Below are 72,089 nucleotides of genomic sequence, written 5' to 3'. Positions count from 1 at the left end.
TGTTTAAGTTTGTGAAATATTGGATGCTGGTTAATTTCTTTCATAATGCAAATCTGTATGACTTTGCTCTTGGTGTGTGTGTTCGCACGCGTGTGTGTATACTCGCTGGACAGATTTTACGGGTAAAACCAATCGGCAGGAGACCCAGGGGTAGACCGTGAACAAGATGGTCGGATAACATCCATGAGCTCAATTGGTCACGCTTGGGGAACCAGCCGAGTTAACTGGAGACCGTTGCTTCTGATAGGACCTGATAGAGGGCAAGCTTGAGGACTCTTTCCCCAAGACCTTACTAGAAATTTATGGGTGAAAAAGCTGAGATGAAATGAGATGGTTACTCTTTTACTTGTTTCAGTCATTTGACTGCCGCCATGTTGGAGCACTGCTTTTAGTCGAGCAAATCGATCCCAGGACTTATTCTTTGTGAGCCTAGTACTTATTCTATCTGCCTCTTTTGCCGAACCGCTAAGTTACGGGGACGAAAACACACCAGCATCGGTTGTCAAGCGATGGGGGTGGGGTGGGGGAAAACACAGACTCACAAACATATACACACACATACATACAAATAAACATACATACATACATACACACATACATACACACACATACATACATACACACACACATACATACATACATACATACATACATACATACATACATACATACATACATATATACACACACACACACACATACATATATACGACGGGATTCTTTCAGCTTCCGTCTACCAAATTCTACCCGAGGCTATAGTAGAAGACACTTGCCCAAGGTGCCACACTGGGACTGAACCCGAAACCATGTGGTTGGTAAACAAGCTACGTACCACACAGCCACTCCTGCACCTACTAATATACTATTATAATAATTATTTACCTTGAATTTAACTATTTCTGATTCTAATATGGTATTAATATATAATTATACGCATAACTCAAAATCCTGACGTACTACAGCAATTTTGAGTTTAAATTCGGAATCAGCGTACTCAATCTAGTTTAGTACAGCACCATTTGTCTGGATAGCAGACAATAAATCTTCTTCGAGGCCCAAAACCATTAATCAAGAACTGGAGCCAATGATATCGATCTAACCACTTCAAAAGTGCAGGCCTTGTGTCAATGCTTCAAATAATTACATTATATAATATTATAAATATTACAAATATGTTATAGACATTATATGTATTAAACGCTTTTCAGAATTATGTTTGACTTAAAGTAGACTAAAACGAAAAGACAAAATAAAGAATTCATATATATATATAACACAATGTAAGTTAGGGGGTTATGGGTGTAACCCACTAAGGGATAGTATTTATCCAATATACTGTTGGTAAAGAACCCAGATTCTTAATACATAAATGTTTTTAATTGCAATGCAATTAACTCATTTATTGTATTAAATGGGTGAAGGTAAAGAAATATTTTTACCGTAAATTTATAATACAAATAAGGAAATGGAGAAATAAATGTAGTTTGTTCATCAACTTTCGGATATTAGAATGCTGGAATAAATAATCCAGCATTCTAATATCTGAAAGTTGATGAACAAACTAAATTTGTTTCTCCATTTTCTTATTTGTATTATATATATATATATATATATATCATATCATATTATATATATATATATATATATATAATATATATATATATATATTATATATATATGTATGTATGTATATATATATATATATATAATATATATATACATATATATGTATGTATTATATATATATATATATATATATAATATTATATATATATTATATATATTATATATATATATTATATATACATATATATATATACATATATTATATATATATTATATATATTATATATATACATATATATATATACATATATATATATATATATATATAATATATATATATATATATCATATCATATTATATATATATATATATATATATATAGGTGAGAAAGTTGGTGTGTGAAATAAGAATTGTTAACATGCCGAAAAAAAAATACTTAGCGGCATTTCTACCGGCTTCATGTTTTTCAAGTTCAAATTCTGCTGAGGTCGATTTTGCCTTTCGTTCTTTCGGGGTCGAGTATTGGTGTCTACATAATCGACGAGCCCTCTCCCACAAATTTCAGATCTTGTGCCCATAGTAAAAAGCATTGCTATCATCATTACGAAGGCAATGGACTGGCAGAATATATATCGTTCTGTTTATCATGTAGGCAGACATCGTAATTGTTATAATGTCTTGTTGTTGAGAGAGGCTCTCTTTCTTTCCTGATGAGAAGATTGCATCTTACACCGTTTATTCCTTTGGAATAAAACCATATTGTCTTCGAAACATATGTCGAAAGTAAAAGAATTTTAATAATATCTTCGTTTAACTCCATTTATTTACCTATTCGTCTATATATATATATATATATATATATATATATAGTAATGTTTATATGCCAACATAACGTGGCACAGTCCTATAAATGACGATGTTACTGTTGCTTCAGCCCCAGGAAAACATCTTTTCTAGCTGGCTATCGACTCACAGTTTGTGTCTGTATATAGCATTTGCTATATACGAACCCCAGCGGAATGGCAGAGACGCATATCGGAATGACGGTCAGCTCGTTCAAGGAAATGTATACACATCTGGCGTCATTCAGAGACAAATGTCATAAAACATACTACATCCATGTCAAATACGATATGGACATTGACAAAAAGTGGAATAAGCAGACCCCAGATAGAATGGGAAATTATTGCTGAAGCTAAAATATACAGAAAACTGGGTACAAAATGTGAACTCTGTATTACTGAAAAATTAAACCTTATACAAGCATCAGTAACATCCAAAACATTAGAGATGAGACCTTCTCTCCCTGCATACACAAACAATATTTTACACTCAAATATTTCAAAGAAGAATACACATACGCGAGGGTAATCCTACCAGGATAGCCCTTTTCCGGAACGTGAACACACAGGGCACACGAATTTCAAACAAAAAAGAAATATGTCTCAATGACAAGCTACCTTAGCACACAAGTATAAGAACAACATACCCAGAGCAAAAACAAAATTAGGCAAAATAATGCAAACAAATGATCACAAAAAATTTGCCCGAAAGACAAATTCAAGGGAGACAAACATCCAAAAGATGCCACTCAACAGTAACGTCTTTTGATTCATTGCTTCATTGTTTTATTTACGCGAATTTACGAGAAACCCCGTAAACGAAGCGACAATGTTTCCAAAATGAAGGCGAACATTTATCTTCATGTGATCGGCTTGAAAAATTGTTAAGACGTTAAGATATTTTCCTACTCTTCTTAACATGAAACCAATGGAAGCCTTAATTCATGTGTGTGTGTGTGTGAAGCTGTATGGTAAGAAGCTTGCTTCCCAACCACATGGTTCCGAGTTCAGTCCTACTGCGTGACATCTTGGGCAAGAGTCTTCTACTATAGACTCAGGCCGACCATGTGGATTTTGTAGGCGGAATGAGTGGATTTGATAGACAGAAACTGACAGAAGCCCTTTGTATATATGTATATAAATATATGTATGTGAGTCTCAGTGTTTGCTCCCACCCACTCCCATCGCTTGACAATAGATGTTGGTGTGTTTACGTGCCCGCCAATTAGCAGTTCGGCAAAAAGATACCGATATAATATGTACTAGGCTTACAAAGATTAAGTCCTGGGGTCGATTTTTTCGACTAAAGGCGGTGCTCCAGCATGGCCGCAGTCAAATGATTGAAACAAGTAAAAGAACAAGAGAAAAGAACGCATAAGTGATTGTGTGGTGTGTTTCGCTATTTGTATATGTACGACATTTAAATAGAAATCGACTCATATATTATAATTATACGATATGTTACATACATACATACATACATACATACATACATACATACATACATGCATGCATGCATGCATGCATACATACATACATACATACATACATATATACGTACGGACGGACGGACGGACGAACGGACGGACGGACGAACGGACGGACGGTCAGATGGATGGATGTATATATATATATATATATATATATATATATGTGTGTGTGTGTGTGTGTGTGTGTGTGTGTGTGTGTACAGAGAAGCGTACAATAAATACAAATATATGTGAACGGAAAATTTAAGAAAATGAAAATTGAAAGTAATAAAATCCAAATTTGCTTTTTAATAAATTTTTGTAATTCAATAACTAGTATTGTGCGCGCGCGCGCGCGCGTGTGTGTGTGTATTTATATATAATGTTATATACATATATACACATACATAAATATATACATGCATATGTATGCACACACATACAAAATGTTGTACACATACACACATACATAGATTTGTTTTTCAGAATAGTTACACTGTCAGAGGAATATGAAAACGAAAAGATATGGAAATTTTGTCATAATTCTGAATATTCAAATCTATGTACCTAATTGCGTGCCTCGGTGGAAATGTATATAAAACTGGTTAATTATTATTGTAGATAATTCCATTAACTCGTATTCCTCCATAATACTCAATGTTATATTCTTTTCTACTCAAGGCACAAGACGCGAAATTTTTAGGAAGGGGGCCAGTCGATTAGATCGACCTCTATACGCAACTGGTAATTAATTTATCGACCTCGAAAGGATGAAAGGCAAAGTCGACCTCGGTGGAATTTGAACTCAGAACTTAAAGACAGGCGAAATACCTATTTCTTTACTACCCACAAGGGGTTAAACACAGAGGGAACAAACAAGGACAGACAAACGGATTAAGTCGATTACATCGACCCCAGTGCGTAACTGGTACTTATTTAATCGACCCTGAAAGGATGAAAGGCAAAGTCGACCTCGGCAGAATTTGAACTCAGAACGTAGTGGCAGACGAAATACCGCTAAGTATTTTGCCCGCCGTGCTAACGATTCTGCCAGCTGGCCGCCTTAATTCTGTTATATTATCATTATTAGTAGAGCAGTAAGACGGCGAGCTAACAGAATCGTTAACATGCTCTTCAAAATGCTTAGTAGCATTTCGTCCGTCTTTACTTTCTGAGTTCAAATATCACCGAGATCGACTTTACCTTCGGGGGTAGACAAAATAAGTACTAGTTGAGTACTGGGGGTCAATGTAATCGATCATCCCCGTCACCCAAATTTCAAGCCTTGTGCCTATAGTAGAAAGTATTATTGGTAGGGCAGTACGGCAGCGAGCTGGGAGAATCGTTAGTTCAAATTCCGTCGAGTTTGACTTTGCCTTTCATCCTCTTGAGGTCGATAAAGCAAATACCAGCTGAGTCCTGAGGTCGATATAATCGACTTACCTTCCCCTAAACTGTCGGCCTTCTGCCAAAATTTGAAGCCATCATTAATTACCCAAAGGCTGCTCGCTGGCAGAACCGTTTGAGATTGTAGAACGTTTCTAATAAGGACAGTGATGGTTCTGTTGTTTAAATTGAAGGCAACCGAGATCCAGTAGAGCAGCTAGCCGTGGACGATGGAATGGTCCTCCAGAGCTTTTGGGTCACCTTTATAAGCCTGTTTATGAGCCGAGGGCTGCCACGAGCAGCACACACTGGGGCTACACTGCTATCCACATCGAGTAAAAGCATAATCGTACATTCACCCGTACATTAGGTGCTTCTACGGTTACATTACATAACATGACGCCCGTGCCTATCGCTAAAGGGGTGCACTGGACGGCACTACTACCTCAATTTTCAATGGTGCACCTCCAGATTTAATATAATATATAATATAATGAAATTATTGTGTACAGTGCTCAGGTGCACCACAACTTGTCAAAAGTGCGTATAAAGCATATGCAGTAATGAAAAAATGTCTGGGAAGTGAACAGTGTATGAGTCAGATACATGCTTGCATGTGTATGGAGGGGAGAAAATCAGCTGTAGAGTTAGCGAATCTCAGGAAGCATGGAAGTTTTGAAGGATGCAGTGCTCTGACAACTAACAGCTGATGCCGGCAGATTGTTCCATACTTCAGCAACTCTCAGCATGAAAAAATGTTTCCTAAAGTCATGGGAGCTGTGCTGTTTTCTGACTTTGTAAACATGTCCAAGGGTGTTAGACGGGTGGAGTTTGAAAAAGTGCTCAGAGTTATTGTTTGTAAGATGGTTGATAATTTTATGGGTGTCTGCCAAGTCAGCTGCCAGACGTCGGAGTTTCAATGTATCCATGCTCAGGGAAGTAAGGCGTTCAGAATATGGCAAATGCCTGATGGAGGGTATTCTCTTGGTTGCGCGTCGCTGAACGGCTTCCAGACGATTAATATCCTGGGCAAGATAGGGGTTTCAGACCGGTGATGCAAATTCCAGGTGAGGTCGCACCATAGCTATATAAAGTCGCGAATAGATAGCCAGAGAGTGGCTCACAAAGGACTTGGTGAGTGATGCCAAGACACCCTCAGCCTTCTTGGCAATTTTAGCAATGTTTTGTCCAACGCAAATCGCTGTAAACAATAATGTCCATAATGATAATAATTTACAGCGACACATTTATTTCGAAACCCACCTGTATTATTATTACAAATTAGTCCCCACCCAGAATATTCTGAAGCACTCCATCCCCCCAGGCATCAGTCTGGCGACGGGCCTGGTGTCATCCACCCCATCCCTTTTTTTAGAAAAATGCTATGGTTCGGTATGAGTGAGAATAGTCTGTTATTTCTTGCCGATGAAACGACAGCAAGAGGCTACCTCACTGGTTTGCTACATACGATATTGATTATGTTGTTAGTGGTGACAATGAGAATGATGAAGTGTCTACGAAATGTCGATAGCAAACAGTACTTCTGGTAAAAATAAACCAACAATGAATACAGGCCGCTTACATCGACAATAAATAAAATCATTAACTGCAAGGTGGAGAAACATTTATAATATAGCACAGACCGTTTGTTTCCTCTTTGTTTAAGAATAAACGATCGCTTGTTATAAATTGGACTTCGGTCAATATTATTTTTCCTCCACTCGTGTCAGTAACTTCCATGCTTTCTCAAACATTAATTACCTTTAAAACAAAATATCGCACACACATGCGCGCGCACAAACGTTCTTACTCAGCTGCATTGGCAGACGAAAATAAATAAATAAACAAGAGCATTCAGAGAGCGCAAACCTCCGCCTAGGCAACACCAACGTCCTCTCAACGATTAGCCGGAGATGATTTTTAAAATGAGAATATCTGAAATAAACTCGGCTGCTCTCACAAATGACAATACTAAAAATTAACCCGACTGCTCTCAAAAATAATCCAGGAAAAATAATCCAGAATCCTTGTCCGGTACCAGATTGATCCCAAAATCTAAGCAGTTCGTGCCAGTCACGAAGCCAAACAGCCCTGAAAGTTTCATTCGAATCCATCCAGTGGTTCTTGAGATATCTTGTCCACGGACAAACAAACAAATACGACTGAAAACAATACTTCCGCCCTCGCTAAAGCAGAGGTAATAAATAAATAAATAAATAAATGGATAGATAGATAGATAGATAGATAGATAGATAGATAGATAGATAGATAGATAGACAAACAGACAGACAGACAGACAGACAGATAGATAGATAGATAGATAGATAGATAGATAGATAGATAGATAGATAGACAAACAGACAGACAGACAGACAGACAGATAGATAGATAGATAGATAGATAGATAGATAGATAGATAGATAGATAGATAGATACAGGAGACTCATTGCTGGGCCGTCTTAGCGACATCATAAGCTCCCGGACAAACCAATGCGCGGAACCTTTAAGGTGAATTACATAGGTTTCAAACAAGAGGAGTCGCCTCGAATAGTTTATAGGCAGTTCAGTGCTTGTTTACAAGTAACACCGTCCTCCGTGGCTGACCGTCAGTCTCCTTCCCTCTCGGGATTGCTGCGTGTAACCGCGAGACTTAACTGAGAGTTTGATATTCATTTGTTAACACTAATAACACACAGCTCTAATTTGATAAATGGTACAACACTAAAACGACGGATAATAAAGAACAATTTTAAGATACAAACTGGTATCTAATGCAGTTATCACATATAGATCAAAACTAGGTCCCTAAACCCGTGAGAGCTTTAGGCAACAGCCCAGCATGCTTAAACCTTAAGACGGTACTGCTTCATTGGGGTTACTTAAATGACTAGAAATGGCAAGCGAAATTCTTTGTTACAGAAGACAATGAACAATGTCATTACATATGGATGGAAGCACTCCGTCGGTTACGACGACGAGGGTTCCGGTTGATCCGATCAATGGAACAGCCTGCTCGTGAAATTAACGTGTAAGTGGCTGAGCACTCCACAGACACGTGTACCCTTAACGTAGTTCTCGCGGATATTCAGCGTGACACAGAGAGTGACAAGGCCGGCCCTTTGAAATACAGGTACAACAGAAACAGGAAGTAAGAGTGAGAGAAAGTTGTGGCGAAAGAGTACAGCAGGGATCACCACCATCCCCTGCCGGAGCCTCGTGGAACTTTAGGTGTTTTCGCTCAATAAACACTCACAACGCCCGGTCTGGGAATCGAAACCACGATCCTACGACCGCGAGTCCGCTGCCCTAACCACTGGGCCATTGCGCCTCCGCCCATTACATATATACGGAATTCGAGGAGTTATTTGAGGACATTTCGTTTTTAGTTCATCACCATTTTGAATTATTTAGTGTGTCATTTTTTTTTTTTTTGTCAGATAGCCCTTTCAAGATATCATGCTAGCTCAAGAAATGAAAAGACATAAAATCATAGTGGCTATACATGCAAACCACAGTGATTTAGAAATTAGCCACTTTCTAAATGTTGTAAGATTATTTGTACACAAAGCTTGGTTGGAAATGGAGGCATGTGATGGTAATGTTCCACCTGTATCAAAGAGAAGAAAATATTCACAATGCTCAGACACTAAAAGGACACTGGAGTTTATACAACATGTTCAAAACATTGTCGATGAAAACTCCAGAAGATCAATGAAGTCCATTGCTATAGAACTTCGGGTCTCAAAGTGGACTATCAGAACTGTGGCACATCGTGACATTCGATACAAGCCCTATGTAATAAAGAAAGGCTAAATTGTGTCTGCAAAGACACGAGAAAACCGTCTCATCCGTCCAAAACGGTTACTTAACAAAGCGAAAAATCCCCATGAACAAGGATTTTGGTTATTCTCTGATGAAAAAAACTTTGACCAGGATCAAAAGAACAGGTGGTTATGTACAGATCCTTCTGAAGTACCCAGAGTGATGTACACGAAATTTCCAGCAACTGTGATCAGAAACGTCAGCACGCAGGGCGAAATACTTAGCAGTATTTCGTCTGCCGTTACGTTCTGAGTTCAAATTCAACCGAGGTCGACTTTGCCTTTCATTCTTTCGGGGTCGATTAAATAAGTACCAGTTACGCACTGGGGTCGATATAATCGACTTGATCCGTTTGTCTGTCCTTGTTTGTCCTCTCTGTGTGTAGCCCCTTGTGGGCAATAAAGAAATAGGTTTTAGGAGTGGTGAGTAGCGAAGGTCATGTGATGCTGCCCCACTTTTTCCACATGGTCTTAGAATTAATGCTGCTGGATACATTGATGTGCTCGAAACTGGTTTAATCAAATAAATCGGCCAAGATACTTTTGTTTTGTTTTTTTTTCTTTTCTTAAGTCTGGGGCCTATTCGACCGGTATCTTTTGCTGAACTTCAAAGTTGCTGGAATGTAAGCAAACAAACACCGGTTGTGAAGCGGTAGTTGTAGGAGACAAACACAAATACACACACACGAACACATCTATACACACATACACACACAAACAAGCACACACGCGTGCACGCACATATACATATATATCTACACACACACAATACATACATACATACATACATACATACATACATACATACATACATACAAACATACATACATACATACATACATACATACATACATACATGCATGCATGCATACACACGACGGGCTTCCACACATTTGCTATCTACCAAATCCACTCACACAGCATTTGTTAGGACTCAAGGTACTGCGGACTCAAGGTGCAACGAACTCAAGGTACCGCAGACTCAAGGTGCCGCGAACTCAAGGTGCCGTGCAGTGGGAATGAACTCCAAACCACTTGTTTGCAAAGTGAGGTCCTTAAACCCGCAGCCTTCCTTGCCTGCGCTTACGTTTGATGGGAAAATTTTGTTTGTTTTTTTAATTTGTGTTTCCTTTACATTTTAATTTCTAGCTCCAGCATGACCTCAGCCGTGTGACTGAAACGTTGAAAAGAATAAAAGAAAGAAAAGAAATGGCCCAACTGTTAGTTAAGTGTGATTACATGTTGCTTGTAAAGTTTTATGCGTCTTTAATGAGTTCCTTATCCATTCTACACGATAGATGTAGTTTCATATAGCATTCGCTGCGTGTAATTTGTCTATTCCGTGAATGATGCAATCTGCGTGGAGGATGAGTTTGTTACGGTATTGTTTCTATAGCTTTGATCTATTTCAGAATCTGTTATGAACTAACGTTTCTTCAACTTATTTTCATTTAATTATGCAAAGCAAATTTATTTACTTTTTTACTCTTTTACTTGTTTCAGTCATTTGACTGCGGCCATGCTGGAGCACCGCCTTTAGTCGAGCAAATCGACCCCAGGACTTATTCTTTGTAAGCCTAGTACTTATTCTATCAGTTTCTTTTGCCGAACCGCTAAGCTACGGGGACGTAAACACACCGGCATCGGTTGTCAAGCGATGTTGGGGGGACAAACACAGACACACAAACATATGCACACACATATATATATACATATATACGACGGGCTTCTTTCAGTTTCCGTCTACCAAATCCACTCACGAGGATTTGGTCGACCCGAGGCTATAATAGAAGACACTTGCCCGAGGTGCCACGCAGTGGGACTGAACCGGGAACCACGTGGTTGGTAAGCAACCGACTTACCACACAGCCACTGCCACGCCTGTTTATTTATTTATTTATTTATTTATTTATTTTTGAGGATGAAGATGAATATTTAGATTCGTCTCGGAGGAGGTTTTGGGCTACATAACAGTTTATATCGGTGGACAAATACGCACACACAAAAATAAACACACGTGCACGCATTAAACACACACACAAACACATAACTACTCACACACACAAACACACACACTTACACAGTAATGTCTTTTAAATGTCAATACACGTAAATGTTTGCGTGTGTGTATATTCTTTTACTTGTTTCAGTCATCTGACTGCGGCCATGCTGGAGCACCGCCTTTAATCGAGCAACTCGACCCCGGGACTTATTCTTTTGTAAGCCCAGTACTTATTCTATCGGTCTCTTTTGCCGAACTGCTAAGTATCGGTTGTCAAGCAGTGCTAGGGGGACAAACAGGGATACACAAACACAGACACGCATATATACACACATATATATATATATACGACGGGCTTCTTTCAGTTTCCGTCTACCAAATCCACTCACAAGGCTTTGGTCGGCCCGAGGCTATGGTAGAAGACACTTGTCCAAGGTGCCACGCAGTGGGACTGAACCCGGAACCATGTGACTGGTAAACAAGCTACTTACCACACAGCTACTCCTACGCCTATAGGTGCGTACATTTTTTATTCCTTTATACGTTTCAACCTTGAGACTGTAGCCATGCTGGAGCACTGCCAGTGTATCTTTATCTCTTGCCTTTTACACTTGTTTCCAGTCCTTAGTCTGCGGCCTAGCTGGGGCATCGTCTTGAAGGGTTTTAGTCGAACGAATCGACCAAACCGATAATTATATCGGTGACATTTCCCGAACCGCTATGTTATGGACGCGTGTGCACACCAACAACGGTTGTCAAGCAGTAGTGGAAGAACAGACACAGAAACAGTGTCACAAGCACGCACACACATACACACGCACACACATATACGCGCGCATGCAAGCATGCACGCACACATAAATGTGTGTATCAGTATATGTACGGACGCGCGCACACACACACGCACGCACACACTCAAATACGCACGCACGCATACATACACACACACACGCACGCACACATAAATGATTGTATCAGTATATGTACGCACACACACACATAATATATATGTGTATATATTAGGGTGGGCTAAATAGTTCATAGGCTGACTAGGAAAGAGTGAAGCTAGAGTTGGGAAATCTTGCCTGCATTAATTTCATCTCTTCTCGTTAACACCTGCATTGTTCTTTCCAGGTAAACTGATATCTGGCAGTTTAAAGAAGACTTCAAACGTAACTAGTAGCCAATTCTCTTAAAAACAGACCAAATTTGGCATCTTGGTGTTATCAAATACCTGCAGAAAAAATGCTTAACCCCGCTAAGGACATTCATGCTGGAGAATGACGTTCTAGCTTTATTGACGATGTAGTTGGATTTAGGAGGATTCAGCACACAAGTATTTACAGTGAGCCCTCGTTTATCGCGCTAGATTGGTTCCGAGACCGGCCGCGATAACTGAATTTCCGCGAAGTAGGGACACCGGCAGACACGTTAGGGCGCCGGGCGAAATGCTTAGCGGTATTTCATCCACCGCTGCGTTCTGAGTTCTAATTCCGCCGAGGTCGACTTTGCCTTTCATCCTTTCGGGGTCGATTAAATAAGTACCAGTTACTGGGGTCGATATAATCGACTTAATCCGTTTGTCTGTCCTTGTTTGTCCTCTCTGTGTTTAGCCCCTTGTGGGTAGTAAAGAAATAGGTATTTCGTCTGTCGTTATTTCTGAGTTCAAATTCCGCCGAGGTCGACTTTGCCTTTCATCCTTTCGGGGTCGATAAATAAAGTACCAGTTTCGCACTGGGGTCGATGTAATCGACTTAATCAGTTTGTCTGTCCTTGTTTGTCCCCTCCATGTTTAGTCCCTTGTGTGCAATAAAGAAATATATTTAACGTGTATTTGAACTTTTAAAACCCTCCCTGTACTGTTAACAGCCCACCCATTACAGTAGTTTATTAATAACAAGGACAATTGTTAAGCAATAACACTTTGGGTTTTAAAAAAATAAAGATTGTTACTGTACTCAACACGAAAGAAGTTGAAGTAAAATTTGAATGATGATGGTGATGAATTTGCTGTGCAGTAGAAATGATGATGATGAAGCTGACGGCGGTGCCCTTTCCTGGGACACCTCTTCCACGTCTTCCGAAGGTACAACCCTATTAATTGCGGCAGGAACTGGCTCTTTTTTGAGAGGCTGCAAAAACATTGTTATAGGAAGTTGCTGCCGCTGCTTCTTTTTCCGTTCAAAGAGCTTCTTGCAGGGATTCAGGACTTCGTCGACCTTGTTGCAAAATTGCACAGAACGAACCATATCGTCGTCCCATTCCTGTGACCCCTCTTTCAATTCTTTAGCCAGGTTGCAGAGCTTGGCCAGCCGTTCCAAAGTCAAGCCAGTTTGGTCAATTTCTTCAGTTTCTTGCTGCTCTTCTTCTTCTTCTTCGCTGGCCGACTTCGTCAAGTCTTCGAGGTCTGTGTCGGTTAGCGGCTGGGAGTGGCAGTCTAATAACGCGTCGATGTCTCTAGTTGTTCATATATATATATATATATATATATATATATATATATATATTAAAAATCTGCGAAGTCGTGAATCCACGATAGTTGAACCGCGAAGTAGCGAAGGGTCACTGTAGTTTCAATGGCTACTGTGCGTGACTGTGGCTTTGAACTGGTTCATCACCCTCTGTAATTTCTTGATTTGGTCCCATCTGACGATCGGGTGTTCTCCAACATGAAAACACCAGGCTGGGAACCGAGTACTGCAACACCGATGGAAGAAGTGTATGGACTGCAAGCGGTGGTGGTGGGGGGGACTACATTGAAAAATAAACCTCATTTGGTCACATTCCACAAGAGTATCTTTGTCAGCCTAGGAACTTTTCAGCTGACCCCCGCGTGTGTTTGTAACTTTGTATATAGTTTTAACTTTGCCACATGTATAACTATACCCCAGTTTTTCCAGTGCGGTTTATGCATGAGTAAATACGGTATATATAGGTATATTTTGTCTTCTATTCTTTTGTTTGTATAATGAAATACGCACAGACACTTATTGACTTGAGGTTAAACAAAAACTGTGAAATATTTACAGGTAACATTCTCTCCTGACTTTTCCGTTAAAACTGACCACCAGACACAAGCAATATTTATGTTGAGTATATAATTATGATGTTGTGTCTGGGGAGAGTCATTTTCTTTTTGTGCTTTAGGATCTTTTCCTTTTGAATGCCAGATTTTCCTAGTCAACTAAACAATTTGAAACTTCGTATACTGGTAGAATGTGTCAAAAGAAAACATAATTGTAAACCAAAATGAAAACGGAATTGTAATTTCTAAGTTTAACGTTGTTTAAAAATTCGAATTTTAACCAATGATATTCTTTCTTTCGGCCTCATATTATTTACTGCTTCTCAAAATATTGTTACTGTGACGTAAACAGCTATTTTGTGACGTAGTTAACATAGCTAAAATGTAAACATCACCGTCCCATATAACAAAGTCCTAAACAGACAGAATAATAATAAAAATACGGTGGGCTTTCGAAATAGCTGTCGAGAATAAAATGAAATTTCGATGATAAATTTTTGGAGGTGTTTCGGTAATTTTCGTCACTCTAAAATACATGTAATTCGCATTAAATCTTATTTTTCTGGATGGTCAAACCTAGAATACCTTTCATCATAGGTAATTGCTTGGAGTTCACCTTGAGAGCTAAAACTATATATTTAGTTTCGATATAAAAAATAAAATTGCACAAAATTTTGGCACAAGACCAACAATTTGGGAGGAGGGGTTAATCGATTACATTGACTGGTACTTAATTGATCATGGAAGGTAAAGTCGACGACGACGGTAACGTGAGGAGTCGGAAGAAATGCCACAAGGTATTTTGTCCGACGCACGAACGATTCTGCCAGCTTGCCCCACCCCCTTCCTTAATAATATTTCTTTCCCCAGTAAGTACGAGGACTGAAGCTGATGGGAAAAACTAGTTGATTGTATTCAACTGGTACTTATTCAATAAGCGCCGCCCGAAAGAAAGAAAGCTCAGCAATATTCGAACACGGAACGTAAAGATTCGTAAAAAATGACGCTAGGCATTTTATCCGATGCACTACCGATTCTGCCAGCTTTACATTATATTTTTCGCCGAAGTTTAACTATGTCACCTTGATGATATATTTTCACGCGTGGACAAATAATAGAGAGATAATGTGGATCAGATGATATTACATGCTGACAAGGGCTTGGTAAAGGACTGTTAGAATGTTTAGGGATACGGTCCTATACGTTCGGGTTTCAACCCTCACCGGAATTCAAAACAAGCCGTCTGTTCTTCCACGGTCGAGAAAATACATCGATCAAGTATTGGAGATCGATATAAATGATTATACCCTCCACTCACCCCAAAATATATGCTTTGTGTCTATAATCAATATTACAAATATATTGTTATTGCTATTTAACTCAGGTCATCCTGATAAACCCGGTTGAGGATCAAAGGGTTCCAACTATGACCAACCCGTATTTTTGCGCCCCCCCCTTTTTTTTATCAGATATAGCATCTATGATTATATTAGCCAATGTACCCTTCCTTTAACCCAGTAGTATATGGTTTTAAGGGGATTTGGGTGTTATTCCTAGCACATCGACGAGCGAAAACGCAGAGGGGCCCTGATTATGTGCGAGTATGCGTATGGATGGGTACGTGTGTGTAAGTGGGTGCATACAAGCCAAATAACCGGTTCAAGGCGTGTGTCAAACTGAAGAATCAAAGCGTGTGCACAAGTTTATAGTAAATATATAAATTGTATAGAGAAAACACCCGAAGCCTATACAAAAACACTGAATATGTGTTTATTATTCATCCGAAGTAAACAGTACGTGTGTAGGCACGTTTGTTGTGCACATATATATTTATTAAAGACGAAACGAATAATAATTTTATACAAAACAAATAACTTTCAAATTCTATAAAGCAATGCAAGTCAAGCTTTCAAATCGAATTTAGCTGTTTACGTTAACTACGTCACAAATAATTGACGGGGCAAATAATTTCAACTCAATACAGAGAATACCATTGGTTAAAATTCGCAGATATAAACTACGTTTAAACTTATAAAATACATTTTTGTCAAAAAAACTAGTTGAAATTATTGTTTTCTTTTGACACATTCTACCAGTATACGAAGTTTCAAATTATTTAGTTAACTAGAAAAATCTGAAAAATCTGGCTTTCAAAAAGAAAAGATCCGTGTTTTATAATGTAACACACTCACCAGTAAAATTCCCTCTTATTTCTTATTTTTATTTTCGTAAAATTTTCGTTGCATCTTGCAACCTTTTCAATAGTCAAGATTATTGAAAAGGTTGCAAGACGCAACGAAAATTTTAGGGAAGTAAAAATAGGAAATAAGTGGAAATTGTACCGTGAGTGTGTTACATAATAAGGCACAAAAAGAAAATGACTTTCCTCATACACAACAGAATAGGCTTCAACACACGAACTCATATAAAAAATCTTGCAAACCAAATCCAAAAACGAAATATAGTTATGGATTCTCTTACGAATAATTTTCAACAAGCGTTCCATTACTTTCGTTTCCTAGCAACACACGCGTATTTAACAGCAACTAATTATAAAATCTCTGCTCATTTACTGGTCATCAGTTTTGCTAAGCTCTTTTTAAGCTTTTAATTCCCATGAATATATATGCCTTTCAAAAATGAGACTAACGAGCAAACATCTAAGAACTTATTTAAACTTTATAGCGGCATAACATGCTCAAGAATTGAACTTGCTGATATTTGCAAAATCTTCAACAGAAAAGCATAATTACCACGTTTTATAACTTCTTTGATGTGCAGAATTTCCTTCCGATCCGATTCTCTGTTGCAGGAAGATCATTGAGAGATTTATAGCGGAAAGCCACAACCTTTTGTAATTTCAACTTCTAAACGACCTTTTCGGTAAAAGACTGATAAAAAAAACATTGACATATATTCTTTTTTTTTCCTATTTCATCGCTAATAGATGTACAAGGAATGAATCTGTTGAGGATAAATGAAGCACCAGGAATCGGAATAAATTCATGAACACTATTCACCGGACGTTGACCACCTGCTAAATTTTACGTTGGCTATTGCAATAATAAAAACAAAAACCTTATATTTGAAAAGAAAAGGATTAAATCCATCTGTGAAAAGTAACTCGGTTTCACATCCAAGTTATTGCAATTTGATTTCATTTACGTTGCCAACAAGAAATAAGTACCATATCATATTTTCCTTTCTTCTAAATAAATCTTAATCTTAACCACATTTCTACGTTAACAGAGATTAAGATACATGGCAAATGTAGCTTTCAAATGAAGAAGTCGATAGAAATAAAATCAAGCATTATTTTCTTTTGAAAAAAGACTTTGAAGCAACGCTTCTGAATGACGGTTTTTAAAACATACTTCTAAACAAGCAAACTTTTATTATTGTGTAGCAAATATTGTTGTTCTATTTTAGAATACTATAACAACGCTTTTCAAATAGTTTCTTGAAACAAGGCTCGAACCGCATAACAATAACTGTGTCACGCTATGCAAATCTAATCGATGAATGTCCATTGATTTTTTTAAATCCAGTCGAAAACTTCTACCTTTGATCTGGAAACCCACGCAGAATATTATTTGAAGACTCTATCAACAAATTATTTACTATCAATGATACACTCGAATATAAAATTGCTGTCAGTAATTCAGTAACATACAACCAATAATACAGATTATATATTCATCACATAATAATAATAACTAAACCTAACGTAATGGAGATATCAATGAAAGCTTGTATCATCTGACTTATCTCCCTTACTGTTTGTTTTAGCAACGAAGTTGCTATGACAGAATTTCCTACGCGTTTTCTTGTCATGGCGGAAGAAAGTATTATCACCGAAGATCATTCAGCACAATCTCTTATAAGTGCTTACCTGGAATATCGCCGGTAATTTATTTATTTCAATTTGAGTCTATCTGTGCTTCTGTACTAAATTTCTTAGCAGTTTAGCTGAGTTTGACCTAAAACGTTACTTTTAGCGGTGTCGTTTTACTTGCCTTCAAGTTCTTGTTTACTTCTAATCGGTAACTCTCTCTACTGTTTACATCTAACTCTGATCATCGTATTAACGGAGAAGTTTGGGAAAAGCCAGGAAAGAACTGGATCGTTGTTTCCTTTTTCTGAAAGAAATCTTTCGTCTAAAAAAAAAAATCAATCTCTTTACATTTTACTTCCTCCGACTAAATCTTTACTATTACATCCCAACTCGTGAGACAGGTTGTAATATTGAAGATGTACCACGTTTTCATGTGTGAAAAATAGCCTCTAGCAGCAGCAGTAGCCGTTTAAGAATTTGGACCTGGAAATCTCCATTTCCAGCGACTTCGAGGACCACCTCCCAGTGGTGTCGGGCGTCAAAGAAGAGCCCGCGACTACAAGACGGCTAAAGTTTTTTTTTTTTTTTCCAAGGTCTGGGGTCTCCTGCCCCTAAGCCCTAGACCATCACCTAATCACCCTTACTCGTCTTGTTGCTAAACAACAACAACAACAACAGCAGCAGTATCACTAGTAGTAGTGGTAGTAGTAGTAGTAGCAGCAGCAGCAGCTTGACGAATATATCAGAAATTGATTTACTTTTTGCTGTAAATGGTCAACGGAGAATCTTGCTTCTCGCAATATAGAAACATTGGCACTACTTGAATACAGAGGTCCCGTAGGGTTAGGGTTAGGATTAGGGTTTGTTTTAGGGTTAAGTTTAGGGTTAGTTTTTAAAGACCTCTGTCTTTAAGTAGTACCGAAACATTTAGGTACTACTACAGCAGACAAAATGGACAAGGCAGAGGATAATGAGGCGCGGGAGGGGGTTGCTGAAACAGCCACACTGAGTCAAGGGACTCGCGCTTGCAGACGGCAATCTCCACCCCGATAGCAATAGGCAAGGATCTGGGTCCAAGAACGACGGAGGTCTCAACTGTCACAGGATTGACCATAAACCTGTTGAATAGCGACCAGTACCTTGACCGATTTTTTCTTTTTGTTTTTTTTTTTTTTTTTGTCAGCCTCACGAGCAGCAGGGCCTAGGCTGGTGACTGACAACACCAAGTTGCTGCTGGAGAAGGTGTCACAGCCAGTGGTATCTCAGTCTGCCGTTACGTTCTGAGTTCAAATTCCGCCGAGGTCGACTTTGCCTTTCATCCTTTCGGGGTCGATGAATTAAGTACCAGTTAAGCACTGGGGTCAATGTAATCGACTTAATACCTATGTCTGTCCTCGTTTGTCCCCTCTGTGTTTAGCCCCTTGTGGGTAATAAAGAAATAGGTATCTCAGATAAGGGGCCTCCCGCCACGGAACGGGAAAATTGCCATACCGTCTGGTCTTCTACCGTCTCCTCGGTCTAGTCTCTGCTGGCTCGAGGTGGGATAGGAAGCCTGCAGCGTCTAGAACATGCTTTATGATCTTTTTAAGAGCGGCATGGTTGGAAGGCGGCCAGGAGAGAGAGAGAAATGAAGAGAAACGACATTTTGAGTTTGATATTTGGCGTAGATCAAAACAGAGTTTACTTACGAGATGGTTATAGTTTTAGATTTAAGCGCGAATTTCATAGCGATATTTGTAGTTTGAAACCATGCCGAACCGAGAAGTGCTCCCCACATCACCTTTATATACACACACACATCAACGTAGTCAAGTAAGCAGTTATACTGTACATGATACTTGCAATTATGAGGATCAAACAGCAAACAGTCCTAGACGACACTTAGAATAGAATTGTCTCTTTTTTCTTTCTTTCTTTCTTTCTCTCTCTTTCTCTCTCTCTCTCACACACACACACACACGCTCTCTCTCGCTCTCTCTCATTGCGTCGCACGAGAAGAAGGCCCGCAGGTGACCACTCACAGCATCCCTTTCACAGCAATTGAAGAAGGGTTGGACGAGGGGTTAGTAGTAACCTCATAACAAATTGGTAACCCTCTAAGGACGGCCCAGCATGTATCAGTAATGCGTGCATACGTATGCATGCGTGCGCACATTTGTATGTGTGTGGGTAAGTATAGCAGGAGTAATAGAGTGACTCAAGATTCAAAAGTTTCGTGTGTTGGGACAACACACGAAACTCTCGGACTTTGAGTCACTCTTACTAATGTTATATATTAATAAAAAATATACATATGCTCATTTTTTGAGTCACTATTTTTTACCTGTTTACACCAATATACCTGTGTGTGTGAGACAGAGAGAGTGTGTGTGTGTGTGTGTGTGTGTGTGTGTGTGTAATAAGTTGAGGTCCTGGTTACGACAAGAAAAGCAAACAAAACCTTCAAAAGTGACGCTCATATTTTTACGCCGCTAAAATACAAAGTTGCCAGCTTTTATTTTTCTTCATATACGCATAAAGACTTTCGTTTGGGCTATTTTCCCCTTTCTATTTTCTCTTCCTTTCACTTTGCTCAGCATTTTTTTTTTTTTTTCCTGATATGTTTCGCATCTGTCAAAATATTGCCAGCTGATTTCCGGACATTCTCGACAGTTTACGGAAATTCATTCATTTATTTATCTATTTATTTATCTATTTATTTATTTATTTATTTATTTATTTATTTGAAAATAATTTTCTTTTCGGCAATGTCTTTCTTGTACTGGTGATTGCTGAACACACAAGCACACACACACACACACGCATACACAGGCATACACACACACACACACACACACACACACACACACTCTCTCTCTCTCTCTCCCTCCCCCTCTCCCACACACACACACACACACACACTCTCGTCCCCATTACACACACACATGCACACCCGCTTTCTCTCTCGTCCCCACCACACACACACACACAGACACACACATACACACTCCCTTTCTCTCTCGTCCCCACCACACACACACACATAGACACATATATACACACTCCCTTTCTCTCTCGTCCCCACCACACACCACACACACATACACACTCTCTTTCTCTCTCGTCCCCACCACACACACACACATACACACTCCCTTTCTCTCTCGTCCCCACCACACATACACACAGACACACACATACACACTCCCGTTCTCTCTCGTCCCCACCACACACACACACACAGACACACATATACACACTCCCTTTCTCTCTCGTCCCCACCACACGCACACACACACATACACATGCTCTTTCTCTCTCGTCCCCACCACACACACACACACACACACATTCATATGTATAAACAAACTATCTGTAAACTGTCAAAAACATGAAAAAATCAAATGGCAATAAGTTGACAGCTGCCATGTTTATTCCCGAAAAGATCACCTTTCGGCTTTTCTCTGTATAGCTTTGGTTGTCTCCTTAAATACTCAGAGAGACACAACCAATAGCTCAATAATTTAGTAAAAATAGAGTTCTTTACTAAATCTGTGAAATACAGCTATTTACAGGTATCTTTAACACAAATTCTATTCAGAAAGGAAAGGGTTGTTCTATTTTTCTTACCCTCCTCCCAAAACAGTCATTTGTAAAGAATAAGAACACATTTATAGGTATAGGAGTGGCTGTGTGGTAAGTAGCTTGCTTACCATCCACATGGTTCCAGGTTCAGTCCCACTGCGTAGCACCTTGGGCAAGTGTTTTCTACTATAGACTTGGGCCGACCAAAGCCTTGTGAGTGGATTTGGTAGACGGAAACTGAAAGGAGCCTATCGTATATATGTATGTGTGTGTGTGTGTGTATCACTGGAGCTGTTAAAATCAGTAAAACTTTCCAGAAGTTTATGATCTAAGTATATATGAGCATGTCTAGACATGCAACTATATGCATGAGAAATAGAACACAAAACAAATAAAACAAATAAAGGAAAAACAAAAAAAAACAAATAAAACATACATAAAATAAGACATACAAATCTGCTCATATACTGACTCCAAATACTGCATATATACACACACGTATGCAAAAATTCCCAGTTGATGTCGAAATTCCAATGAAGGAGCTTTGGATCTAGGTTAGAAACTGGCTCTTTCTCTATTGGCAAGAAATCATCATCATCGTTTAACGTCCGCTTTCCATGCTAGCATGGGTTGGACGATTTGACTGAAGACTGGCAAACCGGATAGCTGCACCAGGCTCCGCTCTGATCTGGCAGAGTTTCTACAGCTGAATGCCCTTCCTAACACCAACCACTCTGAGAGTGTAGTGGGTGCTTTAACGTGTCACAGGCATGAGGGCCAGTCAGGCGGTACTGGCAACGTCCACGCTCAAATGGTGTTTTTTACGTGCTACCTGCACAGGAGCCAGTAAGGCGAAACAGGTAACGATCACACTCAAATGGTGCTTTTTACGTGCCACCGGGATGGAAACCAGTTTGTTGGTCTGGTAACGATCATGCTTGGATGGTGCTCTTAGCGCTCCACTAGCATGGATGCCAGTCATCGAATTTGATTTCGATTTCAATTTCAATTTCACTTGCCTCAACAGGTCTTCACAAGTAGAGTTTAGTGTCCAATGAAGGAAAGGAAAGGAAATCTTGAAATAAAACTGAATGATGACATACATACATAGTTTATAGATGAGAGACAGATATTCTCTATATAGAATACACTTCATAGTTCTCAAAAGATTTAAACTTGAGCAGGTAAAGGAGTAAATATAGGGATGAGCAAGTTAGGTAATTCGATATACAAAATATATTAAATACATTTAAGGCAAAAAAGGTCCGACTTACACAGAATAGAAATGATATCAGGAATTAAAGGGGTTGATGAAGAGCTTTGCAAGTCCAACAGCTGTTTCTGGGGGGTTTGGTGGACTAGTAAAGCTCCTATTCAACCCCTTTAATTCCTGACATCATTTCTATTCAGTGTAAGTTGGACCTTCTTATATGTAAACATGTGTACATTTGTTTGTATGAAATGTATTTAATATTTTTTGTATATTGCCCTACTTAACTTGCTTAACCTTACATTTACTCCCCTACAAACATACATACAGACAGACATACATACATACATACATACACACATGCATACATACATACACACATACACACACACACACATATACATACACACATACATACATACATACATACATACACACACATACATACATACATACATACATACATACATACATACATACATACATACATACATACATACCACACACACACACACACACACACCACACACATACATACATACATACATACATACATACATACATACATACATACATACATACATATCAGGGACGTGCCACTTGAGTAGACAAGGTAGGCAGTACCTACTCTAAATAAAATAGATCGATAGTAACATTTTCCTTTTATGGCAAAATATGGACTTGATTCAATAAAATTAGGAAGGTTACTCTGATTACTATGTATAAAATGCAAAATATCTAATTTTTTTGTAAATTAGGTAGGCATAATTTGCCCCTGCCTTTCAATCTCAGTATTAAAACTTCGTATAGTACTGCTGTAGAACACATGCCGAACCGCTAAGTTACGGGGATGTAAACACACCACCATCAGTTGTCAAGTGATGTTGGGGGGACAAACACAGACACACAAACATATACACACACATACATATATATATATACAAACATACATACATATATATATATATATATATATATATATTATATATATATATACATATATGACGGGCTTCTTTCAGTTTCCGTCTACCAAATCCACTCACAAGGCTTTGATCGGCCCGTGGCTATAGTAGAAGACACTTGCCCAAGGTGCCACACAGTGGGACTGAACCTGGAACCATGTGGTTGGTAAGCAAGCTACTTACCACACAGCCACTCCTGCGCCTCTGTTAATTTTGCCTTCATATTCTAATTGCTAATAAGCCACCCTTTTTAATTTGCTTCTTACACTATTACCATTCAGAAAATTACCACATTTTTCAACAATTTTTCTTATAAGGCTGACAGTGGTAGTTGAGTTTAAGCCTAGGATGAAAGGCAAAGTCGACCTTGGTGGAATTTGAACTCAGAACGTAACGGCAGACGAAATACAGCTATGTATTTCGCCCAGCATGCTAACGTTTCCTCCAGCTCGCCGCCTTATATAACATCAGTGGTGTGGAGAGAGGAGACTGGTATGTATAGGTGACTGCTAGTCTTCCATAATTAACCTTGCCAAGACTTGTGCCTCGGAGGGGAACATTTTAGGTGTAATCCCACAGTCCTTCGTGACCGAAGGGGTTTTTAATTATCACCACACTTAAGTGATCTCAGAATTATCCACATGTAGATTCCATCAGCTCTTCAGTTTCAGATATTGTTTGTTATGAGTAATTCTTTTCAAATACTAGCAGTATCGCCCGGCATTGCTTGAGTTTCTTTCGACCCTTTAGAATTGGAATTTTTGAAAAGTAAAAATTTTGCATTATGTAGCTTGTTATTCTCTTTAAGTGAACAAATACGCCGAAAAATAGCGACACAGCAGTCAAAAAATCGTAAAAAATAGGGATTTTTTTACACCTTTTTGATGTAAATACACCTTTTTTGATACACCTTTTTGATGTAAATAATGTTTGGTTTTAACATGGTCCGATTTGAATTTTATCTTCTATGGAATGAAGAGCAAGCCTTCTTCTATCATACTCTCAATTTTGGTCAACTTGCACCACAGGGGCTCGGGAGGAGATAGTGTTAGTTGAAGACTACCAAATATGCCACACACAGATAACTTCAGCTTTATATATATAGATTTAGTGTTCGTACACAGTTATTACATTCATTTCCATTATTTCTCCAGTGTTGTAGGCGAGGATGACTATGGTAAGCTATTGACTCCCGAGGAATATGAAAAATATAAACAGAATGTGCTGCCTCTGGTAGGTAATAACAGTTTTATTTATTTCTTTATTTTCATTAATTTATATTTAATTCACTGCAGCGAGCTGGCAGAAATGTTAGCAAGCTGGGCGTAAAGCTTAGCACTATTTCGTCTGTCTTTACATTCTGGGTTCAAATTCCGCCAAGGTCGACTTTGCATTTCATCTTCTCTGGGTTGATAAATTAAGTACCGGTTGCATACTGGAGTTGATCTAATTGACTGGCCCCCTCAGTCAATAATAATAATAATAATAATAATAATAGTAGTTCTCAAAGTGGGCGGTACTGCCCACCCACCTGCTCTGTAGGCGGCGAAAGAGCAAGAGGGGCGTTGAAGAAACGTGGGGCAATAACAGGGTGGCCAAAAGGATGTTATCCTCCCGGCCCAAAAACAATGGGTTAAGTTAAGTTTTATTTGTGAAATACTGTTGATTTGAATTTGCTATAAAAAGTGGTCTACATTTGTAGTGATGGATGTGGTGGTGGTTGTGACGGGGGGGGGTAGCGGTGGTGGTGAGGGGCGCTAGAAATGTGGTTCGAGTGCCAAAGGGACGGCATCTCGAAAAAGTTTGGGAACCACTTATCTAAACTTTTCACTTACAATTTAACGTTTTATTCTTAATTTTCTCAAGTTATTCCCCTTTAAACAGAGTTGCTTCCCTTGAAGTAGAAAGCTGTGATAACTATATATAATTGCAGAGGTTTAATTAAGTGTATGGGCTTTTTATTATCTCGTTCGCTCCTTAATCAGTCAACTTAGCTTTTCGATCATCAAAACGTCGTTTAATAAGATATTCGTGGATGCTTTATCGCTCCATCTTACTCATCTTAACTAGGTCGATTATTAAGATTTTCGACCAATTATATCTCTTCCTCTTAACCAAAAGAATTGATCGTTTCTACTATGGAATAATGAGACGCCTATGATTGTAGAATAAGGATTTCTAGTTTAGACACAAGGCCGGCATTGGAGAAGGAGACTCAATTAAATCACAGCCAGTCCTTGATTGGTTTAAATTTTATTAGACTTGGCAGAAATTAAACTTCAGAGGTATAGATAGGTACAGTCCTTGTTGTGATGTTGTCACTTGTGTGTTTCAATAACCTGTGACCTATTCCAGTGGAGTACAAGCTCCTGGTAGATCCACCCAAGCTGGACAGGTCAAACGGTAGAGGCCAGACTAATGCAGATCAGCTTTTCTAAGAGGTAACAATGGATTTGTGAAGGTCCAATACCTCGACCTAGAAAAAAATGAAAAGTCACAGAAACATGAATGGCAATTCAAACCAACAAGACCTTGGAATGGAAGACAACTCAGAATCAAGAACTGTAAATCGTTAATGTCCTTTGTTCCATAGAAAACAAAGAACTTTAGTAAGTAAAGTATAAATAGGTAACTAAATGCTAGGGGTGTAACCAGCCCACTTAGGCGTACCTTTCCTTCATTGGACACTAAACTCTGCTTGCGAAGACCTGTTGAAGCAAGTGAAATCGAAATCAAATTTGATGACTGGCATCCGTGCTAGTGGAGTGCTAAGAGCACCATCTGAGCGTGATCATTGCCAGAGTGGCTAACTGGCTTCTGTGCCGGTGGCACGTAAAAAGCACCATTCGAGTGTGATCGTTACCAGCGTTGCCTTACTGGCACTTGTGCTGGTAGCATGTCAAAAAACATTTGAGCGAAGTCATTACCAGTGCCGCTGGACTGGCTCCTGTACAGGTGGCATGTAAAAAACACTATTTGAACGTGGCCATTGCTAGTACTGCCTGACAGGCCCTTGTACCGGTGGCATGTAAAAGCACCCACTACACTCTCAGAGTGGTTGGCATTAGGAAGGGCATCCAGCTGTAGAAACTCTGCCAGATCAAGATGGGAGTCTGGTGCAGCCATCTGGTTCACCAGACCTCAGTCAAATCGTTCAACCCATGCTAGCGTGGAAAGCGGACGTTAAATGATGACGATGATGATTATTATTATTATTATTATTATTATTATTATTATTATTATTATTATTATTATTATTATTATTATTATTATTATTATTCTAGTGATTATCACATTGACCAAATAAATATAATGCCAAGCCCTGTACCCAAAGTTGCTTTCTTATTTAAGAAATAGCCAAGAAGTTTAGACTCTAAATTGCTAATTTGCATTGCCAGAATTATGTTTAAAGTTTTTACTAAAGAATCTTAATTACCTTCATCGTCATCATTTAATGTATTCTTTACCATGGTGGCATCTTCAAGTAAAAGGCTTCATTAGAGGGGTAAAAAAATGAAGCTATTACTTGCAAGTGAGTATGACTTGACAGAATGTACCATGTTTGCGCTAATTGCATTACAAGCCTCTGTGCCAATGTAGTCACAGATATAGAGAACCGCAACCCCTCAGCTCTCTACTCTTGTCTCACTGGATCATCTCAAATGTAACAGCTGGAGGGTGAGAAGGTCACACCAGTAGCCAGATGATATTTATTTTCAGCTGAATTGACCCGAGAACACTAAATGAAGTGCCCTGTTCAAATACATGACATGTCTCCTTGTCCAGGAATTGAACCTACAACATATGATTGTGGGCTCAATACAGCCTTCACATAAAGGTTTCAAAACAAATAATAAAATAGTCCTTATACAGTTATCTCTCAGTGTATTCTTAAAGGTTGCAATTGTTTTAATGTTTGTAGATATCTCAATATTTGGATAGCTTTATAGTGTTGAGGGACATTAACCCTTTAGAATTTAAACTGGCCATATCCAGCCACAAATATTCCATCTGTTTTATGTCCAAACTAGTCAGCTCCAGCCTCTCACACCTATCCTACAATGTCATTCTACAATTAAGCAATCATGTCATTGAAATCTCAAAGATATGAGATAATGCATGAGTAATTTAAAATATTGTAAACAAATAAGTATTACAATTGACGGAGAAATCTGAATGCTAAATGGTTCATGTATGCTAATAGATGATAAATGGATTGATAATTGAATTAAAACAAATGTAAATATACATACACATGCATGCATAATTCAATTGGTCCATCAACACTGCACACATGTATGTAACGTGTTTCTGTGTATGTGTGTGTATATATATATCACGTGATCACATGACCGATCAGACCATCAGATGTTGTTACACATCGCTGGTCACAATGCGTTCGCATTGTTTTAGCCTTCGAATGACGCCACCCCGCTGGCTAAGCGAGCAGGCCAGCGTGTACACACTGTATAAGTAGTGTATATATATATATATATATTATATATATATATATATATATACACACAGTGGGGGGAAATAAATATTCGTACATGTCAAAATTCTTTATTTAATTTCTAATGAACATAAATGGGATATACCAATACTATATTTGCATACATATGCATAAACTTCATGAGCTTCTGTGTCAGTACTGGGAAGAGGGTACAGTCCCTCAGGATATGCGGGATGCTAACATCATTACACTTTACAAAAACAAAGGTGACCGTGGTGATTGTAACAATTACCATGGTATATCCCTTCTAAGCACTGTTGGAAAGACCTTTGCCCGCGTTATCCTGGCCAGGCTACAACTACTTGCTTCTCGAATCTATCCGGAATCGCAGTGTGGCTTTAGAAGAAGCAGATCAACTATCGATATGATATTCTCCATACGCCAACTTCAGGAGAAGTCCAGAGAGCAGAAAATGCCATTATATATGGCCTTCATTGATCTAACAAAGGCTTTTGACTCGGTAAGCAGAACAGGCCTCTTCATCCTGCTCTAAAAAATCGGATGTCCATCAAAGCTGCTGAGGATCATCAAGTCTTTCCATGATGACATGCAAGGCACCATACAGCACAACGGTTCAACATCAGCCGCCTTCCAAATAAAAAACGGGGTAAAGCAAGGTTGTGTCCTCGCTCCTACATTGTTTGGCATCTTCTTCTCGCTCTTACTTTCACATGCCTTTCAGACATCAGATGATGGAGTGTTTCTGCACAGTAGAAGTGACGGGAAACTGTTCAATCTCTCGCACCTGCGTGCCAAGACCAAAACCAGAAACGTCCTGATCAAGGAGATGTTATTTGCTGATGATGCCACTCTGGTAACATACACAGAAGAAGCCCTCCAAAGGCTCATTAACTGTTTTGAGCAAGCATGTAACGACTTTGGCTTAGCTATCAGCCTTAAGAAGACCAACATCATGGGCCAGGCTACATCGGACATCCCAAACATACATATTGGAGACCACAGATTACAAGAGGTGGAGAAGTTTACCTATCTGGGTTCTACCGTCACCTACAACCTATCCCTTGATGCTGAGCTCAATATACGCATTGGCAAGGCAGCTGCTGCGATGGCCCAACTCTCCAAACGGGCTTGGGACAACAATAAGCTGACCAAGACCACGAAAATGAAGATCTACCAGGCATGTGTACTCAGCACTCTACTGTATGGAAGTGAGACCTGGACGCTATACACACGCCAAGAGCGTCGCCTAAACATCTTTCACCTGCGCTGCCTCCGAAAAATCCTCCGCATCAAATGGCAGAATCATATCCCCAACAAAGATGTCCTCAGGCAAGCAGGAATGCCAAGCATGTTTGCACTCCTCACACAAAGACGTATGAGATGGCTTGGGCATGTTAGCTGTATGAAAGATGGCAGAATCCCCAAGGACATACTCTATGGAGAGCTTGCTAGGGGTACTAGGTCTGTGGGTAGACCGACCTTACGTTACAAGGATGTTTGCAAAAGGGACATGAAGGCCTGCAACATCAATATTAGCGGTTGGGAAGCAGTTGCCGGCAACCGTGGAGAATGGCGACGTACCGTAAAAGAGGGAATACAAAGGAGTGACAGAGAGAGAGAGGAGAAATGGAAAGAAAAGAAGAGATGTCAACAAGAGACTATGGCATTACAACCAGCCAGGAACAGTCTTCACTACATTTGCGGTACCTGCCAGAGGGAGTGTTTGTCCAGGATAGGACTACACAGCCACAGCAGGAAATGTATCAGGACATGAAATATAAAAGCCGGACTACACTACTTTATGTGCAACTCCATTGTCTCCCAAGACAGAAAGGATGCCAACCAATGCATAAACTAAGAATATGCAAAAGAAACTAATAAATTATAATAACTAAGGAATTTATATACAATCATAAATATTTAGGGGTGAAAAAAGTATTCATACAGAATAAATTTATGATTTTCTAAGCCACAAAATACTGTTAAAATAATTTTTTTTTACTAGAACTTTCTCGTTTGTTCCAATAATCTTATCAGTTGTCATTTTTAAGTGTCAAAACGCTAGCTTCTTCATTCAGCACTGAGACAGCATAAAGCAGTATCGTAATAATGGCGAAAAGTAAAGAACTCACAAATACAGTGAAAAACTTAATTATTGAACAGTGGAAAGCAGGTAAAAGTTACAGGAAAATATCAGAGATCCCTTGTATTCCATTTTCTACCATATCTTCATTTATTCAAAGATATAAAAAATCGGGAACTGTTGAAAACAGAATAAGATCCGGTGCACCACGCAAGATTTCCCCTAGATCTTTAAGAAAAATGAAGTGAAGAATTGAAAAAAAATGCAATGTTCACTAGAAAGGAGCTGCAAGAAGATTTGTTAGCTTCAGGGACTAGAGTTACCCTATGAACAATCAGCAATGAACTTCATAGGAATAAACTGAAGTCACGCTCTCCTAGAAAAACTCCGCTGTTGACTAAAAGGCATAGAGATGCCAATTTAAAATTTGTTTATGAACATAAAGATAAACCTGATACATTCTGGGAAAATGTTCTATGTACAGACGAGTTGAAAATTGAATTGTTTGGAAGAAATTCACATAGCCATGTTTCGAGAAAAGATGGTACTGCCTATTCGCCGAAAAACACAATTCCTACCATAAAGTTTGGAGGTGGCAACATCATGGTGGGGGGGGGGTTTCTCTGCAAATGGTACTGGCAATTTACATGTGATAGATGGTAGAATGAATGCAGAGATGTACCAAAATATTTTGAACAATAATTTATGGGACTCTGTAAAAAAGCTCCGGCTTTGTGAAGGGTGGGTTTTACAACAGGATAACGACCCTAAGCACATGGCAAAGTCTACCAAAAAATGGATTGTTGATCACAATATAAAATTATTAGAATGGCCAAGCGAGTCACCTGACTTGAATCCCATTGAAAATTTGTGGCGTTATTTGAAAATAAAAATTCATTCAAGAGCCCCAATGTGCATTCTAGATTTGAAGAAAATTTGTCAAGAAGAATGGGAAAAAATTCCTAAAGAAACATGCAAGTCATTGATTAAGAACTACAAGAAGAGATTGGTTGAAGTGGAACTGAATAATGGTTATGCTATGAAGTATTAAATCAGAATTATCTGTTATTTATGTTCTGTACGAATACTTTTTTCACCCCTAAATATTTATAATTGTATATAAATTCCTTAGTAACTATAATTTATTAGTTTCTTTTGCCTATTCTTAGTTTACGCATGTGTATGCAAATATAGTATTGGTATATCCCATTTATGTTCATTAGAAATTAGATATATAAAGAATTTTGATATGTACGAATATTTATTTCCCCCCACTGTATATATATATATAGTTAATCCAAACATGATAACACAAAGAGAAAACACAACATCTCGAGGACGTGGAACAAGTATAGTGTTATTGGACGCTCAGGAAAGGAAAGAAAGAAGGAGGATTTAACGTTTTGAGCGGAGCTCTTCGTCAGAAACATAGAAAAAGGAAAGATCCAAGGAAGGGAAGATGGAGGAAAAAAATTACCAACAAAACACATATGGTCGCATTTTGAAGGTATATATATATATGCACACGCACACACACAGAGCATTGAATTTGTCTTGTAATATATTGACAAGAAAGTAATATTTCAAACACAGTATAGCCATGAAAACAGCAGAAAGATTGCATAGTTTACCCTTAGAAGATGGAAAAAGTTGCCAGCAGACAGCCATGGGACTCAAACCCGCACCCTTCAGATACTGAACAAGTACTCTACCATTAAGCTAAACTGCTTGCTGACAACAATCTCTTCAAATTAACTTCTAAATGTCATAGTTTTTTCGGAATGCAACAACATATATTGTAAACAAACTTTTGCCATCTTATAAGGGTAAAATATCTAATTTTTCTGTTGTTTTCATGGCTACACTGTGTTCAAAATATCACTTTCTTGTCTGCATATTACAAAACATACATATATATAAATTGGGTGCATTATTGAAACTCCGACGTCTGGCAGCTGACTTGGCAGACACCCATAAAATTATTAACTATCTTACAAACAATAACTCTGTGCACCTTTTCAAACTCTACCTGTCTAACACCCGTGGACATGTTTACAAAGTCAGAAACAGCACAGCTCCCATGACTTTCAGAAACATTTTTTCACGCTAAGAGTTGCTGAAGTATGGAACAATCTGCAGGCATCAGTTGTTAGTTGTCGGAGCACTGCATCCTTCAAAACTTCCATGCTTCCTGAGATTCGCCAACACTACACCTGATTTTCTCCCCTCCATACACACGCAAGCATGTATCTAACTCATATACTGTTCATTTCCCAGACATTTGTACGTTATTGCATATGCTTTATACACACTTTTGACAAGTTGTGGTGCATCTGAGCACTGTATACAATAATTTCATTATTATCATTATTATTGTCTTTCTGTAAATTGAAAATTTAGAAAGCTGACAAAAAAATTTAGTAAGTCATGCAAGTGGCCATATGGATTAATTGTCTAATTGCATGATTGGCTCCCTCATAAGGATAATAGATGATCTCTGATCTTTCTCTCCCTGTGATTCAGTAATTCAGTTTTATCTGTTTTCTTTACAATTACAGCGTATGAAAAATCGACTGTTCACCTGTTGGGTGAATCCAAATAACATGGATTGTAAACTGGTTGGGCCTGAGACGATGTGTTTTTGCCAACATAGGTATTTATTTGTTCAATATCTTCTTTGATGATTTTGTTTCTGCTTACATGTGAACCCTGTTCTTCTTCCCACTGAACTTAGCTTTTGACCTCACTGGTTCACTATGCTAATGGCACAAATCCCTATTCACTATTGGTAGATCTAAACCCTCCTGTAACTCTATATAGGGTAAAGGGTAAAGGGTAATGGACCTCCTTTGGTCATGAAAGACCATGGGATTGAACCTAGAAAGTTACCTTCTCAGGCACAAGTCTGGGCAAGGTTGTTTTTATGGAAGACCAGCAACCCCCTGTGCCTACCAGCTGCCCTTCTTCATGCCACCAATGTTATCCAAGGGAAAGGCTAAGGTTGATACAGCTAGGCATTAGTGATGTCACAACTCATTTCTACAGCTGAGTGAACTGGAGAACCTAAGATAAAGTGTCTTGCTCAAGAACACAGCACACAGCCCAGTCCTGGAACTGAACTCATTACCTCATGATTGTGGGCTTGATGCTCTAACCACCTATATACACTTCTAGAAAGAGTAACCTGTTGTCGCCCAAATCTATTTCCACTACGTAACTTCTTTTATTTATTTTCTTTCTTTTTTCATTTTATTTTTTCCAATCATGTTTGTCTTTTAACTTGCAGCACTTCAAACTAGACATTAACCCTTTCATTACCAACCCAGCTGAAACCGGCTCTGGCTCTGAGTACAAATGTCCTGTTTTCATAAGTTTTGAATTAAAATCTTCCACCAAACCTTAGTCACAATTTATGTTCCTAACACAAGCTGAATGATAACTAAGTTATTTTACAAAATTCTTTGTTATATTTAAAGTAATTGAAAGAAACACAGAGCATCTCAAAATGAATTCAGTAACGAAAGGGTTAACTGCATTGGCCTGTGTCGGTCATAATTTTTTACAGGCTATAAGGATGGTTAAAAAATGCCATCAAAACTACCATTCACTTTTGACAAACACAGAGTACAGCCAACTATCACCAATGAAAGTCAGCATGGCTTGGTAATATATACAATGCTCTCACTAATTACTTTAGGTGAAATTGTGAACAGACACACACACCATCTTGATCATCTCGTCCTTGACCAGAATAGGGGTTGGCAAAATGGTTAATATCAGTCCCTAGGGATGTATGTGGCTGTCCAATGGGCTACAAACACTTGGAATGATTGTGAACCTCAGCCCTCTAAAATTCCTTAAATGCTTGTCTTCCCTACAGCTGTTGACCTATGAAAGGTTCAAGAGGAACATTGAAGGAATCAATGTAATCAGTCTAAATGGCCAACAAGGGCTGTGGGCACTGCCCCTTTCTCCAGACCCAACAAAAAGAAAACAAATATTAAACTCTACCTCCTCAAATTTGAAATACTGTTATCTTTTATCATTCACTTGTTTGAGTCCTTGGACTGCAGCCATGGTGGGGCACCACCTTGGAGGGTAACCCCAGTACTCATTTTTTTTTTTATGCCTGGCACTTATTTTAACAGTCTTAGAAGAAAACAGTTTAATATAGTGGGGTACTGGAAAGTTTCTGGCTTTAAGGGGATTGTAAAAAACCTGTTTGGAGGCCCAACCTTCTGAGTTCTTTTACAGGGCCTAGAAAACCTGAAGGACCGGTGCGATAAGTGTGTGAATTTGAGAGGGAGTATGTTGAACAAGATCATAATTAACATCAGCAACCCCTCATATATGTATTATACATGTATGCATGTGTTTTACATATATATATATATATATATATATATATATATATATGTATGTATGTATGTATGTGTTTGTGTGTCTGTGTTTGTCATCCCAACATCGCTTGGCAACCAAAGCTGGTGTGTTTACATCCCCGTAACTTAGTGGTTCGGCAAAAGTGACCGATAGAATAAGTACTAGGCTTACAAAGAATAAGTCTTGGGTTCGATTTCCTCGACTAAAGGTGGTGCTCCAGCATGGCCACAGTCAAATGACTGAAACAAGTAAAAGAGTTAAAAAGTAAAGAGTGTATACAAGGGTGTGCTGAAAAGGTCCTGCTTTAACCCTTTAGTGTTTAAATTGGCCAAATCCGGCCCAATATATTCCACATATTTTATATTCAAACTGGCCATATCTAGCCTCTCACACCTAACCTACAATGTCATTCTAAAAATAAACAATCACATCATTGAAACCTCAAAGCTACAAGGTAATGCATGATTAATTCAAAACATTTTTTTAAAAAAAGCATTACATTTAACAGAGTATTCTGAACACTAAAGGGTTAAAGGTATTATGAAAGGTCTGGTTGGAGATTCAAAGTTCTGAGTTCTTTTACAGGGCTTAAAAAAAATTGAAGGACCACTGCAATAGGCGCAGGAGTGGCTGTGTGGTAAGTAGCTTGCTAACCAACCACATGGTTCTGGGTTCAGTCCCATTGCGTGGCATCTTGGGCAAGTGTCTTCTGCTATAGCCCCGGGCCGACCAATGCCTTGTGAGTGGATTTGGTAGGCGGAAACTGAAAGAAGCCTGTCGTATATATGTATATATATATAAGTGTGTGTGTATATGTTTGTGTGTCTGTGTTTGTCCCCCTAGGGCTAATATGTTTATGTCCCCGTCACTTAGCGGTTCGGCAAAAGAGATCGATAGAATAAGTACTGGCCTTACAAAGAATAAGTCCCGGGGTCGATTTGCTCGACTAAAGGCGGTGCTCCAGTATGGCCGTAGTCAAATGACTGAAACAAGTAAAAGAGTAAAAGAGTAAGAGTAAGAGTAATAAGTGTGTGAATCTGAGAGGGGAATATGTTGAATAAAATCATAATTAACTGATCTTCCTGTATTTTCTTTTACCCGAAGCCAAGAACTCTTCAGCACTTCTTTGTAGATAGGGGATATCTGATATTTGCCAGCTCTACAAGTTGGCAAATATGATCAAGAGCTGTGTATTTGGTTAAAGGATCTCGCAGTATTTAAGTGCTGTCTTTTTACCTTCTAGAGTTCAAACCCTCCAAACCTCAACTTAGCTTTTGCCCCATCCTTGCAATTGGGAAGTATAATAAGTATAATAAGTATATGTAATACGGCTTTACTCTTTTACTCTTTTACTTGTTTCAGTCATTTGACTGCGGCCATGCTGGAGCACCGCCTTTAGTCGAGCAAATCGACCCCAGAACTTATTCTCTTGTAAGCCCAGTACTTATTCTATCGGTCTCTTTTTGCCAAACCGCTAAGTGACACGGACGTAAACACACCAGCATCGGTTGTCAAACAATGTTGGAGGGGACAAACACAGACACACAAACATATACACACACATACATATATATATATATATATATATATATATATACGACGGGCTTCTTTCAGTTTCCGTCTACCAAATCCACTTACAAGGCTTTGGTCGGCCTGAGGCTATAGCAGAAGACATTTGCCCAAGATGCCACGCAGTGGGACTGAACCCAGAACCATGTGGCTGGTTAGCAAGCTACTTACCACACAGCCACTCCTGTTTTTATTACACAGCTGTATTTATTTAATTCATCATTCCCTTCCATTATAAAGTATCTCTCTATTTTTATCTTACTTCCAGATATAAGCAACACAAGACTGATTTTGAGACCATTCCAACTACAAGACCCATCATGCTTCCATGTCGTGTTAATGGTTGCTTATGTCAGTCATACCATTATGTTTATTCTACTGGAAGCAATTTTCTCAGGTGCCATTGCAAACATCCAGTTGAAGATCATTCAACACTCCATCCATTCAAGTGTAAGAAAGGTAAAGACAAAACAACAAAAACAAAAATGAAATTCTACATGTCCATGTGTACACTAATCATCATCATCATCATCATCACCACCACCATCACCACCACCATCATCATCTACAGTCCAGAATGTTGTTGTGTGTATGTGTGTATGTATACATGTGTGTGTAAATGTCTATATACATATATATACATATATATATATATATATAATATATATATATATATATATATATACATACATATATATATATATATATACATATATCATCATCATCATCATCGTCGTTTAACGTCCGTTCTCCATGCTAGCATGGGTTGGACGGTTCGACCGGGGTTCTGGGAAGCCAGAAGGCTGCACCAGGCTCCAGTCTAATTTGGCAATGTTTCTACAGCTGGATGCCCTTCCTAACGCCAACCACTCCGTGAGTGTAGTGGGTGCTTTTTACGTGCCACCTGTACAGGTGCCAGGCGGGGCTGGCAACGGCCACGGTCAGATTGGTGTATTTTATGTGCCACCGGCACGGAAGCCAGTCGAGGCGGTGCTGGCATCGGCCACGAGTCGGATAGTGCTTTTTACGTACCACCAGACCAGGGATCCTGGCTGGTTCAATTCGATTCGATTTCGCTTGCCCCAACATGTCTTCACAAGCAAAGGGGGTTGGCAAGGGTGCCTGTCGTACGGTCGCATTGGAGTATTTTACGTGCCACGGCCACGAGTCGGATAGTGCTTTACGTACCACCAGACCAGGGATCCTGGCTGGTTCAATTCGATTTCGATTTCGCTTGCCCCAACATGTCTTCACAAGCAAGGGGGTTGGCATGGGTGCCTGTCGTACGGTCGCATTGGAGTATTTTACGTGCCACGGCCCCGAGTCGGATAGTGCTTTTTACGTACCACCAGGCCAGGGATCCTGGCTGGTTCAATTCGGTTTCGATTTCGCTTGCCCCAACATGTCTTCGCAAGCATGGGGGGTTGGGATGGGTGTCTGTCGTCGGATGAGGTTCTATATCGACTTCGCTTGCCTCAACCGGTCTTTGTGTCCAAGGGAGGAAAGGCATTCATAATATATATACATATATATATATATATATATATATATACATATACGTCTGGCCTCCGTGCCGGTGGCACGTAAAAGCACCATCCGTTCGTGTCCGCTGCCAGCCTCGCCTGGCCCCTGTGCCGGTGGCACGTAAAAGCACCATCCGTTCGTGTCCATTGCCAGCCTCGTCTGGCCCCCGTGCCGGTGGCACGTAAAAGCACCATCCGCTCGTGTCCGTTGCCAGCCCTGGCTGGCCTCCGTGCCGGTGGCACGTAAAAGCACCATCCGTTCGTGGCCGTTTGCCAGCTCTGTCTGGTACCTGTGCGGGTGGCACGTAAAAAGCACCCACTACACTCATGGAGTGGTTGACATTAGGAAGGGCATCCAGCTGTAGAAACTCTGCCAGATCAGATTGGAGCCTGGCGCAGCCATCTGGTTCGCCAGTCCTTGGTCAAATCATCCAACCCATGCTAGCAAGGAAAGCGGACGTTAAATTATGATGATGATGATGATGATATATATATATATATATATAATATATATATATATATATACACAAATTGAGATAGGGGTTGTAAATGCAACCCTCCATGGGATAACATATATACAATATACTGCTATATATATATATATATATATATTATATATATATATATATATTATATATGTATATATATATATAGGCGCATCAGTGGCTGTGTGATAAGTAGCTTGCTTACCAATCACATGCTTCCAGATTCAGTCCCACTGTATGGCACCTTGGGCAAGTTTCTTCTACTATAGCCTCGGGCCAACCAAAGCCCTGTGAGAGGATTTAGTAGACGGAAACTGACAGAAGCCCATCGTATGTATGTGTAAATATGTGTGTGTATATATATATATTATATATATATTATATATATATATATATATTATATATATGTATATATATATATATGTATGTATATATATATATATGTATATATATATATATGTTTGTGTGTCTGTGTTTGTCCCCACCAACATCACCTGACAACTGATGCTGGTGTGTTTACGTCCCCGTAACCTACCGGTTCAGCAAAAGAGTCTGATAGAATAAGTACTAGGCTTACAAAGAATATGTCCGAGGGTCGATTTGCTCAGCTAAAGGCGGTGCTCCAGCATGGCCGCAGTCAAATGACTGAAACAAGTAAAAGAGTAAAAGAGATAGTAAAGAGTATATGCATAAGTAAATGTAGGGATAAGCAAGTTAGATCAGTAAAAGACCCCCTTCGGTCATGAGTGACCATGGGTTTGCACCTAGAAAGTTACCCTCCCAGGCACAAGTCTGGGCAAGGTTGTTTATGGAAGGCTAGCAGTCGCCCATGCATACCGGCCTCCCCTCTCCACGCCACCAGTGTTGTCCAAGGGAAAGACAAAGGTCGATACAGCTTAGCACCAGTGACGTCGCAACTCATTTCTACAGCTGAGTGAACTGGAGCAACGTGAAATAAAGTGTCTTGCTCAAGAACACAACATGCAGCCCAGTCCGGGATTCGAGCTCACAACCTCACGATCGTAAGCTCGATGCTCTAACCACTGAGCCATGCGCCTTAGATACATGAGATACAAAAAATGTATATATAATATTATATACATAAAGGAGCCAATTTACACAGAATAGAAATGATATCAAGAATGAAAGGGTTTAAATTTGTAATACTTTTCTTCAACCCCTTTAATTCTCAATATCACTTCTATTCTGTTCAAGTTGGGCCTTTTTGTATACTCTTTACTCTTGCTTTTACTCTTTTACTTGTTTCAGTCATTTGATGTGGCCATGCTGGAGCACCACCTTTAGTCGAGCAAATCAACCCCAGGACTTATTCTTTGGAAGTCTAGTACTTATTCTATCGGTCTCTTTTGCCGAACTGCTAAGTTACAGGGACGTAAACACACCACCATCGGTTGTCAAGCGATGTTGAGGGGACAAACACACACACACAAATATATATGCACACATACATATCATCATCATCATCATCATCATCGTTCAACGTCCGTTTTCCGTGCTAGCACGGGTTGGACGGTTTGACCGTGGTCTGGGAAGCCAGGAGGCTGCACCAGGCTCCAGTCTGATCTGGCAGAGTTTCTACAGCTGGATGCCCTTCCTAACGCCAACCACTCCGCGAGTGTAGTGGGTGCTTTTTACGTGCCACCTGCACAGGTGCCAGGGTGGGTCTGGCATCGGTCACGATCGGTTCGAGCTTTTAACGTGCCAGCCAAGGCGGCGCTGGCATCGGCCACGTTCAGATGGTGCTTTTTGGGGGTGCAGGTAATATAGGGAAGCCCCAGTGGGGAGGGTTGGGGTAAGGAGGAATGATGACAGCTAGGGTTGATGCAGGTTCGTAGGAAATAAAACGTAGGACATCACGAGTGGGGGAGGGGACTGGAAGGAGATAGCCGGTTGAGGCAGTGACAGATTCAATAACAGGAGGAAACGTAGGATAGGTGGGGCGGTTGATGAGCTGCGGCGCTAGCTGCTTGTCTTGGTGGTGGTGGGGGGGGGGTAATACACAGTGAAAGCATGTGAGGTGGAGGGGTAGGAGGGAGAGACACACATAATGGTGGTGGGGGAGGGCATATCCGGTGTAGATGGTGTGAACAGTGAGAACAGTGTTCACCGGTATTGGTGGTGGGGGTGGGAAAGGGCGGGCGCTGTGAATGGTGAAGATCGAATTAAAGGATTGAAGGTACTTTAGAGAAACGGGCGGAAAATGGCGATGTTTTTTGGGGTAGCATAGAGAAAGAAAAAGGAAAGCAAAGCACGTTGGTGGTATAAGTTCAAAACATTTAAACGGTAGGCAAATGTATGTATGTATGAAAAAGAAGGGAGAAATCTTAGCTTGCTATAGACATCGCTGTGAATCGGAGAAGAAATGATAGGAGTGGGGAGAGAAGGTGCATATAAGTAGATTGACCGGAAGTCTGAGTTGGGGAAGAAGGAAGTTTGGTTGGGGCTAATAATGGCGATTTTGGGTTTGAAGGCACCGCGAATGGTGAAGATCATACATATATACGACAGGCTTCTTTCTGTCTATCAAATCCACTCACAAGGCTTTGGTCAGCCCGAGGCTATAGTAGAAGACATTTGCCCACGGTGCCACAGAGTGGGACTGAACCCGGAGCCATGTGGTTTGTAAGCATGTTCACATATACTTAAATGACAAACCTCTGGAAAGTTCTAGTTTGCTACAGTCTCAGTGTTGGCTTGGATCAGCTTTCTCCATTCTGGTTTCGAGAAGACTAATTTCTCAAGATCGGTATTTATGCAGTGTGTTACATGTATGTATGTATGTGTGTGTGTGTGTGGAGGCACATGGCCTAGTGGTTAGTGCATCGGACTCACGGGTTTGAATCTCAGACCGGGCAATGTGTGTGTTTATGAGCGAAACACCTAAGCTCTACGTGGCTCTGGCAGACTTCTGTTGACTCTTTCGTCACAACTTTCTCTCACTCTTACATCTTGCAGCTCACCTGCGACGTACCGGCGTCCCGTCCAGGTGGGGAACCTATATGCCAAGGAAACCTGGAAACTGGCCCTTATGAGCCAGTCATGGCTTGAGAAGGAACAAACAATTTATGTATGTTTGTATGTATGTATGTATGTATGTATGTATGTAAGTAAGTAAGTAAGTATGTTGGTATGTATGTATGTATGTACATATGTACTATGGTCTTTTTCAGCTTCCAAATTCATTCATAAGGCTTTAGTTGGCCTGGGGCTACAGTATAAAGCACTTGACCAAATTACCACACAGTAGAACTGAACTTAGAACCCTGTAGTTATGAAGCAAACTTCTGAAACACTCAAATGCACCTGTGAATAAACACACCTGCATCTACACACACACACACATACACATGCAGGTATCTGTGTATATGTATACACACATACATCTGCGCAAGCATACAGACCTACATACATATATGTACATGCATACACAACTACATACATACACAAACACACACATACACAGCACATCCTTCCTAAACACGTTTATTACATAGCATTAATGATTGTGCTAATTAATTATTCTTCAACAGAGCAGAAGATTCAAATTCACTGAAGTGGGCTGAATAAAGCAAAAAAAAAAAGCCTTGTTTTATTGGGTTATGTCCCTTTAAATTCTGAATCTAAATTTCCCTGAGGTCAATGACCGTTACCTTTCTTCTTTCAGGGGTCATTAAATCAAGTGGCACTTAAGTACTACAGTTAATTTAATTGCTTACATCTCTCACAAATATATATATATATGTATTATTTTAGCAGCACTTCGTCTGTCTTAATGTTCTGAGTTCAAATTCTACCAAGGTCGACTTTGCCTTTCATCCTTTCAGGGTCAGTAAATTAAATACTAATGAAACACTGGGGTCAATGTAATTGACTAGTCCCTTCCTCCAAAATTTCAGACCTTGTGCCTATAGTAGAGCGGATAATTATTATTATTATTATATATATATATATATATATATATGTGTGTGTGTGTGGAGGCGCAATGGCCCAGTGGTTAGGGCAGCGGACTCGTGGTTGTAGGATCATGGTTTTGATTCCCAGACCAGGTGTTGTGAGTGTTTATTGAGCGAAAACACCTATAGCTCCACGAGGCTCCGGCAGGGGGTGGTGGCGATCTCTGTTGTACTCTTTCGCCGCAACTTTCTCTCACTCTTTCTTCTGTTGGCCTGCTCGCTTAGCCAGCGGGGTGGCGTCATTTGAAGGCTAAAACAATGCGAAGCGCATTGTGACCAGCGATGTGTAGCAACATCTGATAGCCTGGTCGGTCACGGTGATCACGTAGATATATATATATATATATATAATGTATGTATATATATATAAAATACGTTCATATTTAGCTGTGTAGTGGAGAAGCTTGTTTCCCAACTATGCTGTGTTTCCCAACCATGCTGTCTCACTGCATAGCAACTTGAGCAGATAATTTCTACAATAACCCCAGGTAGACCAAAGCCTTGTGAGTGGATTTGGAAAATGAAAACTGAAAGAAGACCATCATGTATGTATGTATATGTGTGTGTATGCGTGTACCTTTGTATAGGTACACACATGATGGTTGTGAATGGGCATCATCATCATCATCCTACAAGCAAAGCTGGTCATTTCCAATCTTCTATGGAAAACATGTCTAGTCGAGGGTAAATATTACCTTGCTTGGATGTAGGTGAGGCTTGGCAACAGGAAGGGTAGATAGAAAGTAGGGGAAAGAAAGGAATGTGAAAGAATGAGGAGAAATGACTGGCTTCCATACAGTTTCCATTTACCACTTTCTTACCACTTGCTTGGCCCAAGGCATTCATAGAAAACACATGTTCAGAATGCTGTACAGTGGGACTGAACCTGAGACCATATGATTATTAGGCAAACTTGTTAACCACACAGCCATACCGTAAATCCTTGAGTATAGTCTGCCCTTGAGTATGATATGCAGGGAATTTTTAGGGGGACGTACCTCTGAAAATCCTAAACCTTGTGTATAATATGCACCACTTCTCTAACTTGAGTTGTACTTAATTAAGCCAGCAGCACGTAGTCGAACAAACACTTCGCACATGCGTAATACAATAATGGTGATGTTCTTAACTGTTATATGGGAATGTAAATATGTTTGCAAATTGTTTTTGTTACATGTTATTCTGTGTACTGAATACTTTTATTTAATTAAAGGTTTCTTACTGCAAGTTATGGATGATTCTTTTTGACTTCATTGCTTTCAGGCTTAGCTTAAGGTATTTTCGCGCCCAACATCACAAAATGCATCTGAATAAACATTGCCAGACAGCAAATAGAGACTCGAACATTGCTTAGAAAATATTTTTCATTTTTAACGTCGTAGGGTACTGGAAGGTTTCTGGCTTTAAGGGTATTGTAAAAAGCCTGTTTGGAGGCCCAACCTTCTGAGTTCTTTTACAGGGCCTAGAAAACCTGAAGGAGCGGTGCGATAAGTGTATGAATTTGAGAGGGAATATGCTGCTATGGGTGGAATCACAGGTTTCTCTTTTTTGCTTGATGGTTACATGAGATTGGACGACAGTGGAGCTGGTAAGCTCTAAAGAATTCTATTGCGCTTTGGTATATCTACTTTGTTTGAGTCATAAACACACAATAAGGATTTTAACCTTTAAATTTTGGGGAAAAAATGCAGATTATACTCGAGGATTTATGGTACTCTCGCCTCACTTTGTATTTAAGAATTCTAGTTTGCATTTTTCATTTTTTCACATTTTATAAAAAAGAGGAATTTTATTTAAATTTTCATACTGTTCATAGTTACATCAATGGCAACCTCTCCATTTAAAAACGATCTTGTTAATGGCATAACATTTTATTAACATGATTTATTTATTCTCTATTTTTTATATTCTCTTCTGCAAACTAGAAACTTGTTGCAAGTGTTTTGGCTTTCAAAACTCTACAACTTGTGGTTGCGGCTATCCAATAAATATGCATCAAACAGTGATTGAAACGCAGAAGGAGAGAGAAGAAAGAGGCCACCCCATTGGGCAACCGACTCCTTATGCTGCTATGGGTGGAATCACAGGTTTCTCTTCTTTGCTTGATGGTTACATGAGATTGGACGACAGTGGAATTGGTAAGCACTAAAGAATTCTATTGCACTTTGGTATACCTACTTTGTTTGAGTCATAAATACATACATACATATATACATATGCACACATACATACATACATACATACATACATACATACATATGCACACATACATACATACATATGCACACATACATACATACCTACATACATACGCACACATACATACACACATACATACATATGCACACATACATACATACATACATATGCACACATATATACATACATACATATGCACACATACATACATACATATGCACACATACATACATACATACATTCATGTAGACATACATACATACATACATACATACATACATACATACATATATACACACATGCATGTAGACATATATACATAAATACATGCAGATGTACATGCAGGGTAAGGGTAAAGAACCCCTTTGGTCATGACTGGCCATGGAATTGCACCAAGAAAGTTCCCCTCTGAGGCACAAGTCCGGCAAGGGTGTCTATGGAAGACCAGCAGTCGCCCATGAATGCCAGCCCCCCGCCCCCCACTCTCCACGCCACCGTTGTTATCCAAAGAAGGGCAAAGACTGATACAGCTTGGCACCAGTGATGTCGCCAACTCATTTCTGCAGCTGAGTGAAGTGGAATATCATGAAATAAAGTGTCTTGCTCAAGAACACAACACACAGCCCAGGCTGAGAATTGAACTCATTACCTCATGATTGTAAGCCCAACGCTCTAACCACTAAGCCATGTGCCTTCATACATACATACATTCATTCACACATACATACATACATACACACACACACACATACATACATACATATACACACACATACATGCATACATTCATACATACACACACACATACATACATACATACACACACACATACATACATACACACATACATACATACACACATACATACATACACACACACACACACACATACATGCATACATACATACACACATGCATACATATACACACACGCATACATACATACATACATCAAAACTTCCAGGCTTCCTGAAATTCACCAACAGTACACCTGATGCTCCCACCCCACCCCCGTTTCTTTTTCTTCCTTTCTGTCTTTCTTTCTTTCTTTTTTGTTTAGACTTTTTTCACTGTCCACTTCCCGTGCACATTCTATGTTCTGTCCATGCAGTTTTGGTTACTTGCTTTGAGGAGTTGCAGTGCACCTGAGCACTGTATACAACAAGATCATTATTATTATATTATATTATACATGCATACATACATGTGAAGGCACGTGGCCTGGTGGTTAGGTAGTTGCACTCACAATTGCTAGATCGTGGGTTCTATTCCCTGACTGGATGGTGTATTGTATTCTTGAACAAAACACTTCATTTCCTGTTGCTCCAGTCTCCTTTTGACCGGTGGATGGTGGGGTACGATGGCCTTCTCGCCTAACCAGTAGGATGGCATCATTCGAAGGCTAAAACATGCAAAAACGCATTGTGACCAGTGATGTGTAAAGCCATTTGATAGCCTGGTCAGTCATGCAATCACATACATTTGTCTTTCATCTTTCAGAGGTCAATAAAATAAGTACCAGCTGAGCATTGGGGTCAATGTAACCAACTTACTCACTTTCCCGAACTTGTTGGCCATTAGTGCCAAAATTTTGAACCAATTACATATAAGGTGCATATGGAGGGAAAGGTGGGCTGGATCTGGGAAAGAGGTGTGAAAACATTTTGTTATCAAGAAATACATTTCAAAAAGTGAAAGTGGCCTGAATCCAGGGATAATAACTAGAGTCATGTGTATATGAAATAAATTCTGAAAACTGAGTGGCATTCTAATGAGGTGGGCAGAGTTTCTAAAACTGGATGGAATGTTAAAGTTGCAATTGTGAGCAGTGCTATGATTTATAGAAGAAAACATAATCATTTGATCTGTATTTCTTATAGAATTCTGCCATTCTTCAAGCCTTTTCTCTAGCATTTTATTGATGCATCCTTAACCCTTTTGAGACCAACCCGGCTGAAACCACCTCTGGCACTGTAGTAAAAATGCCTTGTTTTCATAAGTTTTGAATTAAAATCTTCCACCAAACCTTAGTCACAATTTATGCTCCTAACACTAGCTTAATGATAATGAAGTTATTTTACTAAATTCTTTGTTATATTTAAAATTAATTGAAAGAAACACAGAGCATCTCAACAGAAATATGGTAAAAGAAGGGTTAAAATATATAATAGAGAAACAATTCTTAACCCTTTTGATACCAACCCTGCTGAAACCAGCTCTGGCTCTGTAGTAAAAACGTCTTGTTTTCAAAAGTTCTGAATTAAAATCTTCCACCAAAATATTAGTCACAATTTATGTTCCCAACACTAGCTGAATGATAATTAAGTTATTTTACTGAATTCTTTGTTATATTTAAAATTTATTGAAAGAAACACAGAGCATCTCAACAGAAATATGGTAACAAAAGGGTTAAAATATATAATAGAGAAACAATTCTTAACCCTTTTGATACTAACCCAGCTGAAACCACCTCTGGCTCTAAGTACAAATGTCTTGTTTTCAAAAGTTCTGAATTAAAATCTTCCACCAAACCTTAGTCACAATTTGTGTTCCTAACACTAGCTTAATGATAACAAAGTTATTTTACTAATTTCTTTGTTATATTTAAAATTGATTGAAAGAAACACAGAGCATCTCAAAATAAATACAGTAACAAAAGGGTTAAAATATATAATAGAGAAACAATTCTTAACTCTTGATACCAACCCGGCTGAAACCAGCTCTGGCTCTGTAGTAAAAATGTCTTGTTTCCAAAAGTTCTGAATTAAAATCTTCCACCAAAATATTAGTCACAATTTATGTTCCTAACACTAGCTGAATGATAACTATGTTATTTTACTAATTTCTTTGTTATATTTAAAATTAATTGAAAGAAACCCAGAGCATCTCAACAGAAATATGGTAACAAAAGGGTTAACATGTATCATAATGATTATGAATTTGTGTAAGCTGATATAGTAATGATAAAAAAGGACAGTGCCCCTCTCAGTGTTATATAGGCTCATGAGGCTGGTTTCCTAGTTTCTGTGGTATATATATTCCTGCTGGAGAGGGAACCAATCATTTGTAAAATTACTCATTTTTGCCACTGAGTGGACAAGAGCAACATGTAAAGAAGTGTCTTGCTCAGGAACACAACTCATTGCCCGGACGATGAATCGAAACAACAATCTTATGATCATGAGTTCAACACCCTTACCACTATGCCATGCACTTTCACAGGTGATAACTTAAATAAGAACACAAAGAACTGAAATTCTTCGTGACTCGAAAATAACTTTGTATTTCTTTGTTACAGGAGCTCCATGTGAAGAAATTTTGTCTCAACCTATTGTATCATCTGATGACCCCTTCCTCCGATCTCAGCTTAGTTCTTTAAAAACCCTTGGTTCTGGTAAGCCTTCTTTCTAAACATTACTCTTAAATTCTTGTAAAAATACAAAGCTGTTGCAAAGTGTAAATTGATCATATACATGGTGTATGAATCAGCCATTATTACAATACTTCCACTAAGAAGGTTGATGTAATCCAGTGTACCCTCCCCACAAGTTTCTGGCCTTATACTATTCATCATCATCATTTAACATCCATTTTGCTATGCTTGCATAGATCAGACGAATTTGTTGAGATAGAATTTCTATGGCTGGATACCTCCCTTATCCCCAACCATCACTCAGATTTTCTATGGCTGGATTGGACACTGACAGGTTGTCACCACTGTGACTGAGGAGTCCTATCTAACCCAGCTTTAAATCAGAGTGTTCTTCTACTAGACAGACTGCCAATCAAGGCTCACGAGTTCTGTCCACCCTCTGCTGGGTTTTACTTTTAATACTGCAGGGTGTCAAGGATTCACCCTCCTCACCAAGCAAGCTTCGTGAGGTTGCTGATTTAGTAACCGATGACTCATCGGTTTCACAAATAAGGTTTGTTTAAGGATGTTGAACGAACCACCCATGTTTCCAAAGGTGAATTATCCAAACCTCTAAGAATTCCTTTCAACATATGGTTATGATGCTCCCCCACTACTTCTGCTCATGATCAGACATATCGTCAGCCACTAAGGGACATGCTCAACTGGTTACGGTCAAACAACCGACAAGCAATTCTGTGGTATTGAGCAGAATATTTGCTGTAGCCCATCTTTTATACCAAGACAAAACAATGTACATGATAACACTTCCAATCAGTTGAGATCAGGAGCCATGAGAGCCACTGCCTGGTACTGCATCAGAGCATTTATTATTATTATTATTATTTATTATTATTACTCTTGTGGAAAATAAATGAAATCATTATTATTATTATTATTATTATTATTATTAAATTAGGTCTTTCACCAAAAGAGGTAGAAGTGCTTGAATCTTCTCTTCGGCGACCAGGAGAAAAAGATATGGAATATTTTGAACGTCGGTATCAGGAACGAGTAAGAAAAACATTAGCAATATTATTAACCCTGCCCACTCTCCTTTTATTCTGTTTCCAAGAAACTGTATCAATAGATATGTATATGATATGATATATATGCATAATGTAATATATATGTATAACATCATTGCCTCACTGTGTCAACCAGACCAGAAAATATGTATATATCGTATGCTTCTGTCACTTGAGAAACAATATCATGTGTTAAAATGCCACCAATCAAAAACTAGTACAAACTTTTCCTCCAACCCACATATATATATTCTTACTCGTTACTCTTTTACTTGTTTCAGTCATTTGACTGCGGCCATGCTGGAGCACCGCCTTTAGATATCTTCGAACTGAGATCTGCTCAATCAGGGCTGATCAAGGGCTAAATAGAGGCATAAGACAAGATTTACAGAATAATTTTATCATCAGATACTGGCATGACTATGTGGTTAAGAAGCTTGATTTGTTACCATGTGGTTTTAAGTTCAGTCCCACTACATGGCACCTTGGGCGATTGTCTTCTATGGTAGCCCTGTGTCAACCAATGCTTTGTGAGAGAATTTGGTAGCTGGAAAGCCTTCAAGGCAGTGCCCCAGCATAGACATTGTTCCATGATGGAAACAAGTAAAAAAAAAGTTAAAATATTAACACTCTCTTCAAATATTAATTGTAATAAAAATAAAAAATAAAAAATATTTTTTTAAGAAGATATCATATTAAAAACTTTTATGGCTTTTTTCAAATATTTTTTTTTTTTTTCTGTAAAGTAGATTATTGTCATTTTGAAATTGTCAATTTTCATTAATTTCAGCTTAAAGAGAAGAATACTGCTCTGCCAAATCTTGCACTGCCAAGTACTTCACAAGATACTTCGAAAAAGTATAAAAGAGCTACTTCAAATAAATAAAATCCTCGATTGTATTACACTGCATAAATTCCTATGAATTCTACATTCTTTGTAAATAAAATCTGAACAACTCCCATGGTCCTATGCTGCCATACTAAGAGAAAACAGTTTTATGCCAAGATTAAAAATTTTTAAAGACTTAAGTTCATTTTGTTGCTGGAAATTTTAAAACCAAATAGAGTTGCTTCTGCTTAATTACTTACTGGATAATTTCATAACCTGGTTAATTGCATCACTTCTGAGTCTCAAATCTTTATAAAATTTGTCAATTAAATGCATATGCAAATTCATCAACTTTGCTTAATTGCATAATCTGGTCTGTAACTTTTAGTAAAAATTGACAAAATCTAACATAAGACTGAACATTTTGATTTGGTATAAATGAAAGTCATTTTGGAATCTTCCAATTCCATAATGAGTTCAAATCACACCAACACTTCGTGCTTAAAATCTGCTGGTGCCAAGAGAATCAAATGTATTCAAATTATCTTTACCAATTCAATAAATTTAATACAATCAATGTTCAGATTCTGTTGCGTTTTCTTTATCATGTCATAAATTTTTCTGATAAATAAATCATCATCATCATCATCATCGTTTAACATCAGCTTTCCTTGCTAGCATGGGTTGGACGATTTGACTGAGGACTGGCGAACCAGATGGCTGCACCAAGCTCCAATCTGATCTGGCAGAGTTTCTACAGCTGGATGCCCTTCGTAACGCCAACCACTCCGACAGTGTAGTGGGTGCTTTTAAAGTGCCACCGGCACGAGGGCCAGTCTGGCGGTACTGGCAAAGGCCACGCTCGAAAATGGTGTTTTTTACGTGCCAGCTGCACACGAGTCAGTACAGCAGCACTGGCAACGACCTCACTCGAATGTTTTGTTCATGTGCCACCAGTACAAGTGCCAGTGAGGTGACGCGGACAACGATCACGCTCAAATGGTGCTCTTTATGTGCCAGACAGCTGCTCTGGCAGTGATCCCACTTGGATTTTGAAAACATAATTTTGAATCAGTCAAGGAATATATGATATTTTGCTGGAGTATGGAGAGAACTTGTGCAGTGTATTGTCCATTGAATGCACGAGAACATGTTAAAGATAAGTGCACATAGCTATATTCCATTCAATGCTGCTTGGTGCAAGTGTAATAAATCTATTTCAGCTTGACAAAGCTTCCTACACATCAGCAAACATACTATTTGTTAAAGTGACAGTATGTTGTCAACTTAATGTAACAGTCCCATGAAAGGGAAGAATGCTACTGTTATTTAACCCTAGGAAACATTAAGTTGACAACATGCTATCACTTTATCATGCTGCTACTGCATAAATCTCTCTGAGAGATTTAGCAATGTATTATTTCTATTTTCATACTATTTGCTGTTCTAATATTAGAGCAATGAGCTCATACTGTCCTTGAATAATAGCTTAGTATGCATAGCTGATCAAGTGCAACAATGCAGAAATGCATGTTTCCTATTAGGCACAGGAGGGGCTGTGTGGTAAATAGCTTGCTTACCAACCACATGGTTCCGGGTTCATTCCCACTGCGTGGCACCTATACAAACCATATAGTACCCCAATACATAAGAGTGTAATGTAGTGTCCTGTGCAGTAGAAATCCAGTAAATTCCAACTAGTGAAGATTATTTCATGAAGCATATAAAGAATATAAAGAAAGTCAGGAGAAATGAGTTGAATATATTTATTGTACCATTCGATAACCCTAGGATGACTGCTGTTTTTTGTATACGTATACTGGAGTTACAAAATTGATGTAACCATGTTATTCTGGTGATCTGAAGAGCTAGCCTTCTCTACCTGCATTTGTCTGTAAAATATACGATAACACTATGCAATTTATAGCATACACACTAATGTAGACATGTAAAATAATTTATTATACACTAAAATAAATTATTTTTTTGTATGATGTTGATGAAATGGCAGTCATCCTATGGATATCAACTGGTGAAATAAATATATTCATCACATACCTCCCAACTTTCTTTATATTCCATATATATATATATATATATATATATATATATGTGTGTGTGTGTGTGTGTGTGTGTGTGTGTGTGTATGTATTTATATTATATAGAGGGCATTACTATACATAAATGCCACATGCTAGGAGGGACTCTTAAAGTCAAAACTACCAAAATAAATAAACACATCATACCAAATGTAACTCTCGAAGCAAGTCATTTATTGTTTTTAAATGACTTGCTTCCAGAGTTGCATTCAGTATGATGTGTTTATTTATTTTGGTAGTTTTGACTTTAAGAGTCCCTCCTAGCATGTGGCATTTATGTATAGTGATGCCCTCTATATAATATAAATAAATACATTTAAGTGAAAAAATTGGTGGATTTTTTCTCTTATGAATTTTTTTCATGCTAACTATTTGATAAATTCTTATAAAGATTTTATCCTATTTTAAAATTATATATATATATATAAATATATATGTGATGGGCTTCTTTCAGTTTTTATGTACCGTATCCACTCACAAGGCTTTGTTTAGCCCAGGGCTATTAGAAGGCATGTGCCCAAGGTGTTATGCAATGCAACTGACGTTGAAACCCTGTGGGTTGGAAGCAAACATGTTAGTCACACAGCCATCATATATAAATAAAAGATACCCCAGCACCACCATGTGGCTGAACACATTTGGTACAGGAATGAAACTCAAGAAACACAATGTTTTGGTTGCATATATGTCCTGTATTGTGGAGGCGCAATGGCCCAGTGGTTAGGGCAGCGGACTCGCAGTCGGAGGATTGCGGTTTCGATTCCCAGACCGGGCGTTGCGTGTGTTTAGTTTATTGAGTGAAAACACCTAAAGCTCCATGAGGCTCCGGCAGGGGGTGGTGGTGACCCCTGTTGTACTCTTTTGCCCCAACTTTCTCTCACTCTCTGTTCCTGTTTCTTGAGTAATGCTGCAATGGACTGGCATCCCATTCAGCTGGTGGGAACACATATGCTAAAGAAACCGGGAAACCGGGCCAATGAGCCTGGCTAGGCTTGAAAAGGGCACATAAAAATAAATAAATAATACATCCTGTATTATGAAGACAAGAAACTATATCATAATTATATTCTATCAGTATTCAAATAAATTTCCTTTATTCACAAGTTTACCTTACCCTTTAGTATTTAAACTGTCCAAATCCAGCCTCTTATACCTATCCTACAATGTCATTTTAAAAATAAACACTCACATCATCAAAATCTTGGAGCTATAATTCCAAACAATGTGAATAAATAAACATTACAAATAACAGAGCAATCTGAATGCTGAAGAGTTAATCTTGGACTTGGCACTTTGATTTTGAAAATGGCAATATAAATTCTTAAAAAATTTGTTTTACATAAACAGGAAATTGCAATGAAACAGACTCTAACAAAAAGACAATTCAATGACATTTAAGTAAACATTTTTATTATGAAAAAAATATTCAAGACATATTAGGCAGATCTTACTGATTCATGTTTGAGACTTTTAGTTCCCCAGTCACCACAAAAAAAAAAGAAAAAAAAAACAATCTTAAAAATAATATTTACAAACATTTTTTTTTTCTGTACAGTTTTGCGATTTGATAATTGCTGACCTTAGAATGCATAATATACAACTTGTACTTTAATTAAATTTTAAACCTTCAACATTTAAACTGGCCATATCCAGCAAAAGTATCCTACCTGTTTTATGTTCAAACTAGCAAGATCTCTCATCCCCTAACCTACAAATGTCATTTTAAATCATTGAAATGTTAAAGCTACAAGATAATGCATGATTAATTCAGACAATGTGAAGGCATTACATTTGATTAAGTAATCTGAATACTAAATGGATCAATGCTTATTACTGAAAGACATTTTCAGAAAGTGCACTACAGAAGTTGAATTATAATTTACTATAACTTAAACAGATTAAGAAAGCTGTCATAAACAGTCATGTTATATATATATATATCCACATATATATATATACATATATATATATACATATATATATATCTGTATTATAATATGTGACAATTATTCGGTTGTAACCGAATCGTCACAAATTATATTACAGATAAATTCCTGTATTTACATAATATCGAGGTCTCTTTCATTCATTTGTTGTCTTACTATTTCTATCAATATATATATATATATATATATATATATAAATTAATCAAAGGACATAGTAAGTATGTCTACCTGCTTGAAATAACAGTCAAAACTCTTATTAAATCGCCAAAAATAAACTGATGATAACTACAGAAATCAAACAAAAGCAAAATCAGGTTAAGACAATCTACTAACATACATTTAAGTATCTGGATTCACGTGGACCGGTTTCTGCACTGGCAAAATAAGCCTTAGCTTCATCAGCACGCGTTACCATGATTAGAGATTCCTAACCCATCGTTTTGAAGTCTGTGCTGCAACTGATTCGTTTGGCACTGAAATCACAGCAGCCACCAGTCTAAAAATAATCTCGATACAATTTATGAGAAAAATAATTCATGAAAAGTTAATTAATGACACCTTTGCAAATTAATATATATATATATATATATATATATATATATAAATTAGAAAAAAAACACCTTTTATCAATTCAAAATGAACAATTAAATAACACCATCTAGAAAATTACATAAAATAGAAATATAAAAAATAAAATAACAATAATATACCAATGATTAAGTAAATTGCAAAATAATAATAAAAATGTATATACATTTTTATTATTTATAAAAGGTGTTTTTTTATTATTGATAGAAGGTGTTTTTTTCTAATTTTTATATATATATTATATTTTTTGAAATTTGATTTAGTATTTCTAAATTGAATTTTCTCCTGTAAGTTAGGAATAATATTCCCTCAAATTATTATTATTATCATTATATATATATATATTGCAATAAACAATGTTTTCATTGTATCCAAAACTACCACCATAATCTTTCAGGGAAAAATAACTTTACATAAGCTAATATTAATCTTTTAGCCTAATATTAGTCATAAGTTAATATTAACCAATGCATTTTCTTTTTAAGCATTTCCTCCAAGTATTTTTGACAATGATGAAGTATTTAGCAGAATAACTCTAATTATCAGGGTGCTGTTTAGAACATGAAATTTTGATGGAGGTTTTTAATTGGGATAATTTTAAAACAGTCTATTTGTATATCATAGAAGTAAGGATAGTCTTGGACAAGTTGGTATCAAAAAGGCTGAAGATATTTTCTTATCACATATTTGCTAAACAATTGTTGAAAAGAAAAAAAATTAAATATTCAGACAGAGTGTGCAAGTAAATTAGAATTATTATTTTTATTTATTTACTTTTCGTTTTGTTTAATAAATAATTTTAAATGGCGGTGCCCCAGCATGGCCACAGCTCATGAGCTGAAACTTGATGAAATAAAAAAATTTTAAAACGTAATGTGTTTTTTCTTTTTGCATTTTCTTTTCTCCTCTTATTGTTTTACCCTTCAAAAACTGCAATTATTGGAAAAATTTGATTTAAATAAAACTTCTCCAATGATGCAAGAGTGGCTGTGTGGTAAGTAGCTTGCTTACCAACCACATGGTTCTGGGTTCAGTCCCACTGCGTAGTACCTTGGGCAAGCATCTTGTACAATAGCCTCTGGCCGACCAAAGCCTTGTGAGAGGATTTGGTAGATGTAAACTGAAAGAAGCCTGTCGTATATATGTATATATATATATGTATGTATCGGTGTGTGTATATGCTTGTGTGTCTGTGTTTGTCCCCCCAACATTGCTTGACAACCGATGCTGGTGTGTTTACATCTCCGTAACTTAGTAGTTCGGCAAAAGAATAAGTACTAGGATAAGTACTAGGCTTACAAAGGATAAGTCCTGGGGTCGATTTGCTCGACTAAAGGTGGTACTCCAGCATGGCCACAGTCAAATGACTGAAACAAGTAAAAGAGGAAAAAGAGTAAACGTTTCTAAACAGTTATATCTAGTTAGCATCTTGTTTTTATATATATATATATATATATATATATATATATATAATTCATAAGTTTTGACATCTAAATATTAAATCCACCTCAGATCATTTAGAATATTGTTTGAACAACTTGTGAGAAAAATGAACACAGTGGAAATGGAGAAATGTTCATGGCAAACCGTATCTTATAAGTGGAATAACAGTTTGATGAAATTCTACAACGGGCACAGGGACACACGCACAGATAGCTGTAGTCCAATGAAGGAAACAACTAAAAGGTAAAAATGTAATCACAGAAAGGTGAAAAGAAAACCTAATTACAAATTATTGGTAGCATTTATTAATCCTGGATTGTCAGAGGCTTTGTAAGAAAGGAAGACATAGAAAGAGATGAAGTATTGTACCTTCTAAAATTTACAGAATCTATTTGCTTGATTTTAAAAGAGGCAAAAAAAAATTCATATTAACTAGCATGGGTGGCAAAACCAGATGGATACAGGAAATATTGGCATAGTATACTGTATTTGATAGCATATAAGATGCATTTCCCAAATCAATGTCTCATAAAAATCAACCCAACCCCTATATACAAAGTTGCTTTAAACACTAGATGCTTTGATGCAGTAAAATATTTTTTGTGCTGCTGAAATTGAGGTGCCATCTTTTATGCCATATGATATGATGTATAAAGAGTGTTATGGCTTATTAGAGGATTATATAGGCGCAGGAGTGGCTGTGTGGGAAGTATCTTGCTTACCAACCACATGGTTCCGTGTTCATTCCCACTGTGTGGCACCTTGGGGAAGTGTCTTCTACTATAGCCTCGGGCCGACCAAAGCCTTGTGAGTGGATTTGGTAGATGGAAACAGAAGGAAGCCCGTCGTATATATATGTGTGTGCGTATATATATATATATATGTACGTGTGTGTTTATATCTGTGTTTGTCCCCCCAAAATCTCTTGACAACCAATGCTGGTGTGTTTACGTCCCCGTACCTTAGCAGTTCGGCAAAAGAGACCGATAGAATAAGTACTAGGCTTACAAAGAATAAGTCCTGGGGTTGATTTGCTCGACTAAAGGTGGTGCTCCAGCATGGCTGCAGTCAAATGACTGAAACAAGTAAAAGAGCAAAAGAGATATGTAAATTTTGAGATTCTTAAAAACAGTAAAATGCAACATATATCCTATGATCATATTGCAGTATTTACTATCGTGAAACAGTGTGTCCTCTGAAAATCAAGAATATAATATATAATTAGTAACGTTAGAATACGTATACAAGGACAGCTAGTACCTAAATGAACTAAGAAGGGGATGTGAAAATGTCAAAGATTTTGGATTAGGGTAGGTTAAAACATGCATGACATGAATTTAGAGAAATATGAAATTATTGTGTGACAAAATCTCATTTGCTTTTAAACAGACTAAAAAATTAAAATTAATGATGTAATTTAAAAATGCAGATATTTGTATACATTAACACAACATTTAAAATATAGATTGATTGCTATATATACATCTAAAAAGAGAAGAAAATGCACGGAGAACTACATACATATAAATATACACATGTCAATTATATACTTTTTATTTATTATTTTGTACATTACTTAATTATTGGTATATGTTTTTATCTTATATTTAATTATTTTCTAAATGGTATAGGCGTTTAGAGTGTAGGCGTAGGGGTGGCTGTGTGGTAAGTAGCTTGCTTACAAACCACATGGTTCTGGGTTCAGTCCCAAGGTGTGGTACCTCGGCAAGTATCTTCTACTATAGCCTCGTGCTGACCAAAGCCTTGTGAGTGGATTTGGTAGACGGAAACTGAAAGAAGCTCGTCGTATATATGTGTATATATATATATATATATATATATATATATATATATATATATATATGTGTGTGTGTGTGTGTGTATATGCTTGAGTGTCTGTGTTTGTCCCCCAACATCGTTTGAGAACCAATGCTGGTGTGTTTACGTCCCCATAAGTTAGCAGTTCAGCAAAAGAGACTGATAGAATAAGTACTAGGCTTACAAAGAATAAGTCCTGTGGTTGATTTGCTCGACTAAAGGCAGTGCTCTAGCATGGCCACAGTCACATGACTGAAACAAGTAAAAGAGAGAGATATAATTTAATTATATCATTGCTATTTCATTGTCGAATTGATAAAAGGTGTTTTTTTTCTAATTTATATACATATATATATGTGTGTGTGTGTGTGTATATATATATAAATTAAATAATATATATATAAATTAAATTAGCGATATATATATATATATACATGTATATATATACACATATGAATATATATATATATATACATATAAATATATACATATATATTCCGAATAATTGTCACATATTACATTTACAGATATATATAATATATCTATATCTATATATAACATACGAGCATGGAGTGAGCAGGACTTTTATTTCATTGATTTACAATTGTTTCCTCAAAATTCTATCCCGGAAGGATTAACTATAGTGATGTCCGTTTTGGCAGCTGATGATGGGTACACACATATTTGTTATGCTTATTTGTGGATTCATAATTTGTGGGGATTGCTTACTATGGTATTGTTTGGTTTTCTTCATAAATAACCTGATTAGGCTAGGACAATGCTTAGATACTGGTGTCTAGTTTTGGGAGGCTCTATGGCATATATTATAAAGCAATATGCAACCACTGATACATGAGGCATCTTAGACACAAAATTGAAGATTAATTCTTCAGAATCATGAACATTATTGTCAAATAATATGGGTGCAAGAATGGCCGTGTGGTAACAGGTGCAGGAGTGACTGTGTGGTAAGTAGCTTGCTTACCAACCACATGGTTCTGGGTTCAGTCCCACTGCATGGCACCCTGGGCAAGTGTCTTCTACTATAGCCTTGGGTCGACCAAAGCCTTATGAGTGGATTTGGTAGACGGAAACTGAAAGAAGCCTGTCATATATATGTATATTTATATATATGTGTGTGTTTGTGCCCCCAACATCGCTTGACAACCGACGCAGGTGTGTTTACATCCCCACAACTTATTGGTTCGGCAAAAGAGACCGATAGAATAAGTACTAGGCTTACAAAGAATAAATCCTGGGGTCGATTTGTTCAACTAAAGGCGGTACTCCAGCATGGCCGCAGTCAAATGACTGAAACAAGTAAAAGAGTAAAAGAGAGAGAGAGTAATGCTTCTGAGATCAACTTTTGAGGTAAGAATTGTAAATTAACAAAATAAAAGGATTTGCTTACTCTGTTCTCCATGGTTATAGTTGTAGATTTTTGTCAATTTTTTGGCATGTGTGTGACATAACAAATAATCTCTGAATTATTATTTATCTCATGGCTTGGATCCATGGATGAGCTTTGTAGGGTAACCTCTAGGGTCACCACCTAAATGAAATTATCTATCTATATCATCATGATATACATTGTCATCATCATCATCATTTAGCGTCCGCTTTCCATGCTAGCATGGGTTGGATTGTTCAACTGGGGTCTGGGAGGCCAGAAGACTGCACCAGGCCCAGTCTGATCTGGCAATGTTTCTACGGCTGGATGCCCTTCCTAACGCCAACCACTCCATGAGTGTAGTGGGTGCTTTTTACGTTCCACCGGCACAGGTGCCAGACGGGGCTGGCAAACGGCCACGGTCAGATGGTGCTTTTTATGTGCCACCGGCACGGGGGCCAGGCGGGGCTGGCAACGGCCACGATCGGATGGTGCTTTTACATGCCACCAGCACGAAGGCTAGGCCAGGCTGGCAACGGCTACGTTCAGATGGTTCGCTTACGTACCACCGGCACTGGTATCACAGCTGCAATTTCCATTGATGTTGATCGATTTCGATTTTGATTCTCACTTGCCTCAACAGGTCTTCACAAGTAGAGTTTTGTGTCCCAAGAAGGAAAGGTATGCATAAGTGGACTGGCTACATCCCAGGTAGAGGCCATGGGTTATGGTCTCACTTGTCCTGCCGGGTCTTCTCACACACAGCATACTTCCATAGGTCTCGGTCTCTAGTTATTTCCTCGGTGACACCTAAAGTTCGAAGGTCGTGCTTCACTACCTGGTCCCAGATTTTCCTGGGTCTATATATAATATATATTTTATCATATGTATAATATGTATATTATCATATATATAATATACGAGAGGTGTGCTGAAAAGTTCCCAGCTTTGGGTAGAAGAAAATACAGGAGGATCAGCTAATTATGATTCTATACAACACATTCCTCTCTCAGATTCACACACTTATTGCAGAGGTCCTTCAGTTTTTCTAAGCCCTGTAAAAGAAATTAGAATGTTAGGCCTCCAGCCTGGCCTTTTGCAATATTCTTCAAACCAAGAACTTTTCAGCACCCCTATATATATCATCATATATACATATATGTGGAGACATGTGGCTTAGTGGTTAGGGTGTCAGCACCGTGATCGTAAGATTGTGGTTTCGATTCCTGGACCGGGCGACGCGTTGTGTTCTTGAGCAAAACACTTCATTTCACATTGCTCCAGTTCACTAAGCTGGTAAAAATGAGTAACGCTGCGATGGACTGGTGTCCCGTCCAGCTAGGGAACACATATGCCATAGAAACTGGGAAACTGGGCCCATTAGCCTGGCTAGGCTTTAAAAAGAGCTCATGTATTTTTTTTATATACATATATAACATCACACACACATATATATATGAGTGTGTGTGTTGTGTGTGTGCACGGGGTGTCTTTGCATCTGTGTTTTTCCACCACTACTTGACAACCAGTGTTGGGACGTTTATATTCTCATAACTTAATGATTTGGCAAAAGTAACTGATACAGTAAGTACCAGACTTATGAAATAAGTATTGGGGTTGATTTGTTTGACTAAAACCCTTTGATGCAGTGCCCCGGCATGGCCATAGTCCAATGACTGAAAACTACAGGAAAAAGATTTACCTTTGATACTTCTGCCTTGGAAGTACAACCAAAGTACGAGATGAATACTGGGAAGCAATTTCATTGGCTGCCAACCTGTGCCAAACTGCAAGGGGCCAGTTGAATACAACACAACTGCAAACTTCTCAAAGCAATTATTTCTTATTTCTTTATTGCCCACAAGGGGCAAAACATAGAGGGGACAAACAAGGACAGACAAACGGATTAAGTCAATTACATCGACCCCAGTGCGTAACTGGTACTTAATTTATCGACCTCGAAAGGATGAAAGGCAAAGTTGACCTCGGCTGAATTTGAACTCAGAACATAGCGCAGACGAAATACTGCTAAGCATTTCGCCCAGTGTGCTAACATTTCTGCCAGCTCGCTGCCTTTATTTCTCCTACAAGCAACAATTTCAATGGATGTTCATGTTATGTCATTGAAATGTAACAAGTTCCATCAAAAGCTTTAAGGACTGCTGGCAAGAGTTGATTCATACTACAAGGGCTACTCACCAGCCAAGTATCTACACCAACATATTCAAATAAACAAGAGAAATGGCTGATTTGTTGTGTGTGTGTATATATGTATGTATATATATATATATATATATATATATATATGTGTGTGTGTGTGTGTGTGTGTGTATATATGCATGCATGTATGCATATATATATATGTATGTAATATATATGCAGCTACATGCACATATGTATTATGTGAATAATGAATTGTGTCAAATGAATGAGAGACGATGTTGTAGAGTATATGGTTTATTAAAATTGAATGTTTATTTTGCAATCTGAGTTTCACGCTGCTGTGGATTTCAGGCATGAACATTCTCACCTGAAGATTGCAGTGGCATGAAACTTGAAGAGTGAGATAACCATTCAGTTTTGATAAACTACATTAAGATACATTGTTGTCTGAGTATAAGGATCATAGATTGACACTATATGAAAGACAGAGTTTATGATCCATGCTTACACGGATATTACATGTATAGATTTCTAGTTGACAGGTAAATGTTTCCATTGGAACAAAAACTATCATCATCCAATTTACATTACACAACACAATCTTGATTCTGTTTTGCCTTTTTTTTTTCAACAAATATTGTGAGGTGAGATCAAAAGGAAAATAAGAGAAAAATTAATGAAGAAATATATAGAAATATTCCAGTTTGTTTTTGACATCTGATATGTTATCAAGGATATTTCTAAAATACAAACCCCAATGAGTGTCAAGAAATAATATTTGTTTAAAAAAAAAGGAAAAAAGGGGAAAAAGATAAAGAAAAAATGTTTGATGATAATTAAACATAGAACTACATATAAAGTTACAATTATCTTTCATGATACTATTTTTGAAATATTAAAATGATATAAACAGTTGCAGTGTGGAAGGTGTTTATAAGCCATTTAAGAAACACACAAAAACCGTTAGATTCACTTCAACATTTAAATTTAATTTGCCAAAATATTTTCGCCGCTTTGAGATCGCGACCTGTTCACTGACAAAACTCCGTGCTGTATCATTTGACAAATTAAATTTAAATGTTGAAGTGAATTTAACGGTTTTTGCATGTTTCTTAAATGGCTTATAAACACCTTCCACACTGCAATTGTTTTCGTTCCAGCACACAATCTCAGATCAGGTCACTTGCTATGCAAGTATATCTCCGTAAAATAACATAAACTTTTATCAATAAATTGAATAAAGAATAAAAATTTTTTGTTTTAATTAAAATTAATGAGATTCTGATAATGTCATAGACTTTTCTCTTTCGTCCTCAAAGTTCATCTCCAATAAAATGCAGTGTTGAATTCTATCTGAAATGCTGTTTATAGTAGGAAGACAGGTTTATAAAATGCTCAGCTTCTTCTGTGATGCCATTTTCATTGAAGGAGTAAATATTTGCATAAGTTTTAAATGCTTATCATAATAAGAAATGCAATACAGAAATGCATAAGGGACTCTCATTTCTGAGCATTGTCAAAAACGTTTCATCATAACAAATATAGTTATTCCCCTTGATTAAAAGAAATCCACTTAAAAGCTCCAGCATATGAAACTGCCGGATCTGTTCAGGTTTGTGCACAGATTTTTCAATTAAATTTTTTTTTAACTAAACAGATTGAGACATCGTATACTGGTGGTGACATTTAGTAGAGATGACCCAGAAGTTGTTCCTCTTCAATTACTATCACAAACAGCAGTAGCTTTCTTCAGCTGGATACACATTGTTGACTGGTTGAAATTACCCAAAGACAACTTTAACACAAAATAACTTTTAAAATATCAAATTTTATCAAAAATGGTCAAAGTAAACCATGTTCTGTGTGAGACATTCCACCAGTATACAAAATTTCAAACTGTTTAGTCAAAAGACATTAATTTAAAAAAATCTGTGAGCCAAATCAAACAGATCCAAACAGCTCCTCTAGGAAAATGAATTCTTAAAATTTAGGGACACTTAATACACACATGCACTCAAATATACACACACATGGTATTATATACATTTTTTTTTTCCAATTTTAAAGAAAGAGAAATTCAGTATCCACGTTTCTTTAAACAACTTGATTTTTGCTAATAATCAGTCACATTATTTGTCTTTAAGAAAACCATAAATAAGGATGAATGCTTGCAAAGTATTTCTGTCAGTAATATGCACTGATAAAAGTTATTTAATAAATGCAGAATGGGTTTCATATTTACATTTCCTAACCCAGGTGCTGGTTTATTTAGAAGACTGTTGATTTTCCTTTATCTAAAATTTTTTTTTTAATCCATTATAAATCTTTGAATATATAACTAAATGAGTTTCTTTTTAACTGGCACTCTTTGATATCATCTGCAACATGATGATTTCTTAACAGGTTCACTCTTCAGTTCCAAAACTTTTTCCAGTTCTTCATCCTCCTTCTCTTTCAAAACACTGAAAAGTGAATAAAAATAGATAAATAAATAAATAAATAATGTTTCCCTTAACTGTAACAAAAAAACAAAACAAAAAAATTGCTTGCTTTAAGCCTTCAGGTCCCTTAGGCTCTGGAGCATAGTCCAGTCTCCACAGAATTTAAGCAACCGAGAATGAAAGATTCCCTTCATAAGAGAACAATTGCTGCAAGGTTAATCCCTCTCTCCATACCCTCTAGCAATTGCTCTTTGGACTCATTTTCAGCTGAGTGGATTAAAGTAATGTGAAAGGAAGTCCTTGCTCAAGAACACAATGAACCACCATGTTAGAGAATTGACCAGCCCCATGATCTAACAATAATGAGCGCCACAACTAAACCACTACATGACATACCTTCAGTTAAATTAAGATCAAGAAATAGGCATAGGTGCAGGTATCTTAACCTTTTGACCGACAGATTTAAAAAGTAATTTTTGTAACTAAGCACTTTCCAACTTCGGACACTGGTAAAATGTGTCATATAAAACATGTTTTACTCTTAGCATTTTTGAGAAAAACTAATATTCATGAAGTAATTTCACATTAAAGTAGGCCTATTTCAGTAATTTCAACCAATCAATGACGTGTATTCAGCTGAATAAAATTACTGCTGTTGTTTGTCAACAAGAACTTCCAGCTGTGTATTTTTCGTTTGTCACTGTTATTTATGACAACCCTAACCCTAACCCCCTAACCCTGACCCTGAAACCCTAACCCCAAAACCAGTATAAACATAGAAATGATGTCATAAATAACAGTGACAAATGAAAAATACACCGCCAATAGTTCTTGTTGACAAACAACGGCAGTAATTTTATTCAGCTGAATACACGCCATTGATTGGTTGAAATTACCGAAATAGGCCTACTTTGACATGAAATTACTTCAGAAATATAAGTTTTTCTCAAATATGCTAAGAGTAAAATATGTTTTATATGACACATTCTACCAGGGTCCAAAGTTTGAAAGTGTTTAGTTACAAAAAATTATTTAAAAAATCTGTAGGTCAAAAGGTAAAGATCCTAGGTGCAGCTTGGTGCTCAATAAGCTTGCTTTGCAAGCCAATGCTCCAGCATGGCCGCAATCCAATGATTGGTACATAAATCAAATGTATCTAATTTCAAAAGAAACAGAGGTTTAACAGTGACTTATAATGTTACCAATTCAATATTGAATGACACTTGTGCTACTTACCATGCCATAGCATGCATTGCTTCAAACACCCGGCTTCCATCTTTCGCACTTGTCTCATAAAATAGAGCATTATTTTCCTACAACAATACAAAGTACTCAGAGTCAAAAATCAAAATAAAAGAGTAGTGTATATTTTAGGTATATTTTAACATATAGGCACAGGCATGGCTGTGTGGTAAAAAGCTTGGTTCCTAACTACATGGTTCCAGGTTCAGTTCCACTGCATGGCACCTTGGGCAAATGTCTTCTACTATAGCTTCAGGCTAACCAAAGCTTTGTGAGTGGATTTGGTAGATGCAAACTGAAAGAAGCCTGTTGTATATATATATATATATATATATATATATATATAGGTATTGTAAATTTAGAGTGAATACTTGATAAGTGTAAGCACCTGTATATGCCAGATAGTGGCAGATGAGAGAATATATCAAATATAAATTAAAAACAGAACACAAAGGATATCGTGGTACACATGTTTCAAGCTTTATAAACAATCTGTTATTACATCAGTGTATTATTGATATAAAAGATAGTTTAAAGCTCTCTTCAGCCGCAAACATTGTTAGACCAAAAATTACATCACAAAATAAAAAGTACACATAGTATCACCCATTATAATAGGTTTATCGTATCTCCTTGAAAAAGTATATTTGTTTAAAGGTTCGTAGGATTTCAAAAATCTGCCCATACTATACCACCATTCGGCATATGCTGAATGGTGGTACAGTATGGGCAGATTTTTGAAATCCAATGAAATGCCGCAACTCATTTCTACAGCTGAGTGAACTGGAGCAACATGAAATAAAGTGTCCTGCTCAAGAATACAACATGCAGCCCGGTCCGGGATTCAAACTCACAACCTCACGATCGTAAGCTCGACGCTCTAACCACTGAGCCATGCACCTTCAGAAAATCAACTATTACTTTGGTACATTCAATCATAACTCTAATTTCCTTTCTTTTGAATTTTCATGTTTTTGTCAATTGGAAGATAGAGGCGAGGGCTCAGCAGATGAGGCAGATCTGTCAATACTATGCTGAGGACTATGGAAGGGGATTAGGCCTGGAACAGGCTCATAATGTCAGATATGCACCGAGCAAACAAGCTAGGTAGAGGTCTTGCAAGGCCCAATGCTCCATGATAAGTGAGAAGAAATGAAACCAAGACTCTTAAGTTTCATGTATATAATATATCATATATATGTGTGCGTCTTTGTGTCTGTGTTTGTCCCACACACACTACAACTGCTTGATAACCGGTGTTGGTTTGTTCACATCCTCATAAATGAGTAGTTCAGCAAAAGAAACAGATAGAACAAGTGCCAGACTTAACAAAGAGACATCAGTTCCAGGGTCAATTTGTTCAACTAAAACCCTTTAAAAGGGACACCCCAGCATGGCTGCAGTTCAATGACTAAAGCAAGTGAAAGAAGAGAGAACATCAGTACACCAACTGGAATAGTAAAATGAAAGGAATTCTGGGATGTCAGATTGGATTTCTTGTCTTATTTAGTTTGAGGATCTTTATGTTCAGAGTTCAAATCCTACCGGATGCAGTTGGCTTACCTGAGCAAGTCTGGATGCCACCTTGTACTGTTTTGATAGCTCACTGTAATCTGTATACAAGTCTGTTTTGTTACCAACAATAACGATAACTGTGTTTGGATCAACAGTTTCCTGGAAGAAAAGAAAAAGACTGTTATGCTTAAAGACGGAGTAAATGCTTGAGCTGAGAACAAGGAAGCGGAAAAGGAATTGAAGTAGGAGCGTAGGTAGGGAGAAAGCGATAGAGATAGAAACAGAGGGAGAGAGAGAGAGAGAGATGGTGGGAGGAATGTGGTGTAAGATTAATGGTCTGGAGTGCAAGATGAATAAAGAGGAAGTATTTAACAGAACATTAAAACAAGAAAATTGCAGCAAAGCTGCATAATAGTGATGTCAACCATGACATGTAGACCGTCATAATTAGTTTGACCTGCACATTGCATTTTTACTCTTCACTTCCATTTTATTCTGACATATGCATTGTGTTTATATTCTTCAAGGGCATCCTGGTGTTAGGAAGGGCATCCAGCTGTAGAAACTCTGCCAGATAAGACTGGAGTCTGGTTTGTCAGACCTCAGTCAAATCGCCCAACCCATGCTAGCATGGAAAGCGGACGTTAAACGATGATGATGATGATGACTTCCATTTTATTTTGACAAGTGCACTACATTTTTATTCTTCACTTTCATATTATTTTGATATGCGCATTGCATTTTTAATCTTCGCTTCCATTTCATTTTGACATACACATCGAGCTTTTATCCTTCACTTCCATTTTATTTCAACAAGTGCATCGTATTTTTATTCTACACTTAAATTTTATTCTGACAAGTCCATTGCATTTTTATTCGTCCCTTCCATTTTATGAATCCAGTATTCCTCATGCGCATTGCATGTTTATTACTTCTCTTTCAGGTTCTTACTCAAAACTCTTTACAGATCACAACCATGTCACAAACCTTGACTGTGAGGAGCACTTCACACTCCAATATATGTGAAAGAATATTATGTAGAAGATAAGTTTGAGAGAGAAAAACAATTATTATATTATGTAAGTAGGTGTAGCTGCCACTTGCAAGCAAGTACATATGCACAAACACACACAATATATATATATATACACACGGCACAGTCACAAGTGTGTGGTAAGATGCTTGCTTCATGACTACATGGTTCCGGGTTCAGTCGCACTTCACAGCACCAATAGTGATGTCAAGTGATAGTGGAGGGTACAAACACAGACACACAAATACATACATACATACAACACCGCCGCCACCGCCGCTGCCGCCACCACCACCGCCGCTGCCGCCACCACCACCACCACCATCATCGTTCAGCATCCGTTTTCCATGCTAGCATATATATATATATATATATATGTATGTATATGTATATACATGATGGGCTTCTTTCAGTTTCTACCTACCTCATCCACTTACAATGCTTTGGTCAACTCATGGCTATAGCAGAAGACAGTTTCCGAAGGTGCCATGCAGTGGCACTGAACCCGAAACCATGCGTTTGGGAAGCAAGCTTCTTACCACACAGCCACTCTTGTGTTTGTGTACATCCATATAATTTAGTGGTTAAGAGACTTATAGTTTACCAGACTTAGAAATAAAAACAATGTACTGTGGTTGATTTGTTAATTAAAACCCTTCAAGGTGTACCCCCAGTATGGCTGCAGTCCAATGATCAAAACAAGTAGAAGGAAAAAGGTTCAAATGATGCAAATGCTGTATAAATGGCTTTTCTACTTACATTCACACTTGTTAACCAGTTACGAACATTAATTAAGGAGTGCTCAGAAGTTACATCATACATAATCAAAACACCATCTGCCTTCCGAAAGTACTGCTTTGTGATGCTGCGAAATCTTGAAATAAAACGTTTTTGTTATTAAATAACAGTAATGAACAATAAATTTCTACTATAGGCACAAGGCCTGAAATTTTGTGTGGGGTGGGGTGTCACATAACTAACACCTGTGCTGGTGGCACATAAAAAGCACCTTTCGAGTGTGGGGCATCGTGGAGGCAATGACAAATGACTGACACCTTTGGCATTATGCTGTGCTTGAGAAGAAGACCCATCAAGTCAAGTGATATTGTAGTCGTGGCAGATATTGATGTCACACAACTGGCACCTGTGCCGGTGGCATGTAAAAGCACTCATTGCACTCTTGGATTGGTTGGCATTAAGAAGGGCATCCAGCCATATAAACCATGCCAAATCAGACTGGAGTCTGGTGTCAGCCCTGATCTTGTCTCAACTTGCCAGCCCTGGTTAAACCATCCAACCCACATAAAAGCACCCAGCACACTTTGTAAAGTGTTTGGGGTTAGGAAGAGTATCCAGCTGTAGAAACCATACCAAATCAGACTGGAGTCTGGTGTAGTTCCTCAGCTCTGGTCAAACCGTCCAACCCATACCAGCACGGACAACAGACATTAAAGGAACACACACAAACAGTAGAACCATAGTTTATGATTTCAATTCATTCCAGAAGTTGCTCATTACCCAAAATGTTTGTGAACTGAAACTATGTTCTCCATAGGAAATTCAAGGGAGGCACAGTGAATTCAAACAGAGCTGTGCACTGAATGAAAGCTAAACAGCAACTGATACCTCTCCTGCAGCTACACCCAACTTGTAGTCAAGCCTTGTTGCTGTCTTGCAAATTCGTTACCTGAGACACCACTTGTCACCTGAGACATTTTATGTTCGAAAAATTGTTTATGAAATAAGGTTGGACAGTTTGACAGGAGCTGGTCAGGTAGAAGACTACACAAGACAACTGTGTCTGTTTTGGCATGGTTTTTATGGGTGCTCTTCCTAACACCAAACACCCTGCAGAGTGATGTGAGCACTTTTTACGTGGCACAAGCATAGGTGAGGTCAGTTTTGGCCTGGCTTTACAGCTTGATGCCTTTCCAAATGCCACCTACTTCACAGTGTGAACTGGATGCTTTATATATATCTGTGTATATATATATATATATATATATATATACACATATAAATTTAAAATAATAAGGTGAAAAATTGAATATTAATTTGATTAATATCAATTTAAAACCAGTGGTCTAGCATATAGAAAAATCTGGAGATTCCGAAAAATTATATTACATACATATAAGAGGGATGACAACTAAGTGGACATCCATATGCTAGAAGTCGACCCCCTATGGCATTTGCTAAAATTTTCTTGTGAACATTCCTTTCTTTATGGTAAGACCATAGGGTGTTGACTTCTAGCATATGGATGTCCACTTAGTGGTCATCCCTCTTATATGTATATATATATATGTGTTTGTGTGTGTGTGTGTGTGTGTATATATATATATATATATCCATCTATATATATCTATATATATATGTGTGTGTGTGTGTGTATGTGTATGTGTATATATATATATATATATATATATATATATATACAAACACATACATGTGTATTTTGAAGGGGTGCTGAAAAGTTCCTGGCTTTGGGTAAATGAAAATACAGGTAGATCAGTTAATTATTATTTTATCCAATAAGTTCTACTCTCAGATTCAAACTTTTATAGCAGTGGTCCTTCAGTTTTTCTAAACCCTGTAAAACAACTCAGAAGGTTGGGCTTCCAACCAGGCCTTTCACAATACCCTTAAAGCCAGGAACGTTTCAGCACCCCTTCATGTGTACACACACACACACACATATTTACATACACATATATAAGTGTGTACAAGAACAGTCCATTTGACAAGCTTCCTCTAGCCTCTGTCAACCTAGTTCCACTCAATGTATTTAGGTTGACCTCTGACTGTGAAAAAAAGATATTTGTCCAAGCTGTCACTCAGTGAGATGAAGCTTGACATTTCGTGACTGCAACACAAATGTCTTAACAATTTGTTTTACACTTATTCAATCAGGCATAAAACAGTGTCGCACATACAATGATATATGTAAGCCAGTCATACTATAAATGATTCGTACTAGTTTTGTGATATAAGGCATTCATCTACCATAACCTATACTGTAAACAAAATCATACAGGTACAGACATGGACATGAAGATAAAAAGTTCTCAGTGTAACGATGTGGTTTTGAGGTCAGTTCCACTGTGCAGTATCTTGAGCAAGTATCTTCTACTATAGCCCTGGGCCCACTAATGCCTTGTGAGTGAATTTGATAGATGGATAATGTGAGGAAGCCTGCTATGTATGTATGCATGTGTATGTATGTATGTGTGTGTGCATGCATGGATGGATGGGTGTGCATGTGCATGTATATGTATATATCTATGTATGTATGTATGTATGTATGTATGTATGTATGTATGTATGTATGTATGTATGTATTTATGTATGTATGGATGTATGTGTGTATGTGAATGCATGTCTTTTATGTTTGTTGACACCATCTCTGCACAACTAGTGTTGGTTTGTTTATCTCCTTGTTACTTAAAGGGATTTTATGCATGATAAGATGACGTTTGTATAAAACATGGATTTACCTCTCTTGTCCTGCAGTGTCCCACAGTTGCAAAGCAAACAAATGGCCACCAACCTCAATGGATTTTATTCGGAAATCAACACCTGGATGTGCAAATGAATGAATGTTTATTAGCTTAAATTTAAATCTTGAAGAATTCATTTTTTGGTTTAGAAATTTATTTTTCTATTACAGTATTCATAAATAGTAAAAAGTAAATTTCCTTCCCGAGTCATAGAGACTCATAAGAACCAGTTTCCCAGTTTCCATGGAGGCAAAGTGGCTGATACCAGTGGCATACGGAAAACTCCTTTCAAGTGTTAGGCCTCAAGGAGGCAATGAGCAAGACTTTTGGTATTATGTCATGCTTGAGAAGAAGGCCTATCAAGCCATGTAAAATCACAGTCGTGGCAGATGCTGGTGTCGTGCAAATGGCACCCAAGCTGGTGGCACATATAAGCACCCATTACACTCTCAGAGTGGTTAGCAATAGGAAGGACATTGAGCTGTAGAGACTATGCCAAATCAGAGTGGAGTCTGGTGCAGACTTAAAACTTGCCAACCTTGGTCAAGCCATCCAACCCATGCCAGCACGGACAACAGACGTTAAATGATGATGATGATGATAATGATGATGGTGTATTCCCCACCTGGATGGGATGCCAATCCGTCGCAGAATTACTCATTTTTGCCAGCTGGGTGCACTGGAGCAATGTGAAATAAAGTGTTTTGCTCAAGAACACAACGCATCGCCCGATCCAGGAATCGAAACCACAATTTTACGATCATGAATCCAACATCCTAACCACTAAGCCATGTGCCTCCATGTTTATGAATAAATATTTAAAATAGAAAACAAAACAAAAAAAAGACAGAATTTACCTATTGTTGCAGCAAATGTTGGTTGAAAATCATCATGGCAAAATCGATGAATGAAACTGCTTTTTCCAACACCTGAGTCACCTACAAAAACTATTTTGAACACTCTTTCTGGTGTTTTCTAATAAATGAGAGAAAGAACAAAATAAAATAAAATAAAATAAAATAATATTTGAAATATTACTCAAAAATGATTTCATTTTAAACTTTTGACTATTATATTACAGCTTATTCAGAAGATGTAGCTGTGTGGTAAGACGCTTGCTTCTCAACCACATGGTTCTGGGTTCAGTTCCACTGCATGACACCTTGGGCAAGTATCTTCTACTATAGAATGTAGGCTGACCAAAGCCTTGTGAGAAGATTTGGTAGACAGAAACTGAAAGAAGCCTAAGGCGACGAGCTGGCAGAAACATTA

General features: G+C 38.0%; 2 protein-coding genes across 6 annotated transcripts in view; one reads left to right on the top strand and one right to left on the bottom strand.

The window, feature by feature from the left end:
* The first annotated feature begins 17,555 nt into the window (after positions 1 to 17,555).
* On the top strand, positions 17,556 to 50,222 carry LOC115214263 (protein FAM221A-like). The gene is made up of 8 exons (XM_029783404.2): positions 17,556 to 18,018; positions 24,838 to 24,916; positions 32,799 to 32,893; positions 36,458 to 36,648; positions 44,097 to 44,309; positions 47,669 to 47,764; positions 48,702 to 48,796; positions 49,601 to 50,222. The coding sequence occupies exons 1-8, from the start codon at positions 17,915 to 17,917 to the stop codon at positions 49,694 to 49,696; spliced, it is 969 nt and encodes a 322-aa protein (XP_029639264.2). The 5' UTR covers positions 17,556 to 17,914; the 3' UTR covers positions 49,697 to 50,222.
* A 3,049-nt stretch (positions 50,223 to 53,271) lies between these two features.
* Positions 53,272 to 72,089, bottom strand: part of LOC115214228 (EF-hand calcium-binding domain-containing protein 4A) — a 168,207-nt gene continuing 149,389 nt past the window's right edge. For 4 of the 5 annotated variants that reach the window (XM_029783347.2, XM_029783349.2, XM_029783348.2 and 1 more), the window contains 6 exons: positions 71,675 to 71,792; positions 70,815 to 70,896; positions 68,077 to 68,191; positions 66,333 to 66,443; positions 64,764 to 64,840; positions 63,369 to 63,548 (listed from right to left, as the gene is read on the bottom strand). In XM_029783347.2, coding sequence (XP_029639207.1) covers positions 63,461 to 63,548; positions 64,764 to 64,840; positions 66,333 to 66,443; positions 68,077 to 68,191; positions 70,815 to 70,896; positions 71,675 to 71,792 — 591 coding nt within the window. In that variant the 3' untranslated portion in view covers positions 63,369 to 63,460. Of the gene's footprint in view, positions 53,286 to 63,368; positions 63,549 to 64,763; positions 64,841 to 66,332; positions 66,444 to 68,076; positions 68,192 to 70,814; positions 70,897 to 71,674; positions 71,793 to 72,089 lie in introns of those variants that run through there. The other variant, XM_036504578.1, reaches the window with a different exon arrangement.

Source organism: Octopus sinensis, linkage group LG7 (assembly GCF_006345805.1).
Source record: "Octopus sinensis linkage group LG7, ASM634580v1, whole genome shotgun sequence".
NCBI lineage: Eukaryota > Metazoa > Mollusca > Cephalopoda > Octopoda > Octopodidae > Octopus > Octopus sinensis.
Note: the sequence above shows the minus strand (reverse complement) of the source record. Positions and strands in the feature narration are given on the sequence as shown.

Coding starts and splice junctions, on each gene's coding strand:
- LOC115214263 (XM_029783404.2), top strand. CDS start 17,915: ATGACAGAATTTCCTACGCGTTTTCTTGTCATGGCGGAAGAAAGTATT. Junction 36,649..44,096: donor TCCATTCAAGTGTAAGAAAG/GTAAAGACAAAA, acceptor TCTGCAAACTAG/AAACTTGTTGCAAGTGTTTT. Junction 48,797..49,600: donor AACGTCGGTATCAGGAACGA/GTAAGAAAAACA, acceptor CATTAATTTCAG/CTTAAAGAGAAGAATACTGC.